Here is a 63,371-nt window from a genome sequence, read left to right as displayed (position 1 = left end):
GTGATACATTTATCACTGAAAAGGCAAAGAGAATGAATAAGTAAGTAATGTAGACATATATGCATAGACAGAGGTTCTGAGAAAAAAAATAATCGAAAAAAAAATAGAAAAACAGAAGATAATGTTGTTAAAGGGGGAACCAAAAGTTAGCACAAGTGCTAGTCGAGAATGGTTCTCCCATCATAGCTACATTTATATTTAAGCTGCTTATTGCAAGGTCTACTCTTTTAAAGTAACTGTACTATAGAAGTACATTAAACTGAACACTGAAATTTCTTTTCATCACTAAACTTCTTTTAACAGGTGATTTTTTAGGTTTCTTCTAAATGAAGATCTTGTTCTTTCCTCTTGAACATTTTTGGGCAAACTATTCCAAAACTTTGATCCGACAAAAGATATAGAAAATGTACCATGTGTCGTTTTACATTTCGGGAGTCTAAGCATGGAATGATCTTTGCCTCTAGTCCTGTGTGCATGATTCATTGGCTCATAATATTGCGTTACAGAATGTGGTAAATGTCCCTTGTGTAGATCATATACAAAGGTTGACACTGCAAGCTTATGCAGGTCAAAAACATCTAACACTCCTATATATAGACTGGTGAATAATGGCCTAGAACCTGTAATTGCTCTCACGGCCATTTTTGCGCTAAAAATATGAAATTTAAGTGGCTTCTGTAGGTACTTCCCATACTTCAATTCCATAAAGTATATGTGATTGTATAAAGAATTTATATAAAAGCATGAGAACATGCCTTGGAACAAAGTATCTTAACTTGAAGATTAAGCCAATTTTGCGCCTAATGCATTTGTTGATACATTTAATCTGATCCTTCCACATCAAGGTCTCATCAATTTGGATACCTACAAAAGATGCTACATTTACTCTTTCTATAACCGTTTCAGAGACTGTTAACACACCTTTAACTGCAATTGGTTGTCTTGGTCCTTTAATGATCATATAATTTGTTTTCTTCAAGTCAATAGTTAATCTATTCACAATACACCATTTCATAGATATCTGCGAGTATTACGTTGTTTTTCTTAATTACTATGCATGCTTACTTTACTTTACCTTACTTTCTTTTCCAGAAAGGTGATACATTTGAATAAAGCACGTTCATGTGTTTTATTCAAATGTGTGAACTGAGTGTTTCATTTTCATTTGATATAAAAACTTATCTTTGATTAGGCTTTAGTCTGTCTAGTTCGTATTGTATTCAAATTTGGTGACTTCCCTCTTGTTCTATCAATGGTGGATATTCAGCACATTTTTGTTTCTATAATTCTTTACTTTTCAAATGTCATCTTTATTTTGAACTTGATGGTCTCTTATCTACCTGGCGAATTGTTTATGAATATATGATACTGTACACTCAAACAGGGGTGGGGAGAATTCCAAGCATAGTTTGTTTTCTGGGAAAAAAAAAACTGCTAGAAGAAAAGTGAGTATTTCAACATCTATATCTGAAATAAAGTAACAGACTATAATACTCATCAATGAACCATCTGTTCTAAGTTTGAGTCATTTCACTTTTTATGTCGAAGAAGCTTTGATTTTGTTTTTTGGTTTGGTTTATTTCTGCATTCAAACAAATTCACACTCAAATTCCCCAAATACACACAATGACATAAATACAAAGATTAAAATCTTAATTTCACAAATAGAAAAACATAGGCTCTATAGTGAGCCTTTCAAACATCAAACACGATGATCATGTTGTACAAATCATAAAAAATACATACATACAAACGTTCAGTCGTTACTAATCTGATAATGAGGAAAGGTTCGATAATAATTCGTACATCATTTTTTGGCGTTTGTTTATCTATTTGTTTGTTTCATTTTTTATCTGAAAAGATGGCTTGATAGCCCATATTCAGCTGCAATAGCTGGTCTTCCGTGGCGTCCATTTGGATGTAAAACGGTACCACTTCACGAGGTTAAAAACAAACCCCAAAACACCCTTCTCTTTGCGATGCATATAATGAAGCGGGATCTTTTACGTGCGTTATTCCGTACAAGGTTCGTTGTTCTGAAGATTCGTACCGGTAATTCAAAAAATGAAAATGAGTTTTGCTATTCCGATGATTCGTTAATCCAAGAACGAAAATTGATAAGGTTTGTTGTTCCGAAATATTATCCGAAATATGAATCATTCCGAAGGTTCGTTAATCCGAAAATGTAAAGACGGTGCGCGACTATGACGAACCGTTTTTTTCATTTTCGGATTAATGTGTATCTTGTTTCATTTTCAGATTAACGAACCTTCGGTATTATTTATACGAAACTTCGGAATAACTTATTGTAACCATATTTTCAAATAATTTGATCAGAAACTGAAAACCTCACTCAACAAGATTTTGAAAATTAAAGATTTGTTTTTATTTCATTTAGGACAATTTATGTATAGTTACAATAACAACTGTCTTCCGCTTATATAATAATGTTTCCTCGTAACCTGACACACCATCAGTTACCCAACAAGACAGTCTAATGAATTTCAATTGCCCCTGCTTAGAACTGTGTTAGCTCAGCAGACATTTATTTATACAGGCCCAAGATTCTGGAACTCCCTTAGTCCAGACATAAAAAATGCTCCTTCTTTGTAATCGTGTAAAAAAAAATTGAAATCATACCTCCTTATGTCTTATAATGTAACAGAAAGAAACTAAGTTTGTTTCTTAATTTTTTTAGTAAGTAGGTTTTGTAAGCACCAGGATGCTATTGATTTTTCATAGGCATGTTAGGTCGAGTCTTTCGCGGCATTCCACATCACATCCCTTGTTTATTTTATTGCTAACTTGTATATCATTACACGTGCCTTCACAGAACAGATTATGTTCCGCTATCAGCAATTCCATACAATTGTATATATCAACTTCTCGTCGCTTTCAACGCTCTACACTTCTAATAATGGCTAATAGTCTCTGATGGTCTGATCTTGAATGTATCGATTGATCTTGGCTTTTTGTTTTTAATTGTCTCGTCTCTTTACTTCTATTTCTGTTTCCTCCCTTTCCCCTTTTCCACTTTTTTTTTCATCGCGCACACTTGTAGTTAAGTTTTCACCTATTTTTTTCTCCTGTGAGGTGCCCACATTGTACAAGCATAGTCTTTTAAGTGGGTACCTCCACTTTTTTTCGCAGAATGTATAAATATGTCTGTATGAAAAATGCCTCATTTTGTAATGACTATTGACAAATGTTATTTTTTGTTATCTATGTATCATTCATTCAAACGCATGTCGAATTTATACTTTTTGTACATTCTGTTGAAAGAAGTGAAAATAAAACCTTTGAATTGAATTGAATTAAACGATTATTTTTTTATATTGTCTTTTATTTCTGCGTTTGTTATATTACATTTCTCGCATCTCGTTGTACGATATTGTGACCAGTGTGAACAGTAAAGGCACACACGGAACATGCAGTATTCACCAGATCGTTGAATTTCATTTCGAAAAATTCTAAACCTTCCATTATAACCCCCCCCCCCCCCAAATTCGGCCATTGTCAATCTCCTTGTCAAAGTGAAGACACTGGCACAAATATTTATGGAGTAAAAAATGTGATACATATTTAGTCATTTCTTACTTTCAGATTAATTCTTATTCTGGCAAAAAGTGTGAACCAGGTCGTTCAATGTCATTTCTAAAAATGCAAATGCTCCTTCTTGTGGGAGGTGGGACACCCCGGCCCCTTCCGCATCCTCCCCGCTCGTTCGCTTCGCTATCACTATAGTGTCTTGTGCGTTCCACTCAAAATATGAAATTATTGAACATAAACCATTTTCCCCACCCCAAGAAATATATTCGCGCGTGTCCTGCCATGAAAGAAAGCAAATTTATGTAATGATCTTGATGACAGAATCTTCCAAAGCATTTCTTGTAATATTACGAATACAGTTTCATTGAAAAGACTATAATTTTCTCTCTTAAAAAAAAATCGAGTGCAAATATTCACTCTTGAAGGAGTGAATAACACAAAAGAGTAAATTTAGAGTGAAATTGGAATGAATTTTAAGTGAAAACGTTCATTTTTACTCACAGAGTGAAAATGAACATTTTCACTCGAAATTCATTCCAATTTTACTCTAAATTAACTTTTTTACGTTATTCACTCCTTCAAGAGTGAATATTTTCACTCGTGTGTTTTTTTTTTTAGAGAGTTGCTCTACTTTTCCAAATTCATAGCGTCGAGATGTTTTCATTGCAACTGTTGCAGTTGCAATAATGTTGTTCTATTTTTTTTTTTAATTGAAAAGGGTTCAGGCCCTATATTAATTGGTTTATTCGTTGTGTCTTTGAGAGCGCATGTTACATAAACCGATATAGATAATTCCACTTGCATGGTCCAGTTAACTTTTAGACTTTGATGAAAGCAAAATGAAATCAAACAAAAAGAAGGGCGAGGTATCAAAATCGGATGCATAACGACTTCAGATTATAACTTTCAAAGCCATACAGTTGTGCATTAAAATGAAATAGTTACCGCTATCATGCATTCATGCAACTTAAAATGGTTAACTTCCCTCACTATCTTAGCGTCCAATTTGTACCCACTCACAAGAATGCAGATCGGATCATATCCATGTCGCAATCTTAAATCACTTTTCCTCATTCTATGACAAAAGTATGCAAGCTCGCAGCATGTTTTGTATGTTATACAGTAGTCATAAACAAATTAACACACACACACACATACACACTCACACACACACACACACACACACACACACACACACTCACACACACACACACACACACACACACACACCAAAGCACACGCACACACCCACACATCTATATAACAACATACGCGCGCCTGTGATATTCGCATATTATAATGGAAATGTAATTAATCAACCAATATTAATGTAAACTGCAGATGAGATGGTCACACTGAAATGAAAACATTAAAGAAAAAATATTTGTTAACGCTCTTAGTGTACATAAATCATGTTTAAAGTTTGAAGAGATTGCGTGTTCAGTATTCCTCTTATATGTGCCCCAGCAGGGCCTGAAAATAGAACATTCCTCATAAAGCAGAAAAGTTTAATTGGGTTTTTTTTTTTTTTGTACAACTTAATTAACCACATCAACTTGATATATGAATCAGCAATTAAGATATATGGTGATAACATCTGTAGCAAACCATTTTTTTTTACTTCATTTATGATAATATATGAACTGGAGCTACGTGTATATCATAAATAGGCCTACATTGAAACATCAATTTTGCCAAGAAAAAATATCTCAATTGCTTGGAAGTTTGTCAGGTAAGTTCTTTATATATATATATATATATATATATATATATATATATATATATATATATATATATATATATATATATATATATATATATATATATATATATATATACTCTGTCTATATACTGTATATTCTATGGTCGATCACACGATAATGAATATACCGAATTTTTCTCTCACCAATCTTTGTCCTCTAGCGAGAGCGAATTATGCGAGCTTATCTTGCGAGTGCTGTGACTAAAGAAAACGGATAATATTAATTAACGTATTCAAAACAAAAATTTGTTCGAATGTTGATGAAGAACTTCTAGGTGTAAAGTATACCGAATTTATGCTTGGTATTTATAAGTAATCTATATTGGCTGGTATTTAAACCAGACTGAAAAGATGTATAAGAGCAAAATCCATTTCTAAACCTTTCTAGAAACGCTGGCCTTTTTAGAAACGAAAAACTTTCGTTACAATATAGTTTTCGGTTTTCACAAGGGTAAAACAATTTGACAGAATCTATGATATCACTCACCTACAAATGGACCGATAGGATTATCAGTCATCACTTTTTTTCTCCAAAATGCCACAGTATAAACACAATTTACTAAATACAGCAATGACATGCATGTAATCAGTTATCACGCTGTTTATCAAAATAGATGGTGACCCGATAAAGGCTAGCTACTGTGCAATTGAGACTGGTAGCTATCGCATCTTGTGCTCATCAGCGTGCATAATGTGTATCTCTATAATGGCAATGCGAGAGATCTATCTCAGCGAAATTACTGTACACATTGCATACGGAGCGGAGACGTGTAATTCCTACGTGGCTGGACGTACGAGAATTCTCGTGTAGGCGTAGTGGGATCTTCATAATCAGGTAAAATTACACACTTCTTTTCTATGCTTAGGTCAAATACATTATGCAGCTTCTGTCATAAACCTTCCTTCTTATTCATTTCATATTTTCAAATGGAAAATAGGCTACTGAAAATGAGGGAAAACGTAACTTCTTCCATTCCCCACTGCTTAGCAGCGGAGCCGAATGTGTTCACGCCGCGGACGCCAGCTGAGCTATTCAGTGATGAAACTGATGAAAGTTATTGATGTCCTCGGCTCGGTAGCCCTTTCGGTAGCTCGAAGTGGGAGTTGCCCCTTCGGGCTTCGCTTCACACCAGACAGTAACTGCTGGCATGGCATTGGTCTAGCTACAGTCAGAGAATCCGTCATATATTCCCCTAACATTCGATACTCGTTGCCTAATTTCGAATGTAGGCCTAGCTAGACCAACTCCAGTGTATTAAAAGAAGGAGCCTGCCTTTGGCTTTATTGTCAGTAAAGTTTACACATGACATGTATTGAAATTACAGGCATGCTGCAGCTGCTGAAAGATTCATATTTTCTGTGTGTAGCTGTAGGTAATTTACTGTCGATGTCATTGCCAGCATTCCACATACCACACCAAGACAGACAAGGCGTGTTTTTGTTGTGTTTGATTCTCAAGCTTGGCATGACAATCACATAAAATTGAGTGTGGAACTGGAAGAGTGTCTGTGTGTAGCTGCACATTTCGTGGTCAATGTGTAATTCTTAAAATACTCTGCTGAGCGCTGAGCTGCGCTGCATGCATGCTAGTTGATCAAAAATAATTCATATAATCAATGACTAGACCTAGAACTGTCTAGTCCGAGTAGTTTTGACTCAATTTGTCAAGTCATAGAACTTATAAGTACACGTCTAAACAGTTACAGTGACAACATGTCCGGTACGATTGTTGAACAGAATGGATAGAATTTAAATTCTACCGACAGTTGTAGCTAGTTCTGCCATACCAACTCTGTCCTGTATTAAGGCAAGATCACCTTCATATGTAATACATAAGGATTGAGAGAATGCAGCACATTTAATAGAACATATCAATAAACACTTGAGGAGAATCTGAAAATCCGTTTGTATTTATGAATTTTTGAAGTTGCAATTCTGCCTTTGCTGGATGAGAAGACTGCTACACTCCAGCTTGTGATGTGATGTCATATGTGTAGAATGGTTAAGAAAATATAAAGAAAAGTCAAGATATTTTCACTTTTCTTGCATAATAAAAGAGCACTTGACTTGCCTCTTTCAAAAGGCAAGGGGAATAATATCCTTAACTCGTTGAGGACGAGTACCGAGTATACTCGGGCCAGAGTCTAGATGGGAAATGAGTGTTGTAGCAAAGTCAGCCCATCCTCAACTGGTTAACATATATCAGTCTTAAATGAGTCGCGGGAATGTGTGCTTTTTTCCAAAAAAAAAACAAAACATGAAATTTTGTGGAATTCTCTTTATACTTTCCTTGTATCGTTCTATGCATTTGACATCATAAACTACAGTATTTGGTCTTCTTATCCAGCAGTGACTGCACAGAAACTTTATAAATTCCAAACTTTTGAACAGATTGTCCGATTTTCCTCAAACTTTCACTGATGTGTTCTACTAATATTGCTGCATTCACTCATTCCACATGTATATGAAGGTGAACTTGTCCTTTAAGGATTGCAACAATTAAAATCTAAAATATCACCAGAATAATGATGTACAAATGTACATAGTGTAGACTAGAGGTAGACAGTGTTTCTTGGATGAGAAGATGAATCGATAATGATAAATCTAGCAAAGAATGAGCATGGTTCAATCAGTATCATATGCTGCTTAATGATGAATTGTGCACATATAAAGTGCTGTAACTGGACAGAAATACTGCAGTAATAATTTGCTTGTGTTTACTTTTGCAGTACTGCGGCAGACTGACCCACATGACACTGTGCATGCACACAGAGCTTTGAGGTACGCTTTAAGGCAGGGAAAGGACAACAGATTGCTTTGCAGCAAATACAAGGGAGCTCCCTGCTAGTGCTACTTTGCCCACAAATTATTGATAACCAAAGAAGAACAATGAACCGTGAGAACGGAACAGGATATGCTGCCGATGACTTGGACGATACTTTTGAGCAGGACCTTCACAACATGATCAGGGAGGGGACGGGGGGAATCATGAACCCCCTGCCAGGGTCCACCGTAACTGGAGGGGGTGGTGCATCGCTTGGTGTCGGACAGGGGAACAACAGCTTCACAGGAGTAGACCTGAACAGCCCACAAAAGGGAACGGCGCCCTCGCCGTCAGTCAATGTTCACGCTAACCCATCAGTGGGAAGTAGACTAGCAAACACAAGAGGTGAGTTCTGTTGCCTTTCATATTATTGGCCAAATAGACTGCATGCGAAATTATTGTTTGTATCATCTCTGTATGAGGGAAAAAATGGTTTTGAGACATATTTTTTCCCCAATGCTTTGGAGTAGAATTACATATCATTTTGTACGTAGTATCCATTGTTTATCCCACAAAAATATTATTGTAATTTGCTTATTACAAGGGTACCAGGAAAGAATTTGCTTGATACTGCAGACACTTCAGATTGAATTACTTTGCATGTCTCATTTAGGAGTTTTAACATGTCATAGCATGCTTCCAGAACAAAGTCAGTTGCTGTGTCCACATTTTGTTTGTCAATTTGGCTGAAATGGTGAAATGCTCTTTGAAGTGACCTGTTAATTTCTAAATTCTTGAGAGTTTGCATTATATGGCATATGTTGCTCAAGGATATTGATTAAAGAGGAATTTTCAGAAAGGAGTCACAGTGTTTTACATCAATCATGACAAGACAGACCCTGGGGCCTGATGTTTCAAAATTGAAGCAGGTGACATTGGATGTGATCTACTCATTTTGATGATGATATTATTTACATAAAAAAAAAATAAATGTTGCATGGTCTGATGAAGTAAATAAAGGAATTCTGTACTACAGTGTATAATGCATTGTATGTTTGATATAATAATAATAATAATAATAATAGTGTTTACTTTTATAGCGCATTACTCCATCAAAAGATGCTCATAATTTCTGATATCCATAATTTCTGAACAAATGTTCTTTTTACAATATTTATTCTAGAATGTTAAGCTATCAACAATATGGTTTGTGAATATCTATTCAGAAAAAAATATGGTTTAGCACTTTTAGTTGAGTTCAGTGGGAGGAAAAAATCTACTGGACTTTCAGTGCAGTATGTACATGTAGGTTACTGTGATCTACTCTATACTTAGTAATAGTATATGGATATTGTACATTGTATGAGTGTCGGGTTATACTATCATTTGAAATTAATCATTATGGGGTAGTTTATCAAAATGAGTTATTATTTTTTATGAATTTTGATTTCTCTTACATTCTTACTGTCATTGTTAAAATGTACTCAGGCAAGAGCCCACAGATTGTATCTCTAAACCAAAAAAGACGTCCACATGTGAGATGTAAGTGGGAGTGGTACCAAGACTAGACTTTGAAACTAAACTGCACTATGAAATTAACCAATTAGTTTTTTGTTTATAACTATACCTCGTTATTACTGTCACTGTAAATCTGCCGCAACAATATCTACAGCCTTTTTTTCCTTTTTCCAGTGCAGTTGAAAGTTAGTCTGAAAGGAAGAAGTAATTAAAAATTTTCCCAGCACAACAATGAAAATTTGATCAAGATCGGATGAAAAATGAATAAGTTACATGACATTTTGAAATTCCCCTAGTTTTTCAGGAAACAATTCTTGAACAGTCAATATGAATATTATATGCAAATAATGAAGTGATGAAGTCATCCCCTATCAACTTGCCATATATACAACTTTGTTTATACATAAAATTGTGAAATTTCTGGTTTTTTATTCAAGCGCAATTACGCCCCAGTCTCAGATCCTGATATAGATGTCTAACTGATCATTATTCTGAAGTTATTCAACCAGGAATAACATATGTTTTACATTTTAGTAACAGAAACATTGCATTTTCGTATTTTTTTTTTGGTACATGATGGATGGAAAATTGTGATGTGATGGCATCATCAGCTCATCGAATGTGATGCAGAAATTAGCAAAACATCACAATTTCATAACTTCCCTGATTTTTGTCCAGTTTTAATGATATATTCACTGTTGTGCCTGTAAGATATTACTATTTCTTATCAGACTAACTGAACTGGAATTTCTCTTGAAGTGGGTATGAAGATTTTCTTAATCTTAACAGATCTTCACTTTTAACTCTTTTGATATGGTTATTCTGGTTATTTAACTATCCAGTAAAATGTAGAAATATGTAGAAATATTCAAATCTACATTTGTAAGTTCCTGGTAATATAACATCTCCAAGGTTAATAGATTTTTTTTTTTCTGTGATATAGAAAGATGAAATGAAAGAAAAATTTAGCTGATATAGACAAGGGTGACTAAAAAGTATCGTTTGTTCACAGTGGGAATGAAAATAAAGGAGATACAAGGAATTTAGCTTATAAACTAAATTCAGAAACTTATTACCCAATTAAATACAGTCTGTACTTTATGAATAAACTTGTGGTTGGTATAGAAGAGTGAGCTGGACAAGGGCTAATTTGCTTAAAATTGTGTCCAAATGTTGTTTTGAAGGATTGATAAACAGAGTCATGGCAGAAAGACCAGACATTCTTGCATAGATTTGCCAACACTCATATTGATAGATGGGACTACACATCATGAGGGAAATTTTTTATTTTTTTTGAAAATGTCATAGCATTTAAATTTTCAATTCTTCATCCATGAAACAAAAAAATTCCATAATTTTGCATGAGAAAGCTCATGTTTGCATGTACGTCATTGAGGAAGTTGTCGTACTGAATGGGATTTTTTTTTTTTTTAAATGCCATACTAATTTATTTCGTTCGTACACATATGATTGCATTGGCTGATGGCAGTGGCATCTACATTGATCCTAATCTATCACTAATATCTTTATTGTCCTTCCTTTTTATTTCCATCTCTTTCTCTCATTCTCTTGTGAGCTACCTAATTCACTAATTGTGTGGGAAATGGTAATGGGTCATGTCATTAACTCATTATCAACGTTAACAGATGATAGAAATTCATGCACGCTCCTAACATGCCTCGTAGATTTCACCATCACATTTTGCCTTTGTCTTTCACACAGAGGGGGAAGCCACAAATGAAAGTAAGCTAATATTCTTAATTTCTTTTCCAAACGTGTGACTCACCCTCATTAATATGCATGTCTGTGCATGTTTGTGTTTTTGTTTGTGTGTCTTTCGTTGTGTTTACTTGTGGTTTGTTTTCAAAGAATGTTCAATGGTAAATCGTGTTCTTAAACTTGTGCCAGTTTGCTAGATGAAAATTCCTGTCTGTGGTGCATTAACTATTGGTATGATCATATTGTACGACTAGTGATAAAGTTGAAAAAAAAAAAACAAACAAGAAAAGCAGCTTTGTGTCCTCAATATGTGCAGTTCATTTACATGTGCATTATGCATCATCACGTTTTTCTCTACTGGATGGACTCGTCTTGTTTGAACTTTTTTTTTTTTTTTTATTGCTTTCTTGTGCTGTTAGCAGATTAAACACTTCAAGTTCTATGTTCTAATGTTGGCTGTTTAACTGAAATTATTTCAACTTTTTCATACATATTGTATGTAAATTAAAAGCAGGTTCCAGTGGAGTGCCACTTATTGAAAAAAAGAAATGTTTCCTTATGAATATGTACAGTATGTCACATTCTCCGCTTGCCAAATATGATCTGTTAATTATCACTCAAGTATCCTAGCTATCATGCAGTAAATATCATTTACGCAAATTCCGCAAAATATACTATGATACTGATTTTTCCTAGCATGTGATGTGAATTTATGTTAGTGTTAGTCAACTGTACAACTGTGGCCTGTACAATAGTGTGTCGCAGCTGTTAATGTGTTGAACGACATTGTAGAGTGTGTTTCTGCACTCACTGTCCTCATTCTTTTGTGGTGGAGAGATTTTCATTTAAATAATATCATGTCATTATGGGCATGTTTCAACAAAGTGCTCAGCATACCTGTGACTGTACATGGAAAGATAGCCAATCAGATAGCCAACCTTTCTGTCATATCACACTGAACTATAGTGTGGGTAGTGTGGGATAGATTTTGAAATATATATCAAAGATACACTCTGTATTTACTTTCTTTTATATCCAAATATTTCTTCATGCATGATTATAGGCAGCCATCCTTGCATTAAAAAAAAATTAATAAAAATTTAGCAGCTTGATCTGGTGTGGTGGCTTTCATGTCATGAACTGTTCACTTATGTGATACATGAATGCTGCAAGTAATGAACAGACATGATAATACAACTTGTTGTTTGTTATACATGTGTGGAAAATGGCACTTTCAATTTTTTAGTGTTCTGCGAGAAAAGACTGCAGTGTATTGCAGAAGTAAATTTCCTCACACCCTTGACTTGGCAAGTATTGAAGTCCAGATCCTTGTAGATGAAAGTCATGTAATTACCCCAAGGAGAAGAAGTATCATGGTTCAAAGAAACTTGTCAGGAGTCCTCTGTGTAGCTGATTCATAAATGCCTAAAGTACAAGTGTACTTGCTTTGTGTGGCGGCTAATAGCATCTCTCTTTATTTTTTCCTGAGGTAGGCACATAGCACTCCTAGAAACAATAGTTGCCAAGTTGCTTGCAAAATATATTGGCCTGTGCAGTAGATTTGCAGTGTCAGTAGAAAATATTGTTACAAAATAGACCTTTCTCGATCTTGGGCATACTGTATAAGACACTATCGTTGCATGATCGAGGTGACCAACTTAAATTACCGTGAGGTTAGTATGGATGATGTAATGGCAAACAAATGGTCATAACTCTCTCTTTGGTTGTCCAGTTTGCTGGGAGTGATATCTTTTGTCATTAACAGTATGCTTTGAAGGGCGAACTCTTTGTTGTTTTGATGCGATAGAGTAATACAATATGAATGTTAAATGTGAGAATTGTATTAGAAATTAGGAATATTGCTGGCCAACAAAAAATTGAAAAGTAATTTCAAACTTTAACCTTATAAAGCTTACCATATAAAAAGTATGAAATGTTTACAAACAGTGGTGGATATTTCATAGAATCTGACATGATATGAGAGAAATATGAAATGTTTCATGTTGACAATTTCATGAATCAATGATACAGTACGTCTGCATAATCAGGTACCTGAGGCGGAGAGTACTGTATGAGTTACAGCTACTTATGCAAATGGGATGAGGTGATGATGATATAGTGTCTCAGTTCTGCCATTTGTTTGTATATGATTAATTGTATTATTTTGATCAATAGTTTAGAATCTTGAACCACCTTTCCCTCCAAAGTCATCATTTCTGACTCACAACATTTCTGCTGTAATTTGATGTAAATGACATAATCTATCAATTTTGATGTTGATATCTCCTTTTTCTCCATTTAAGAGAGGACACGCTTCCTTTCACATTTAGAGGGATGTTAGTTATTTTTGATAGCATACCTGTAAATCCAGCAATCATGCAAAGTCTTTTGGGGGTGGAACTACAATTGTATCATCCCCCACCATAGTTTGGGCAGGGAAATCCGTATCCCCACTATAGATTCCAGGACTGAAGTGAAACAAGTCACTGTAATTCATGTTGAGCAGGAAGCTCCTTGATATAAAACAGGAGACACATAATTCATTTGATGGAATTTTGTACATTTTATACTACTATTTTACTAGTAACATGTATATCAATGGATACTTATTTATGGGCGACTGTTGTGTGACACCTCATGTACAATGTACTGTATACGCTGAATATTTCGGGAGGTTTTTATTTTCGCGAATTTCGCGAGTCGGGTGCTATTCGCGAAATTAAGAACACGCGAAAATATTGACTCTAATCCCGATGTGGATGTGACGTACGGGTGTACATTTCTCCGATCAGTGCAGGACTCCACGATCGCGAATTTAATCACTCGCGAAATCATTGGGAATTCCCGATTCGCGAAAATTTAGACTCGCGAAATATATGGCGTATACAGTACTTTGTGCAGAAGCATCCTTTTGTAGTGCCGGTATTTAGTGCTTAGCTTGGTAAAGTCCCTGTTCTACATGTACATTTGTAGTGACTTAACCCATTGAAGACTAGTCGTGAGTATACCGAGGCAGATGTCTGTGGGGAAACGTGTGTTAAAGCAAATCAGCTTGTCCTCGATGGGTTAAAATGTTTGAATGCATTACTGATTGTAATTGGATACCACTCAGATAGGTACTCAGCTTAACAGTCCTGAGTGGAGCACGAGGAGTGGGTTCTAACATACAAAGTGTAGGCTGTTTAATCCAATCAAAGAGTCCCAGTCTCTGTGTAAAGATGGGTACAGAACTGACCTGATAAAAGTCAACAAATGGAGCATCATTAGTTACAAACTAGATACTTTTTTTTTCAGGTGATATAATTAAATGCACTGCCAAGGACATTTCATTTACAAGAGTGTATATTGTACCTCGTGTGATATGGTTATTGAACAATTTGAATGTGTAGCATTACCCCAGTTGCCTTCAATAAGTGTGCTGTGTATTCGAAAAGCTCACAAACTATCTGTGAAACTTGCCACCAGCAGGGTACTGCAGCATCATCAGCATCATCATTGTAATTTTGAACATATATGAAATATATAAAGATGGAAATATGAAAAGCAATTGAAGTTATCATTTAAGGCTTTTTTTTGGGGGGGGATCACAGTTCAAAGGGATACTACATTGTAGTACACGTGTAGGCAGTGCAAATTATCTTATGCAAAATGTGCATCAGCGTAAAGTGTAATACCAGTTATGACATTTGTGCATATGTAAACATGCTGTCTAGCAAAATCTCCCCCCCCCCCCCCCCCACCCAACCCGGCCTAATTGTGTTAGAAATGTGCTGTCCAAACAACCAACCTTGCCAGAATGGAAAGTACCCTTTGGTAACTAGTGCGCAGCTTTGCTTTTGTTTGTGATTTAACAAACAAAGCTACAAAATAAGTTGCAGAATGCAGCAATATACAGTAACACACCAGCCAAGTCACCTTTCAATCCAGCAAGCACAGATACTGTGAATTCTTCCTTTATTTTTTTCAAATATAGTAAAAAATTTGATTTTTTTTTTCTTTGAGACAAGCTAAGATCATAGTACTGGAGAAAGGTGAAGAACTGTTCTCTCCTAGTATACAGTAAGTCCAACACGTAGGCATATACAACGTAGGCAATGTGACCCAAGCACAGTTGTGTTATTAGCAAAAGAGTCTACGAACATTTGTGTATTAAAAATGAAAGACGAGAAACGCCTACCAGTACCTTTGTGTGGCTCTCTCAAGTGAGTGGAAATTTCATACTGCAATTTTTCAGTCCAATTTCATGACTCGGCCTCAGAAGGTATTGAATTCTTACATTTTTGCAAATAGGAGTGAAAATCATAGAAGAGTGATGTGCTCACACAATTATTAAGGGAGATTTTGCCCTGATATAGAATTTCATTCTGAGAATTCTAAATGTAAAATGAAAGCAAGAAATTAACAATGAGGGTGGGTTGTTTTTTTTTTTTGTTGTTGTTGTTTTTTTTGCAAAATTGGTACAAATTACATTAGGATTCTGCAGGTTTTGACAGTTGAATGCTGTGTTGCATTCTGTAGTCTGTCTTACTGCATTAAAAAGACCTTTATGAATTGTGAAGTAAAATGTAAATGATTGAATGATTGAATTTTGATACTTTGGTCCCAAATGCTAGATAGTGATTGGATGTTTGATGTCAAATAGAATTCATAATGGACCAAGGCCCTGTTCTCAACACCCTGACATGACTATCAGGGGCAGTGGAACTGGATGGGTTGCAGCTAGCGCAGCACCCCCTTTTTTTTTCTTTTTTTTTTGCTCATCGAAAAAAAAAAAAATGAGGAAAAAAAAAATCAGAACACCCATGAATTTTCAAAGGTTATGTGCTCAGACCCCATTTATACAGGGCATTTAGAGTGCTCCAGGAATGCTCCTGAATCGCTCTGAGCTTTGTAGTCATTATGAACAGACAGTAGGGACTCGGAGTGCTCTAAAGTTATGCCCTCTCGAGCCTAGGCTCAGGAGCGCTCCTGGATGTCCTAAGCTCTGCATATTATGGTCACCAATGTTTAGAGTGCTCCAGAAGTGGAATGCAGTGCAAACTGTGCTTACAGTTTGACAAACCTTGACAGTTTTGCCCCTCTCAGCCGCTTTCCATGTGGTCTGAGGGAGCGACGATTACCAAATTTCAGCTCAGTGATGCATGTACACACCTTCTAACAACATATAGGTGCAAGCAGATTTGCAGCTGTTGCAAACAGACCATCCTCGTTAGTATTTGAAAATTGGATCTAGGTCTTCCTGAAAACTGTCATATAATTGTTCACCAGGTGCAGGTGAATGTGTATTCTTTTCAAATCAACGAATGCCATTCTCACAGCACTTAGAAATCATAGATTATCATTTTCTGCTTTACTATTTTCAACTGCTCCTATAACAGACCAAATGATCCATGCTTTTGAAAAGTCTGTGGTTCCATAGACCATTGCAGACTATTGCTATTATAACTGTGAGCTGGTTTTATTTACATTGAGTACAAAACATATACTTCTCACAGCTTACATGTATGCTTTCGACATTTTGATGAGTGCTTTATGTTTGTGATGATTATTAACAAATCGATACACAGCAACCTTGACCTCCAGTATGATCAAATACCAATTTGAGGAACTAGAAGACAGTTTCACCCCGATGAAAGTATAAGAGGTAATCATGCTGCAGGCGTAATGGCGCTTTCAGACACACCGAGTTTCGTATATTCATACGATGTATCTATGGATATACAACGTTTCGATATGAGAGCATTCAGACACAGCACCCGGTGAATATACGTTAATCGTATCAGAGCATTCAGACCTAGCGCACAAGGGATATTTCTTGAGTAGATGTGATTCTCCTCTATGCGCAGTATGTAATTTATGCAGGCTTTGCGCGTAGTGTTAATACTCTGCCTTGGATTTATCCGGTAGTTTGCTTGTTTGCGCCAAATCATTATTACGTCACAATCAATCTGTCGACCGCCCGTTATAAGTCCGCACCGCGGATACGTGAGCTCGGCGCACGCTGCGAATAATCTCTGCCTACTCACACGACGCATGGATATGAGAGCGTTCAGACACGATACGTCGTATGGATATAGGATAATAATTTGAAATGACGCTCAAATCATCATTTCGATATATACGACGTATATTAATACGACGTTTCAATATTAGAGCATTAAGACACATAAAAACGTCCTTTATCCATACGTCATATATCCATATGAGAACTCTCTAGTCTGAATGGGGGGTAAGACTATTGAAACTATACTTGTATATAAATGGGTTAAATTCCTGTGGGGGATGTAACCATTGACACCCCCCCCCCCCCCCCCCCAAGTCCTGCATCCCCCTTACCCTGAAAAATGTTCCCCTAAATGTTCCACTTAATTTTCACTGACCATGATTTATCATGCTTGTATTATGGAAGACTTCATACCTTCTCAAAGTATGTTAGCAAGAGAGTGGAAGAAAAATCAGCCAGGAGCCTGAAAGCAAGGCTACATGTAGCTGCTGTGATGGTAATGGCTAAAGAAGGGGAGGGGGTCTCACGGAATCATATTTGGCAGATGAGCAAATATGGTGGGATGGCTTGATGTGGTGTGTAGGTGTTGTAGAGGTGTAATGGTGCAGTTTCTGCTGATTGCCTCCCAGCTTAAGGTAAAACACCTCCTTAAAGGTTGCAGCTCACTTTGGCATGTCCTCTCATTAAAATCCACAACATTTTGACTCCAGATGCCTGATGAATCTGAGTATCCTGTGCCAAATTCTGAATCAAACTCCTGCCCTTTAAAGACCCGATAGTGTGGGGATTCATGGAGTAGGAAGGCTGGCCTGGCTTGGATATATTCGAGAATCCCCGTAATGAACTGTGTGTAGCTTTATCACTGATCTTGGTGTAAGTACACACACAGCTGAAAAATCTTTGCTGATTACCAGTGAGCATGCACTTCAGTGCACATATTCGCTGACATGTGGCTGATGGGTGGTATAATTTGATTTCCAGTGTAATGTGGGCAGCAATTGAAGATCGATACAACCGGGCCAGCCATGTTTCCCCACGCCACCTGGTCTTTAACCCTAAAAACTGCCTGCTGGGGTTAGGTTTCAACCCTCCCCCCCCCCCATGATTTTGTTTTTTTGTTTTTTTTGTGATGATTTTAAAACAGTAAAAGGTTTCACCATGGCCTTTCATGACTTTTGAGCCTTAAGTCTTATTTATCATTTAATACTAAATTTACCAAATGTGGACCTCAGGTTCTCATGCAGCACAGTATTTTGTCATCTTGTGTGGGGCAAAAAAAAAAAAATGAATTCTTGATTCAAACCCCCTCCCGGCCACAGAACAGCCAAAAAAGCCTGGCCTGGCTAGGGTTAAGGTAAAACACCTTTTTGAAGGTTGCAGCTTACAATGTACTTCAACTTGACCTGTCCTTATTCAACAAGATTTTGACTCCAGATGCCTGAAGATTCGGAGTATCCTATGCCCAACTCCAAATCAAACTGCTGCCCTTTAATTAGTAGTTTTGGCAGTCCTTGTGTCATATCCAGCCTTCTTATTTGTTAATGAAATACCCAAAACAAAGTGTGATGTCACACATGTTATGGTTACTTATTTTGGAGAAACAGTGGAAGGATGAATTCAAATTTTCCTGTTGGGCACAGGTATGAACCTCTGCAACACCAGGCCTACCAACACCATTGCCTCAACAGACCAACCATAGCATATTGTCGCTATAGCCCTCCCATGTAGCAACTTCCAAATGCTACCAGATGTTGCGATGTTGTAATTTCACATTAGTCAGGTCAAAGCCACACCACGAGGATATTTCCTCCCTTTGTGGTCGCTCGTAATGCTTTGTTAGTAGGGGCCGACGCCCTTTAATGTGCACAGATGTGTAAATGTACGCTCATGTACCACGAGAGGCATTCCGACGTGTTCTGCATGCAGACAATTTATGAACTTGTTTGGATCATACCAAGGAGGTATCACACACACCTCCTTGGTCTTGTATAGAGAAGAGGTATTTGAATGTCAATTTTGGATTTTTGTCTGTCTTCGTTTGTGTGTGTGTGTGTGTGTGTTTTCCAATTTGAGAGACATTCTACAGATTTACCAATAGAAGTGAAACTACCCTGAGATCTATATTTAACATGTTTTGCTACGTAGTATGATGATGTGTATTGCCAAAGCCTGTATTCATTATACATGTTTATCTGGATAATGACTACACGTATATGATTTAGTTTTTATTGTCATATGTGAGGCAAATCGATGACACAGTTTACAGAATAGAAAGTGAACTCTGTAGTATCTACAATTGTATGTCCCCTGTGATATGGAATTCTGAAGTAAAATATTTTTGTTGATTGTGTATTGCTTTAGCAACAGGAAATTCTAACCCATGACAATCATATAATCCATGATTGCAATTTCTTGATGTAGACAAAAACATTGTATGGTGTATAAGATTGCTACTTGAAGTGTCAGGAAAAAAAAAATGCAGAGTTTACTAACAGGATGTCATCAGTACGTCAGCATGCAAGCAATGCAAACTATAATCGCCATGCCTGTGAGAACATAAACGTCACTTTATTTGCATATTGCCTGCGAGTGTTTTAATCTGTCATGTTTACCCATGCTTCATGGATGAAGTTTACTTTAGCATCCTGACTGACACGAGATCTGAAAAGGTGTGAGGAAATGGCAACTTAAAAACAAAAAATAAAAGACTGTTTCTCTAAACTTGTAGTCTTAATGGATAAAAGGATATTTTGTGCTGGCTGCAGTAGTAAAAAAAAAAATTACTTCTATCATTTATTGAGTAAAGTTCACTTCATTCTTTAATGTCCAACTTGCTTCTTTTGTTGTTGTTTTTTTTTTAATACAAATGCACAAATTAGAAATTTTTCATGTACACACATGATCTAGAGTTCTCTTTCAAAGTCACCATTTGAGATGATAGTTAGCCATTTGACATTCATTCTCCACCAAATCTGCACCTTTTTTTTTTTTATTTCCAGATTTTATGCAAAACATCTTTTTCTCAGAGGCAAAATATCCTGTAAAAGCAGCAGCAGCAGTACGGAAAAATCTTGGCAGACTTTTTTCCATCTTATTGGATAGTCATTTGTCTATTTTTTGTTTTGCGTATTAAAGAACAGTGCTTGTAGTTATAGATATGACTCTTGCAGATTCATTATTTTCTGATACCAAATATTCTAAAGAAACAGGATTATCCCCTTTTGATGGTTGAAAACTCCAAAGTAAAATCACAAGGAAAATAAATGTTTATTGTAATTTCTCTTTGGTATGCAATGAAACAATTCAGTGTAGATAGTGGCTTACATAAAACTGAATGGATATCAGTGTGACTTCTGAAAGATTCTGCAGGGTTCTTCCAGAAAGATTAAATATCCCTTCATGTCCTGTCAAGAGAATATAAAATCATCCTCCCTGATTTACGAATTACATTTACCCATTGAAATGCATGTAGGGCCTAAACCATGGGTATTGCCCATAATGCTCTGGGGAATCTCGCTGATTGGTGTGAGAGTGTGTGTGTGAATGTCGTCAGCCCTGCTGCCGAGATGCCTTTAATCGCCTGTGTATTTGTGGTACTTGACCTTTAACTACAACTAGTTCACACATGTGTCTCACACACACATATACACGAAACATGGAAGTGCTGTACTCACTCCCAAATGCATATGTGTAGAACGACTGCAGGTCTGAACCAGACACAGTTAACCGAAAGTACCTGTATGTTGGATGTGATCATTTTGATTTTGATAATCATACTGCAGTATGATTCTATAACACAAGTCTACATACATACATACATACATACATGTACATCTATGTGTACAAATCTGCTTGTGTGTCTTACATTGTACGTGCGGGGTGGGCTTGTGTGCCGGTATGTTTCTTCGTTTAGGGCCTACATTGGTAGACGTGTTCTGGTGGGAAACATGCAAGGTGCATACAGCTTATGTGTTTAAAAATATCAAAGATATATTGGTAGCCTGTGTACTGATGGAAAACATACACTGTATCTTAAAGCAGGGCTGCCAACTCTCACGCATTGAGCGTGAGACTCACGCATTTTGGTCCTTTCTCATGCTAAAACTTTATTTCATTTGCATGCATTTCTATTGATCTCACTCATTTTGACTCCTAAATTATAGCATTGGCCTATGGGAGTCTCACTCTCAACTAGTTTCCAGTGTTGGCAGCCCTGCCTAAAGGTGGAAATTTTTTGTTGTGTTGAAATTTTCGCACATTTTACGCAACCAGAAACTAGCACAAAAATAAAAGTATGCAAATATTTTTACTTGCTATATATTCCAGTAGTCTTGATTCTGCGGAATTAAAAGCACAGCCAAGCGCACAAAATTTCTCATGCAAAAATATCCACTTTTACAGTATCTGTATGTATCTAATTGTGTTCTGCTAATGGTAGGTTCTCTGCTCTACTACCTTCAGATGAACCAAAGCAACAACAACCAAATATTGTACTCTCGGAATCGAGCAAAACTTGATTGCAAAATACTCCCAGAGCACAGGTGACCTAAATGTGGCTTGAGAAACAGGTTTTGGAGAAACATAGTTTGAACGTGCTTTCAGACTTGATAAAACTTAATGATTAACAATAAAATGTGTTTCAGAACACATTGATGAATCAGTTCTTTTGTCAATCTGGAAAGGCTTTCCATTACAGTTTGGATACTTCACACTCTTTCCTTTCGTAATGTGTTGTGGAGAATTGCTACAGGACTAGCTGCAGAATGTAGATTATGCTGCATTAGGCACATGACATTTTACTTGCTGCTGCCCAAATATTTATGAAATACACATGTTGGCTACTCAACTACAATTGTGTTGGTCTTTGTTGAATATTTTTAGGTGAGAAGTGTGCCTCTTAGAATAGCAGCTGTCCCTTCACACAACATCAATCAATGTCTGTTGATTGTGGTTCATAAAACATTGATATGCAATCATAAACGAGGGCGGTATATAATCTGCAGAGGGGCGGTGGGGGGGGGGGGGGAGAGGAGAAGGGGAGAGCTTCTTTTGTAATACCAATAGGATGTTTGAAGTGAAGAGAAAGTATTCAGCTTGTGTGCGTGAGAAAGTTTGCCATATTTGGACTTCAGGAATGATTGAAATATTCTTTGATTTGTTGCTGGAGAGCAAGGGAAGAATGACACAAAATTGCCTGTGGCATTATGGTTGCATTTGCAAGGCCCTACATTTCCCCACCCCTCAAATAAAAAAAGCTTTTTGATAATCTTTTTTCCATCTCTTCTTTTCTAATTCTTTTCTTCTTGGCATACCCTTCCAGTTTCCCCAGAATTACAAATTAATAGATTGCCCGAAGCATGGTATGGTTGAATGTCTTGCACAGTGACACCCTAACATTTTTTATCAATAGAAACTGTAGTATCTCACAATATGCCTGAAATTTTACTCACGCTTGTGGAGAAAATGCTCTGAATTCACAAGCGCATATTGAAAATATGATTTGAGTCACATGCTCTTATAAAGCAGCTTTGAATGTGTGGTGTTAATTTTCCACACTCTAGTGTGCTGCACTTTGAAACCGACACCCCTTTCCTCTATAGGCAATACAGTAAAAGTGCACGTAATGCATTTCCAACTTTATGCAAAAGTGCAGGTAATGCATTTCCAAATGTATGATTTATGGTATCATTTTTTTGCTGTTTATTATCAGGGTTTTATTTCAATTTGAATCGAAAACCATTGCACGTGGTCCCTTGCCTGCAATTTTGTTCTTTACGTGTAATGCTATAGAGGGGTGTTGGTTTCAATGTACAGTGTCAATGTGTTAAACAACTACCATACTAATCAAATAGTACTTGTATGGTATCTGATAATAGAAAAAAAAAATGCGAGCTTTGATACTGTATTTCCTCCGGCTTTCCTTGAAAGGTGATAGGGTGATGCTTGTCGAGTGTAGGAGAACCAGGATCATTCTAGGACTGTTATCACGTTGTTGCCTGAGGCAGCTAGAGCAGAGCATCAGGGAACTTGAATACACTACAATTATGTTTCCTTCATGTAACAGAGACCCTTGAAATCAATGTAGCACTTTTTAAAAAAAGGATCAGATAGCATTGTTATGAGATTTGAGAACATTACATACGCACACACACACAAACACACATACAATCCTCTGTGTTCTGTGTGTCATAGTGAGGATGAATATATGTAAGCCTTAGCTAATTGCTCTTTATGATTCCTTTTCACTGAAGGCACACCTTTCCAAATTGATTGAAAACAGCCATGACTTTTTGACATTGAATAGCAAGAACGTGACATACATGTACTGATGCACTGTACAACTTGTGTATGTTACACAGATATATATCGTACATAATATGCATTCTATATAGTTTAGTATTTAAGTATATATTTGTGTGTGTGTTTGTTTGTGTGTGTGTGTGTGAGTCTTTGTGTGTGTATGGGGGGGGGGATTAGTCACTTTTGCCTTTGACAGCCAGAAACTGCAGAGAAATAAAACCATTCAAACCTTGTGCAATGATCTCTATTAATTACGATGCAACCCACCTGATATAAACAGCCTTGTGAAAGGCCAATCGAGTCCTCAGCTAGGTCGATGTACCTGTTTGTATCATACAAGTCTTTGAATGCCTAGGAAATAGATCCAACCTTGTGCAGTACATATATGTGAAATGAATATTGCAAGTCAAAGCTGTTTTGCCTTTTTTTGCCTGTCCCAGCAGATTCAAGTTCCACGAAATCGATAGTGCTTCGGGGAGAGAATGGTGTCGTGGAATAAAGTTAATATATTCCGATACGATACTGTGATTGTCTCTGAAAGGAATGTAGGCCCACAGGGAGAAATTGAACTTGCAACCTTCTGCTTCTAAAGCAGATGTATAAATGGAGATTTTCCACAGTGTAGATGTAGTGTTGGGGAGTAAACTTCAAGGGTTTGGAATACTTGTAGTCCTTCTTCATTTAGAGATGTTAATAGTTATAATCAATCTTCAAGCAGACGTACCAGCACCTTTTTTTTTTGTACCATACCTCTTCTTGTTTGGTTTTCATTGCGTATGCTCTCTATGTCTATATGACTTAAACATATTAGTAGTCTTTGAAACAAACTCTAGGCTTCTTTTTTTTTTCTGTGCACCATTGTATTTGTCTGTTTATGTCCCCTGTGAGTTTGTAGCTTGTAGACTGAGTACTGATATTGTGTCTATTCATGTGTTTGTGACTACCTATCATGTACATGTTTAACCCTGTTTCTCACGAGATGCTATTTTTGCTACGTTATATAGATGATGACTGGCGGAGGAGGGAACATACCGAATGTTCCACCCGAAGGGTTTGAAATGCTACTGAGGGAGGTTATAAGTTCCGAGACGAAGTGGAGGGACTTATAGCCTCCCAAAATAGCATTTCAAACCTTGAGGGTGGAACGTTTGGTACATGTTCCCAACAGCAAAAGTCATCATCTGTTATATTATATGGGTTAGTCAAATATCAAGCCATGTTCGCAACGTCAACCACCAGCACAACGCACTCGATCACTCGCGCAGAGCCAAATTTACTGTGCGCGGGTCCTTCAAATCACACTTTTGTACACATTACAATAATCGGTCATCTGCTTTTTCACATTGTATGGAATAGGCAAATTTATCCTATTGATTGCGTGAAAAATATGATCGTTCAGTTGTTTGGTATCATTTGCCAGTTGTTACGTGAAAATGTTTTCCCATGGGAGAACATTACAAAAATGTTCTACCCATGGGCGAACATAACCAATGTGCCTCCATCACATGACTGTGTTTAGCCAATCACTAACCGGTATCTGACTAACCCATTTAATATAGTATAATGTTATGACCGTCAGTGGCAGTTGAATCTATTGTGACAGATATTTCTGATGTATTGCTTCATATTGTATTTAATGCAATCAGTCAGTCAGAGGTCTTTGGTTTTCTCAGAATACTGCATTCATGTTTGAGTATCACTGATGAAGTCCTGGACCGTCATTTGCTTCAAAATATTTCAGCTGTAATTTTAGGCATGGGAGAAATATAGAGGCAAAAAATGGGCAGTAGAATGAAAGAAATTAATCCAGAAAAGCTGTGTAAAAAATTAAATAAATCATGCAAACATTCATGTTGGGAAAATTGTGAATATCAGGATGAAGCAATTTACATATTGTTTTGGACTATCTGTAGAGAGTTGCTGTTGCTTGATTACATAGTAATTTTTGTGAGATTCAGCTAAAGTTTGTGTTGTGCCAAAAATGTTTCTCATGCAATCAGCAAAACATTGATCAGCAAAGCTTGTGTCTTAATGAAATGCATTCCAACTGAAATGCATTATAAACAACAAGTCCAACTGAAATGCATTATAAACCAAAACGTTTGAGGTAAGTTGAAGTTATCTTCACAAGAAAGTAATCTTGTAGTCCGCTTTCTATTTACTTATGATTGTGAATGTAGTCTTTGCCACATTGATGTTCATCAAGACTGGCAGGGTGACATGATTTTTAAGAGAGACCACTAAGCAATGACTGCATGATCTTATCATTGTTTTGTTTTTTGTTTTTTCAAAACTAGTGCAGCGGTGGCCTTTCTTTAATTAGTATCTGTAATGGGGACACTGTGTTATTCAAGATAAGATTTGAACACGATATTACCTTGTTTGGTCATTCATACTTTTCATCATGCATCCCCACAGCATCACCGATACCAGCACAGCAGTCTCCCAGCGACGTTAGCCCCACGGGGAGCGGGTACAGCAACCCCATGGCGATGGGTGGCGGTCGGGGGGACCAGGCGACAACGACGGCGGTGGCCAAGGCACGCCTCGACAGCTTCAAGAATTGGAGCATCTCAACATACAAATGCACCAAGCAGATGATGCAGGTATGGTCATTTCGACAGGCCAGGAGAATGGGGGATTTGGCTGTAACATACAGGCATTGGGGCGATTAGTTTTGCAGACTTTTTTTCTCGTGATACAGTGTTGGACTTCGATTCATATTAAGCCATTGTGTTTTTCATTCACTGGTGACAAGGCGGATTTTTCTTTTCACAGATGTCATAGATTATTATTATCAGTTTAGGTTGTAGACTTACAGACTGGCATACTTTTCTTATTATCATGCCTTAACTTTACTAAATTTGTAGGCTCTTATGGGAAAGATAATTTTCCATATGACTCTGTTTCTTTTTTCCCAATGGTACATAAACCCCCCACGTAGAATAATTTGATAAGCAAATTCTGTGTTACTTGTTTTTGTTTTGCCTGTATCTTTTTATTCGGGCATGGAATGGAAGTGATTGGATGTAATTGTGGCATTGCTTTTTCTGTGCATCAATTCTTATCCTCATCAGGAGAAACTTGGCAAAGCTTCGCGGACCGTCGACCTTCAGCTGGAGGCACAGATCGAGGTCCTGCGCGACACGCAGCGCAAGTACGCCCACATCCTGAAGCTGACGAGGGCACTGACCAACCAGTTCTACCTGGTCGTCCAGACGCAGCGCTCGCTGGGCGACGCCTTCGGAGAGCTGGCGCAGAAGTCGGCCGAGCTGCAGGAGGAGTTCTCCTACAACGCCGAGACGCAGAAGTCGCTCTGCAGCAACGGCGAGACCCTGCTGAGCGCCCTCAACTTCTTCACGTCCAGCGTCAGCACGTTGTGCAACAAGACAATGGAGGATACGTTGCTGACCATCAAGCAATATGAATCTGTCAGGTGGGTTGTGTTGCCTGATGCGTGGTGGTTATCCAGATCAAATTGCTAGGTCAGGCAAACGCCCTGTACCATTTTTTCAAAGAACAATCTTTGCTAAAATTATACAAATCATTCTCTATTAGATATGAACCAGTCAAATACATTCGCAGAGTCTTGAATGTGTATACCTGTAAATGATAATCAACTTAACTGCAGCAATCTTCGCCAAAAAATAAGAAATAAGCAAAGGTGGCTTGATGTATTATGAACTAATATGCATGAATTTCATTATTTTTCAAATTTCAGTCATTTTAGTCATGTAAAAGCAAACAGAGACAAACTGTTTAATATGAAGAGACTGCATATATGGTAGCTATCTACTGGTGTCAGTGTGTGGCAATGAATACAATAAAATGGGGTACTTCACTCATCGCAATGTAATTGAGATGTGCAAAATAGCATCATTGGCAGATTTGGGTTAGAACATAGAGGGCAGCATCACCAAACTCTAGGAACCTGTAGACCAGTAACCAACCATGCACCTTCAACAATGCACAAATGTCGCTGCTGCTCCTGCACTGTAGGCAGTAAACCTTATATGATAGTCCCATAATATATGTAATGTAGGCACGGTACTTCAAACAATTTTCTTTGCTGAAAGACTTTGTGTGGACATGAGACTTCATGTAGCAGTGGGGGAGAATTTCTTACAACAAATGTCTGAGAAATCGATGGTCCACATATCTATACCATGTAAATCATCACTGTTAAGTACCATGAGCTTTTGTTGTTTCAGGGACTCCAACCCCCCCCCCCCCCCACCCAATTCTTAATATATATTCATCAGTTACTCATCAGATAACTACGATCTTGCTTTCTTTTCTACCTGCATGGGCACGTTTCAGAGAGAGATGAAAACCGCTAGTTACAGAAGATTGCAAACGTCTTGGCGTCTGATGTAGGACTACAGGGCAGACCCTACGAGACATTGAAAGAGTCACTTGCAGAGAAAATTAGAATATCCGCTATCACTCAGTAGATACCCCCCCCCCACACCTTCCACATACCACAGTGACACACCAACAGGAGAATGACGTGCCCATTTGGGGAAAGTGACCGTGAAATGCTGAAAATGATAAATGATGCAGACGGATGTCTGAAAGGCTTCTACCATTTTTTTGTCTCGCCCACCGGAGGTGAAGGCGAGACTAAGGGATCCAAATGGCGTCCGTCCGTCGTCCGTCAGTCGTCCGTCACAAATGTTAAAGTTTACCTGCAAGACTCTCTTATGATACATAACTTGGCAACTGTTACAGCAATGGCAGCCAACTTGGATGATAGAAGCACTAGGGGTATCTTCATGTTATGGTGTTGTCGGAGGTCATGTAATGATGTCAAAGGTCATTTGAGGTCATATATTAAAGAGTATTTACCTACAAGACTCTCTTTTGACAAATAACTTCACATAAGTTGCTTGGATTACAACCTAACTTGGGTCATAGATGCACTGGGGGTACCTTCATGTCATGGTGCCGTTGGAGGTCATAGGATAAGGTCAAAGGTCATTTGAGGTCATACGTTAAAGTTTACTTGCAAGACTCTCTTATCACACGTAACTCGACACATGTTGCTACAATGGCAATCAAACTTTGGTGATGGATGCACTGGGGGTACCTTCATGTAATGGTGCCGTAAGAGGTCACATGATAAGGTCAAAGGTCATTTGAGATCAAACGTTTAAGTTTTGCAAGACTCTCTTATCACACGTAACTCGACACATGTTGCTACAATGGCAATCAAACTTGGGTGATGGTAGATGTCTCTTGGGAAGTTGAAGGTTACCACAAGGTCAAAGGTCACAAACAGGGGTCAACGAACTTTTAGGGCCCAATGTTAAGTTTTTAGGGCGCATTTCGTTTATGGCTCATAACTTTTGATCCTTTTGTCCGTTTGTGACCAAACTTGGACGGTAGATGTCCCTTGGGGAGTTAAAGGTCATCACAAGGTCAAAGGTCATAGGCAGGTCAATTAACTTCTGGGAGTTATAAAAAATATTAATTCCTTGTACGCGAATGGGCGAGACACAATTTGGCACTTGCCTTGTTTTGTCTTTGTAACGAATGTGCGCTGCCTGTTTTCATCATTGTGAATGTACTTCAGGTTAGAGTACGACGCCTACAGAGCTGATATGGAGCATCTGACTCTGGCCCCCAAGGATGCCCAGACCCAGGCGCGGCTCCACGAGGCTCGCAGCAAGTACGAGGCGCAGAAGGAGAAGTTCGACAAGCTGAGGCAAGACGTAGCGGTCAAGCTCAGATTCCTGGATGAAAACAAGGTCAGCTTTTCCCCCATGCTCTTTGTGGTGTCTGACCAGATTATAGTTATGATGATAATGGTAATAATAATAATAATGATGAATTTAGTCATGATGATGATGATGTTGATGATGATGATAATAATAGTAATGGTAATAGTAATGATAATAATAGCAACAACAACAACAACAACAATAATGACGCCTTATTTATCCAGGGTAGCCTCTTCAGTGTTGACTAGAGGGCCCTGCCATAATTATTACCCTAGCTTTGCCAGGTACCCATTTATACACCTGAGTTGAGAGGAGCAATGTGGGTAAAAAACATCTCATGCAGGGACATAAAGCACTGGGTGGGAATTGAACTTGGTGCCTCAGATTGGAAGTCGGGAGTCTTATCCACTATGTCGTGGCGCCCCCAGTAATGGAGATGATGTTACTAATATTGGTAATGATGATGATAGTGATGATTGATGATTGATGATCAATGTTAGCATTGCTCTTCTTGAGGACTGCACACGTATGATTTGCCCTGTATTCCCAGGTGCTCATTCTTACCATTTGGTCTTGAAGGACATCATCTCTGTATTTTAAAACAAGGAAAAACAAATATGCTTTTGAAGTGAACAGGTCAGTTTTCTATTTCTTGAGTGTATTGAGCACTTTACACACTACCACAGTGCTGGACATGCATAAACCTACTTATTCCTTTACTCAAGCAAAGACTGAAGTTTTGAGGCAATTTCCCTATCACCAGTTTATCTTGCTATTTGTTGCTTATATCTGCTTCCATCATAGGTGAAAGTAATGCACAAACAGCTGCTCCTGTTCCACAACGCCATCGCGGCGTACTTCTCCGGCAACCAGCAGGCCCTCAACGCCACGCTGAAGCAGTTCAACATCAAGCCCAAGGCGCCCAGTGAGATGCAACCATCCTTCCTGGAATCACAGTAGACTCCGGGAGACGGGGGCCCCGCCCTCTGTTGCCTGGCGTGGCTTGCTCACAACCCTGTGGCTGGGCGTGGCTTGCTCACAACCCTGTGAGATTCTAGCACCCTGTCCTCCCTCTTCCTCACTTTTCTTTTGGAGCTTGAAAAGCATTTCTTTTCTAGACAGAAACCCTGTATTCTTAACCATCTTATCTTTTATCATGACTTCTACACTTTTATTTTATGACCTATTGAATTTGGAATAGTTGTGGTTAAACTGTGTAAGTGCCGGTGTAGTATTGTCTAACAAGTGGACTTGCTGATGAGGAAAATGGATTTTCAAAATTGATGTGTTGGATCTTGTGACGTTGTTGATAGTGTGCAGCAGACAATGTCATGGGAAGCTAAAAATGAGGAATGGAAATGATTGACCAGATATCTGGAAAAAAAAAAAAAAAAATGTGTATTCAAGACTGAAGGCCCAAGCAAAATTATATGATATTAACATAGTGAAATATGAATGGCAGGAAAGTACAGGGGAAATTTGCAGAAATCTGCTTTCTGTTTTCCTTGCCTATGCTTGTGTTTTTAAATCATTTAATATGGTATTCTAATGACCCTTCTAGATAGTTGTCTACATCACATGACTAACTTTGATTGCATAATCTACCTTGCTTTTGCAAGATCATGTCATTTGCTCTCACGTTACCTCAACAAACAAACAAAAAAGAATCAAGAAAATTTTTTTCTTTGTGACTCTGAATTTTAATGTATCCAGGATATCATGTAGTTACCCAGCTTTGTTGACACAGGATTTTTATTTCTTGGTACAAATATAGTCAGGGTAGAACTTGTGCATCCAAGGTACCTCACATTTGACTGACTGTAGACTCGAGACTAGGAATGAAAAACCATGTTATACCTGCCACAGAAATGTCAGATTACTTGGAGTACAAGTATTCTGCATTATGCAAGCCATTGTAACTGTCTGCCATGTATGACATCTCTCGCAAGTTGATAAATTCCCTAAACATTACCATTTTCTCAGTAGTAATACAAGACTGGATGAATGATTACCTGTTCTGATCTGCCTTCTGACAAGGTGATTTACAATTCCAGTGTATCTGGGAATGGGATGGCATCCCTGGGGTTGATTACTGTGAAAGCGGTTATTTTCGTGATGGTTTAATTTTCACGAATTTCGTGAATTGCTGTTGGGCTATGAATTTCACAACACACAGAAACATCGCCACCCAACTCACTAGCAGAGTGAACAGACAGCAATTCGTGCACTTAGGATAGCTACGGTGTCAAATTGCGAAAATGTCTGTGACCTCCTGATTGGCAAACATATCTGCACGTGAAAATAACAGCTTTTACGGCATTCACACGTGGTGTGAACAGGTAGGCAAATTCCAAATACACTTCCACTTGTGGTGTAGCGCTTGTTGAAGCTATTTCTCATTTCATAAATTATGTCAGCCTTTACTCTCTGGTTAGTGTAGTGTATAATGTTTATTATATTGTTGATATGCTTGGCTCTAATTTTGCTATCATTGATATATACCTCCAATTAAATATTTTTCATTGCATCTTCAGAAATTGTGTCTTTAAGGATGCACCAAGTGCATCAGGTTTCCTATTAAAACAGTTGCCATTGACGTCATGTTGACCAAATGATATGTAGTTCAATACAGAAAGACTTTTTTTTTTCAGGGACGAAATCATCCATCCATCTTACATCCAGGCATCCCCATATAAAGATATGTTTTGAATTACCCCAACGATGGTCAATTACACCTGCAAATATTTACACAAATATTGTACCATTAATCAGGGTATTTGATATTTTTTATTTTATTTTCTGCCATCTATTATGAAGAGGGAAAATGTCTGACAAAAATGGCTGTCTGTGTGAGCAGTATTCGGAGTGTTGTTATTTGGAGTGGGGATATCTAAAATTCCCACCTCAGGTCATTAGGTAACTGCAACTCTGGTCATTATAGAATGAGCAAAGTTTTGTTGTGATCAAACAAATCACAAATGTATTGACCAGTGGTCTGGATCTGTATGACAGAGACTTGTCTTATAGGTGTATTTGTCATAGGGAAGGCTCTTTTTGTCTTTTCTTCTTTCCTCATAATGCTACCCATTTCTCCCTGTTACCTGCCTATTGCAAAGGTTGAGATTTTGATTTGATTACTTAGTATAAGATAATGAATGGTTACCTATTTGCGTGCCCTTTATTAATTTAAGATATTTTTTTTCTTCTTTTCTTTAAATTTATTTTCTTTCTAATAGGAACTTGTTTGCATTGATAAGTTCCTTGTGACATACATTCAACTTGCCTGTGCTGGACCTACACTGTATTAACAAGAAAGTATGTTAACATCCTAAGAGGCTGAACGGGGGATGGTTGTGAAGTTGTCAACTTGGCTCAAAGAAGTCCCAAATGAAATTAATTTGTCATTGAGCAGAGGGAGAACTAATTAAAACTGTCATGGTCACAAGGTGGATTCCTCAGAAAAATATATGAACTGAAATGGTCTCTTCGAGTACTGCCTTAACCTGTTGAGGACGAACCAATTTTGCAAGAATGTGCATTTCCCATAGGCACCTCCTCAGTATACTCGAGACTAGTCTTCAATGGGTTAATTGAATTTCTTGAGAGGAGATCTATGATATTGCAATCTTTATCTGTCAAACCTATTCAGGCATTTCTTTTCCCTTTCAATAGACTGAAGGAACGAGAAAGAAAGGATTGAAGTTAAATGCTGTAGACTAGTGTGGCATCAAGAAATGAGAACTGAACTTGACCTTTGGACTGCTGTCAGGCAGAGCCCCATTTTATCAAAACCAATAATTGATTATAAGTCCCGGAGATCAATGATGACTCTCACTTGATCAAACGGGGTCCAGGTGTAGCAAAGTTTAACATGCTATTACTAGTGGCACATTTTTATGGCGAAGAGTCTGAAAGGTTAAAGCAAATGAAGGAGCTCCATCCATATTTTCTCAAACTATTTGATTTCCAATGCTTAATTAATTCATTACCCATGTGGTGTCTTCTTCATCCATAGTAGATTTTTTTTTTCAAGTAACACATTTACAGAGCATTTTGACATGTGTAATTTTGGTATTTTATTTAGATATTATTGTATTGAGAGTGGCAGGACAATATGTTTTGTAAAACAAAATAAAGACAAAGAATTTTGTTATATTGATATTGTACATTGTAAGTGAATTTGGTATGGTATGTGCAGTACTCATATGTATGAAATTATTATTTCAAAAACTTTTGTGTGGATAAATACCACATGTTAGTTATCTGCTGTACGTATACCATTTGCTATGTGTTATCTTTATGTATTCAATCCTGCTTAGATGTAGATATAGGGAAAATTTCAGATTTTTTTTCCTCTCTTGGTTTTTATCTGCCATTTCCACTGCATTGTTTAGCTCTTTGTTAGGCTTGTACCCATTTTGTTTTATGGGTGTTTTTTTTTCTTCAAAATTTTCCTTTTCAAAATTTAAGACTGTGATAATCTGACTCTGAATAAAGTACTTCATATAAAAAAAAACCAACCAAACAAATACATAACAAATTTGATTTAAGCATAGGTATGGACAAGGATTTGGTTTGATGTTTAGAGAGCAATTGTTAACGTCTTTTACCATGTAGTAATCAGTCAGGGCTTGATTGCTAAAGAGTATAACTCTGAGGTACAAGAAGAAATACATGTACATGTATATAGATACATGTATATTTTCCCTTCAAGCTTCATGGTGCTGGCACATTGAGACAAATAGGTGTAATAGTTGTCTCAATGTAGTGTATTAGTTACCGAGATCCAAAAGAGTTGTAGCTTATGTAACTCTGGTATTTAACTTAGTATTGAAGTTAGACATGCATATATGTGATATGCATTGTAATCAATTTGCCAATTGGGTACTGAAGAATTGCGATGAGAATGATGTTGCTGTTGCGCAGGTCAATCACTCGAGCTTTTCGATTTACGTCTTTGTCATACAGAAGCAGATACTTTTGTTTGCAATTAATATGCTTGTAATGTGGTGGTAGCTAACTGATTCGTATGCCATCTTCTCAACACTTTCTTTTCAATTTGAATTTTAGACATTTGTATTAAAAGGTCCAAGCATTCCTGTGTGTATATAGTTTTTGACAACATTTTTTGACTACTGCGCAGAGACCCAAGTTTACAGGCGTGTAGATTCTTGTGCTCCCGTGTCATAACCATTTCTAGCTATTCTAGGGTTTCCTTTTTGGTTTTGTTCAAACAATGTACATTCTTGTTTTTCTGCCCTTCTATTTCATAACCAGTGCAATGTATCCAGATTGTGATAATCATATGGGAAAGGCAGATTTTTGATGGATTTTTGATGGAAACTTTCCCACTGACTTCAGAGACTAATGACAGAGTAGAAATTTAATGATTTAAGAGTTGTATAAACTATTACAGTATGACATGTACATTGAAAAGATGAGAGATATTAGTTGTCAGGTTTCTATTGTATGCCTTTTACCAGTCCTGGCTTGTATTTTGCATTGAGAAATTTGTTAACATCAATAAGGAAGGTGAGTCTTAGTGTCATGCTTACATGTAGTCAGTTAAACATAAATGAGTCTCCACAAGTTTTAGATTTAGTCCATACAAACAGAGTGCTCAAATGCACACAAAATAATGTATATCGAAATGATATAACTATACCCAAATTGCATAGCTATATGATGGATTTATGTGTCTAAATGCTGATTAACAAAACATTGTATAACAATAGAAGGGTCAAGGTATTGTTTCAAACTAAAACTTGATAACGAATAATCTTTCCATGTGTGTCTCAACAAATGGCAACCATAGAATGGTATAGCTAGATGGAGCTTAAAGTGAGGGCATGTGAAAGATGATCTTTCTTAGTGCACTAGGGGCTCGTGGTGACCATAACAATATGCACTTTAGACAACTGTGCATCTATACATGTTTTGGGTTTTTTTTTTTCAAATCGGTTGTGATATGTATCTGAACAGTCTGTAATCTATACGATGACAATTTTCCTTATCGAAATTCGGTATAAATATTTTGTGTCTGAAGATGGAACATGTTTCGAATGTACGAAACTGTTTGTGCACACAACCAAACAATGGGAGAAGCTTAAAGGATGGTTCAGTTTCTCTTAAAGGGATGGTATAGTTTTGGTTGAGATGGGGTTTCAGGTTTCCAACTGTTTGTGAGATATATCGAGAAACCTCTGTGGAAATATGAAAGGGGATACGATTCTAAGAAGTATTCAAAGTTTATTTGATGAAAGTTGATTTTGAAATGGCTGAGATATCCAGAAACAAAGAGGCGGGTAGGATAATTAAAGGTGGGACCCACCTTTTATTTGGACCACTTTGTTTTACTTTGATTTTTGGCTATCTCAGCCATTTCAAAAGTGATTTTCATCAGAATAATTCTGAGAATTGTATGCTCTTTAATATTTCATTTGTGGTTTCTCATTATCTTGCAAAAAGTTCAAATATGAATCCCCCATCTCAACCAAAGCTAAAACATGCCTTTAAAAATTAACATGTGCAATTTCCAGTGTATTCCTCGTATTACTCTCACTTAAGCTCAACTAAGAAGTGAGTTCTCGTCTTCACCATGTTTTTGCTGTTCTGGACTTGATTTATTTCTCAGATAACTCATAAATGATTTCAGCAAGAAAGAAACAATCCTGTACTTTCCTCGTACCAAATGATGATTAAGTTCTGCAGCAGAAGTGGAAAAAAAAAATGTTTTGCTTGAGAGAAACTTGTAAACCAAATATCTTTAGGGAATAAATGTTGCCAGGACTGGTGGGGGTCTGTGATTTTTTTTTTCTTTTTTTTTTTTAATTGTGATTTCTCTACAATAAACTGATGTACAAATAATGAAATGTATGTGTATGGTGTATCTCTGTTCTTCTTGAATAAAATGTCTGTTTCTCAATGAAATCTGATATTTCCGGGGCTTTGTATATATTGTAGTTGTTAAAGTGCATGTATTATTTAGTTAATTACTGAAGTTATCTGTATTGTACATGAGTACATAGCAAAATATGTATGCCTAGATATTATTGCACATGAATGTAAATGTCTATGGATCAAACAACCAAGCAAATACTTGTAGACTATAACAAAACTTAAAATCATTTAATTAGGGTGCTTTGATGTTGCAGTGTGTGTTTCACGATACACTGTTTATTCTAGATTTGTTTTTATGAATCTATTATGGTACATTGTAGCAGTTTCTTATATTTCACCACATTTTAGCGCTATAGAGAGCTGCACAACCCATCATAATTCGGTCACTGGAATTAAATGCACACATAAATGTATACAAATAATACACATTATTGAGGGCATTAGTAAGAATTTACCACACAAATTTCCTTTGGAACAGTCTAACACGCCCGAGGCAACAGCCAAGGTTATTTGGACTGTTTTGAAGGTAACAAGTGTAATTATATTTAATTGTGAACAAAATGATGTGTATTGTTTATTCTATGAAATGATAAAGCTGATCCTTGTCAGGTCCCAATTGAACAAAATCACCGAAAGCACGTGGAAAATCACCAAAGATCATTAAAGAAATCACCAAATTTGGAAAAATGTAATTTAGGCTTCAATTTCACGACAAACATGAACTGATTCATTACCGATCATGTCAATGAAACTCCGTCAAACACTCTGTGAATGATTGAATTGTGCGAGCCTCGGTGCAGTTGCGTCCACACGTCGTAGTCACACACACTACATGCAAAACATGTACAAATGTGAATGGATAATATTGTGTGTGTTTGTGTGTGTGTGTGTGTGTCTGTGTCTGTGTCTGTGTTGAGTGACAGAAGACGCACATGTTATGTTTCTAGAGGAGATTGCAATGTAGTTTAGGGAGAACTTTTGGGAAAATGCATTTTCGTTTTTGATTTATTGTTCTCATTTTTCATTGGTCTTGAAATGAAATTAAAAAATCACAAAATATTAATTTAGTTACCAGGTTAAAATGGTGTCACCAAGGGTTTCCAAAAATCACCAAATTTCACCCTTTTTGGTTACCGAAATCACCATCTGGCAACACCGGGCAGATATACTTAGGCGTACATCTGGATGAATGACATTCGGGTGTTTATATGCATAGGCACATCCAATATAGGTCTACATGTGTTGAAAACGAATTCAAAAGACATAAATATTTTTATCAGGTAAGTTACGATCACAAGTGTGTTTCATTTGTTAGGCCGGGACAGTGTTCTTGTGATAACGTTTACCGCTTGTGTACTTTCAAATTAAGAAACCGTCGTTTACGGCCATTCTTGCTGTTATTATGTATACACGTATATCAGTACGCGATACGTGTTATCTTCGGTAGATGGTTAAACAGCATCACCGAGTCGTTGGTGTGAACTTCGCGTTGTTAGTTGTTGCTGTTCTGTTTTGTGTTTTTGTATTTTGCAAACAATTTATATACTTTTATGCATTCCTTTACTATATATATGTAAAAAAAACACACACAAAAAAAAACGAGGATAACAGTGAAAATAAAGTGTTAAAATTGACTGGAAACGCTTTATATGACTGTTCCTGGGCATACATACTCAGATCGCGGCTTGCTAACTCCGTCTGTGCGCCAGCTTGGCATTGGTTGACAAAGCATTGAAATGGTGGTGCTCGGTATTGGTCCGCAGATTTACGGGCGCACTCACACACACATACACATACACATACACATATGTATGCATTACCGCGCAATGCAACACAGAGGCACCACCACCTGTCGTGCTCTCCATCCACGAGCGGGCGGTAAAGTTGAGTACAGTACGTTGCATGCATACTACACAACCTGTGTGCGCGGTGGCGGCAGTACCAGTATGGTCTGCGCACATTTTGTCAGATCGCGTTCGTCACATACACAGCACACGCGTCGCCACGCCAAAAAGCACTAGCCAGACGGTCACGCATCACGATCTTGGTTAGCCTGCTCCATCACCTCCATTACCCATTGAGATATAGGATTGTAACTCAACGCAGTGTTCGGAGAGAGCCGGTGTTCTCCGTCTATCTTTTACTTTGCTTTGAAAGTAGAAGTGTGATGGCTCCGCAACCATCTCATTGAACCACCGGCAGCTAGAAGACAAGGATGACTAATACCGACCATCGGGTAATTTGCATACTAGCGGCGTAGCAAGGATCCGTGATGCGGTGGTGATTCACTAGGTAATGCTTTCGTCTCTCTCTCGTCTGCGTCGTGTGCAGACCTTGTTGACCATCGCATAATGTGCATCCAGGCTACGCACCAGCCGGCGATTTAATCGAAGTCAATGGTAAAAACCAGGCTTTATTGGCTCCCAACCACACGTTAAACGGAATTGATGTGCTGTACAGGTACATGCACTGCAGATACCGTTTGAAAATGAGATTCTGGATCGGGAGAGGCGATTTCCACTAGCACCAACACTATATCTTACCACTTCAAGCACAAAACTTAATACGATTGGAGATAATACAAGTGAGTATATATTGCAGAGCACTGATCTCATTTTAACTTTTTTTTTTAAGTGAGCAATTAGATGCAACAAACAGAAGACATTGTTTTTCAATCTAAATTGTCTACTTTGACTCATGTAGCCAATAATGTCATGAGCCAGACTGATCATAATTATATAAACATACAAATTAGAAAAGTAATGTTTGGTGTTCAAGCATAATTCTTTGAAGAACCAATGTTCTGAGATATTCTTCTTTCACATTTAGTCTTTCCTGACACTAGTGGAAATATCAATATCATTTGTGTGTGTGTGTGTGTGTGTGTGGTGTTGGTGCTGCTGATAATTGTAATGCCCAATTTAGTATTTTTTTATAATTATTTTGACTAAATGTCTGCAGTAATGTGCAATATGAACTTTCATATGATTCTTACTGTTTTCGATATATACAAATTTATATATAAATATATGTAAAACTTGTTTATAATACACAGTACACTGTATATCCCTTGGATATCCATGGATCCATTTAAGATTTTTATAACTTTCTTTGGTATGACAGATGTGTGGACCTTCATGAGTTCATGTATATTTGTGTATATATTCCTGTAAATGTATTTATAATATGAATATAGTATCAATTGTCTTTGTGTACACAATAAAAGAAAAAAGAATTAAAGTATTAACTTCAGATGGAAGAAGTCGAGTACGGTTTATTTACGCTCAATGCAATACTTTGATTTTGTATATAAGTATGTACATGTATTTGCATAAGCATGATGATGATGACGTATGTTTAGATGCATTTATACATCCAGAGAATATGCGATATGTTGTGATTTGATAATAAAGACAAAAAAATATATGCAGTTTTTATGTACATGTACATGTTCATGTGTACACATTTTACTTAATACCCAAGCATCACAGGGTCTACATGTACTTATTTTCATACTGGGTAAAGGGGGATATCATGGGTTACAATTTTACAATGTAAATATCTTGACCAAGGATGTATGTGGGGTTTTGACCTCGGGATCTCCCATCATGTTAAGAGTCTAGTCCACTCTAGCAAAGTTCTCTTGCTATTTTCCATCTTTAAATTGCCAAGACATCAAATTATATCCATACATCATGTTGAATGCATATAACATTTATTTATCAGTGGCTTAGAGAAAAGTATGTCCAAGTTGTGGCATGTTACACTAATCCATGAATACAGCAAATGTCTACAAGTTACAATTTGACATGCAGAGAAGCAGTACACAGAAATATCTTGCAATGTGATTTTTTTTTTCAATTATGATGACTGCATTGCTATTATACAAGTAGGATTCTGTATGGCACTCACAAACATCTTGAGATTTAGGAAAAAACTAGGTTTTAGGAATTATCTAGCTGCAAAGCACACTATTCTTTTTCACATCGAAATTGATTAAGATATTGTTTGCATATAAGTCTTGCATAAGCATCAATTTGCATGACTGTATAGGTTAATGGACTTCTATGAGAGCGCAAACTATCCAATCTTTTATCTTTATTAACTCAGATTGAATGAAGTAGAAAAATTGAATGGCAAACATTCAGGCAGCCGTACTTAATGTGGCACGCTTAGCTTGGCAAGTGCCCTTAACGAATGAGCAGACCACAAAGATCCCGCAAACTATTCACACCTTTGCCTTTTATCCCTGATTAACTTTCCATTAGATTCAGAGCATTCAATAAGCTATCTTGATAAAGAAAGAAAGGAAAAAAAAAAACCTTTTCACACTGCATGCCGTGCCCTTAATGTTGGTACTTGAGTCAGTCTGATTTTGCTAGCTGTGCACACATCCAATGCTGGCCGTAAGGCATGACTCATATTTGGTGTCAAAAGCTACTTTCATCACCATGCCTAGAAACCCTTCTCTACTCCTCAGAGTGTGTGTAAGGTAGCACTCTGCAGGGGTAAGGATAAGATGGATATTTGTTGCATTGATTCAAAGTTATTCTAATTTAAAAGATGCTACATTGTATTATCTCCTCAAGTGTACACTGTATTAGCTTTAAAGGGATTGTGTAGTTTTGGTTGACACGTAACTTCAGGTTTCTAACATTTTTTTTGTTGAGATAATGAGAAACCTCTTATGAAATGTGAAAGAGCATGTAATTCCAAGAGGAATTCAACATTTTTATGATGAAAATTGGTAAATCCAAAATGGAGTGATCCTAATAAAAGGTGGGACCCACCTTTTATTACGATCGCTTTGTTTTACTTTGTTTCTGGATTTCTCAGCCATTCCAAAACCGATTTTCATCAAACAAACTTTGAATTCCTCTAAAATGGCATGCCCTGTACTATTTCATAAGTGGTTTCTTGGCATCTCACAAAAAGTTAAAAGCCCAGTCCTCATATCCACCAATACTATACCATCCCTTTAAAGTCTTACATCACACAAATATTGACTTGTTGTGTGCTGATATGATGGAGATCACTTTCCTTAAGATTCAAACACTTTCATGACAAAAACAGGTTGTTCAAAAAGCAATGCTCAATTTCAAGGAAATTTGAGTCTATGGATTTTCAGTTTGACATAACATTCCAAGAAATCACAGGATATTTTGCATCATTTGGCCACTTGAAACCCTGTTTTGATATATTGCTGGCAACAAAATGCTTGTACACCAGCTGCCAATTTATCTGTTGACCCTGTGCACATAACAAAAGCAAGTATTATTTTGAAAAGGAATAAGACATTTATTCCATAGACTATCTCCATTGTTCATATTGCCATGATCAGAATATATTATTATCTAGAATATATTGTTCTTCATTCGTCTAGCTGCAACAGGTGAAATGATGATGCATTTAAATGTCAAAACATACATCCTAGTGAGTTTGTTTCTCTGAAACAAGTTTGTATGATTTACTAGTCCTGTGAAAAGTTGTTACTTCTATATGATTCTCTTTATTTGAGTAAGATTATATTTGCAATTAACAAACAAAAATGATGTTAATAACAACAGTACAGTTGCATGGGCTTTGATTAAATTGAGATTAGTAGGACAGCAAAATAGTTAATGTTTAGATTAAACAGCTGACCATTTTTTTTTTTTACAATGGAACACAAAGATAACACTGTTTTGTCTATTTTTTCTCCTTCTATCATGATAAAATGATTCACACATCCTCTTTAACTGGTGGGTACTCACACACTTAGTTTTTAATCCTTTGAGTGTCACGGACTTTGGATAGTGTGTACAATGCAATCATAGTTTTCTGTGTCAGTTGGCACTTAAAGGCACACAATGGGTTTGTATGTTGTCACTTAGTTTTGTTGTCAGTAAACACACCTCTAAGTAAAATGATCTTTTCATATTCCTACCAACATTTTTGTGTGGAGTTTAAAGTGGTGTCCAGAATTTAAAAGGGGATGACTCTGAATAATGACGGATGTGTATGAGGCAGTGAAGAGAGAGTGGGAGCTAGTATGTGATGATATGTAATGCATGATAGAGCAAATGAAGTTGAGTTCACATATTCACTATAATTCAAATGAGAGCATATAGAAACATGTGCACTTTTATGTTTGTATTATTAGCATGGGCTTTGAAAGGAAGCTCTGAGATTTCTTCCTGAGATGAGTCAACCTATGTATAGTCTTGCTATTATGTCTTTCTTTGATTTTTTTTTCTCAACTTTATTCTCCCAACTTTACTCAACTCCCAGATTAATTTTTCAAAAATATTGGTGATGTCACTTTGTATATGACAACATAATAAAATATTGAGACTTAATTTCATCAGACTTAGTAGGCCTGCAATGTACATACAGTACATATGATATCACAGTCAAATTACAAAGTAACATAATATATACCTTTGGACAGATTATATCACTTTGTACAGTACACTCTGTAAATCCATGTGGTGTTTTTTTTTTTTTTTTTTTGTATGCCACATGGTGCATAGGGGCATGTTGCTTGACATCATGATATTAAATGTTGTGAAGGATCTAGTTCTATTTATATTTCTTCATTTTGTTTAAACCAGATCTTCCTTGGATGGAACACTTTGCTTGTATTGATTTCCCTCTTTATTTAGACTGGTGTCCTTCCCCTGTTATATATCTCAGTATACCTATATTTCTTTAATCATTCTCATTCATCAAATATTTGACCTCAAGAAGGCGTCTAGTGAAAGGATTTCATATTATATTTGCTTTCCAGCAAATCATTGGCTATGAGAACCCTCAGGGTGAGGTCAATTCTAAACAGAGCAGAGAATATTTAGCACTCTGATCACTTTGACATTGACCTGCCCTGACTTAATACCATTCCTTATCTTATTTGCCATAGGGATTGCTCTACTTTATGAAATAAAGAATGTATTCATAAATTCAGAATTGTACATCACACACATTATCGTTCTACCAAGGATCATGAAATTGAAAAGAAAAAATCTATGAAATGCTGCCAGTGGAATGGAGTGTTAATTTGTTATTTTTAATTCATAAATACATATTATGTGGGATGACAGTCTTTCATTACATACTTTACAAGATAAACATTTTATGAATGCATGCATTTTAAGATAACAAGGTGACTTCAAAACTTGTCTAAAAAATTTCCTGCAGGATATACATTATGCATGTATGAATTGTGGATAGCAAGATTGACAATAATCGAGTTTAGTTGCATGCATTTCACTCCAAGATGATATTCCCTTTCTGGTGTACGACCATGAAAAGATCCATTATTCATCTCACAATATTCGTGCATGACAAAATTGAATTATCTAAGTGCAGCATTCAATCGAGTCTTTGTGATTTCTCCCACTCAGACCAGAGAGAGGTAGTCTGGCAAAAAAAAAAATAAAAAAATAGAGAGAAAGAATGTGAGAAAGTGGTATAAAAGGGAAAAAGAAAGAAAGTGAGATAAAAATATAGTGAAAAATAGATGAGATAGAGGTACATAGAGTAAAAAGAAAGAACAGAGAATGATAAACAAGATGGGAAAATAAAGTGAGATTAATGAAGACATGAAGAGGATTAAAGTAAAATACAATAGACAGTACAATCGATACATACTATATATTATGAGAGAAAGAGAGGGAATAGAAACAGTAGGGATTTTGATCATGCTGGGATTTCCTCATAGCACATGTCAATGGTGAAAAGCAATCATATTTTCTCTGATATGTATGCCACTGCCTTACCCTATATCTACTGTCACTTCCATACCCGATTCTGTGCTGGTAAAAAAAGAAAAGAAAAGAAAAATTGCTGATGGAGATTGGCAAAGGTCACATCCCAATATGACACAACACAATGTGGAAGTGCTGAACATCCTTTCTTTCTTTCTTTCATTTGCAGTGGAATACCTTGAAAACTCTCATCCATGACAAGCTGTATAACAAAAAAAAAAAAAAAGGAATCCTCAAATAGGTGAAGACACTTTCGATTGTAGTTCATGCAGTATTTTTTTTAACATACTTAGGATGTACACATATTACAATATCTTTGATCTTGTTTGCTGTACATAAAACCTGTAGATATCTTGGACTCTGCTTTCATGCCCTTTGCCTCCACTGTCATTACCCATTTCTGCATTGGTCGGTTCCTTAATTGACGACCACTGTGCGTGGCTAGATCTGTGCCATATGGGAAATAAATCCTTTTAAGCCGTCTCCTTTTCATCTTGCTCCTTGTAAGAGGCCATGGCAAATATGCTTCAAGATATGTGTCTAATCTAAAACACACACAGAGAAGTCTTACTTAAATATGTCCTGACTGTTCCTTCAATAAGAGTGCATTCTTCATGTGAAACAATTTGCCTATGGCAATTGCCTACCGTATGTATGGCAATGGTGAAAAAGATTCTTAGTTTTAATAACTACTAAGAAGTGATAAAAAAAATAAAATTTTTATTTTCTTTCTTTCTTTTTCACAATTTGAATGCACATATTATCTGCATTCAAATTGTGAGTACTGATTTAGGTAGTCATGTGTTTGCTTATAAATCAGAAACAGACACTAACCTATACAAACTAAAAGCTATGATATAGTTGAAATGCATTGCTTGCTGAAAGCAATTCAGCAATCATGTTTTCATCTATGTTCTGCTTTATTGTACTTTATATCAAATATGAATAAAAGATTGGAGGTAGAGGTTTTCCAGCATGGGCTTGTTAAAGTTACATAACCTAAATTTCTTTTCCTTAACTGTGCAGTAAAATCTAAAGGACTGCAAAATGATGACTTTTTTCTTATCTGTATTTATTGCATTTAAAAGACAAACCAGCCATGCCTCGAAGTGGCAATATGCTTTTTTTTTCTTTGCACTCAGAGATGCAAATCTAGAGGAGAAATAATTGTCCAACCTATATCAAGCGCGGTTTGTTCCAGTTTTTGCCTTGAGGTGTTTGGCGTCGTATTGCAATTAAGTCTTGGCAGAGACTTTTTGACTTATTGTTGGGTAGGAGCAACCGGACGCCTCTGTGGATGTAAATTTAATTAAGGAGGCTCTTTAAATGCCAATTTTCCTGGTATGAAATGCTACCAGCATAGATTACATTGCATACATGTGGTGTTGTTGAGCCTCTGTCTCTTGGAAATACCTGCTTCATGAAGATGAAGTGCTTGTCAGAATTTATGTTTTTTGTTTCATATTCATGTATGATATGACCAATTGATTTTAGATAAGGATTTTTTACTCTCATGCCTGTCATTTGATTATTATTAATAGAATGTCTTAACCATTCAAGAAAAATTATTCTTTGCAGTCCAAGGCTGTACTTGTAAATGATTCCACAAAGTATGATGTACATAGATATAACATTGCCAAAACAGCTCAATACATTGTGTTGTTTTGAGTATGTGATGTTATTTCTCTACTTTCTTTGTATCAAAAACTTTCTGACATCATATTGATATGCATGAGTGTGGAAAGTGAATGGCAGTGGTTCATCAATCTGTTATTTTCAACTGAGCAAAGATGCTTATTATGTATCATACACTGTATAACATAAAAAGTACTTAGTGTGTGAGATTGAAAATTTTGAAAAGTGGTGACGAAGCAGCTGATTCTTCGCAAATGCAATATTGGTGAATTACTAGGGTGATACCTCACAGATTCAGTTGAGTGACAGATTGCATGGTGTATACAAAACTCAAAAACTCACAAGTTTAAATGTGATATCTCTACTGAAATTTTTTTCTTCTTGTAGCCCCACCCAGGTATCTACCATCCCTGGGCAAAGGATTCAGTTTCAAACTTGTGACGGTTGCAGTCGACATATCTCAGGATAGTGTGACGGGAAGCGTGTGTGATAGCATGGCGGAAGAGGTCCAGTAAAAGGCAATATGCGGGAGCCTACGGCCATCGTCGGCAGGAGCAACCCAACCCCTAGGAAAGTAATAACCCTGTTGACTGAGGGAAGCGGAAGGAGAAAGCTTTCTCGTGATGAAGCTACGCATCAGCCGGGCGCTGCTGCCGGTAAAGGCAGTGTATTTCACACATTTGGCTGGTGAGCGTAATTACTCAGATGCAATCTTTTTCTCATCCCTGTTTAGTCCCATCACCATCCCCCCTCCTTTTCCCCCCTTTTAATGGTAGTTCTCAAGAGATGAAGATAGCTGAAAGATGAAAGATGTGCTTAAAAATGTGTACAGTATGGGGAAGGGAAGGACTTTGTGATATAGTCAAGGTCTCTTTGGATGACCGATTTCTGCATACAGTAATATGGCATCACATCATCCTGATGCTTGTTTGATGCAAGTTTCATATGTATATGTACACTGTGTATATATATATATATATATATATCATTTAGGCATTCAGCTTATCAGAAAATCAAGTTTAAAGGCAAGCAGCGTGGATGCCTCTAGGTGTGATTTGCATGAGGAGTTCAATGCTTCTGTGTAATAATGCAAGTACATACATGATAAATTTCATTTTTTGAAATCTGTGTTGAAATAAACATAATGAGAAAGTTAACCATTTTGACCTATCTAAAACTTCAAAGCAAAGTGATCCTGTTTCTACAGTACATCTTTATCTTGATTTGTTTGAGTACATGTCTGTGCTAACCTTCAAACGTTAAAGGAAAAAAATATGTATGCAGTGACTGCAAAATATGTCTTCATACTACAGACAAAGAGGTTTTGTTTCCTACGATGAAAGTCTTTAGAAGTGTCCTTTTTTCCCTTTCACATACATTCTTATCCATCTTGTATGTCACAGTTCTGCATAATAATGCATTCACAAACTTGTGAAAACTGTTTCATCATGTATGTAGAATCAGATCTGGTATCAAACCTGGAACATGTATAAAGAGATGACACAAATGAAACCCTCTATGGTGCTTTCAAACATGGGAAGGTATAACTGGTCTTGACACCTGTATATATATATATATATATATATATATATATATATATATATATATATATATATATATATATAAGGTTTCCATGGACTATATCATTGGTATGCAAAAACACATTATTGCTTGTTTATTCTTGCTTTCATTGGGGAAAAAAATCAGCACAATTATAACAATGAAATGATATACAAATGAATGATGAAAACATATTCATGAAGCAATGATTGTGTGAAATCATGGTTTGTAACTCCATCAGATTAATTCTTGGATACTTCAAATAATATGACAAATTTATTACATCTTACAATCACAAATCTACAAATTGGAGATGCTTGATACTGCCATCATTTAGGTGCAGCTTTACTAGAATGGCCGCCTCAACATAAATGAAAAGTATATGGGAAAATGTTGTCAAGTAGAAATGAGCAAAAAGAGACAATGTGTTTGTGATAGTCTGTAAGAGCAAGCTTATTTAAGATGACAGATAGATTTACCATAAGCATCATGAAAGAGACTATGGGAACTAAAAGACAGACAAATGGGACCATAAGATTGAAAACAGGATGCGCATGATATGGATAGATGCCAGTTTGGAGAAACTTGAATCCGCTGCATACAAGATGGTGTATCATTTTCTGCATGGATTGGAAATGAAATGGCAGAAGTAGAGAGAACGTCTAAGATGCTTCCACATTATGTCCCATCACATCATCATGTAGAATGCAAAGTTTTGCACATTTGCTCTTTGATTAGTTGCTGAGCTGTCTTCAAAAAAGAAATGCTGGAATAGTCATTGCCAGAAGTCTGAAGCTTGAAATATATTCAGCAGGTAATGAAGAAATGTGTGAGGTCCATGAAGGAAGCTACTAGTACTTGGAAAAAGTAGCTTGTTAGCTAGGCTGTGAAATGCATTCATTATTGTAGGAGATGTCTGTTGATACCTAAACATCTGGAAGGACTGCTCTCAAGGAACCTGTGATGATATTCTTGCCTAGAGGAGACTGGGATAGACTGAAATAAGAGGGTACTTGATAAGAGATGCATCAGTCCTAAGCTAACAAATATCATACATAGTTGAAGAAAAAAAGAATGAATTCATGAAAAAAAATGCTACATTTTCAAAAGTGACAGAAGCTAAATGTTTGAATTTACAAACCAAGTGCCCGACCTGAATAAAGAATCATGTCCATATAAAATGTTATTTTGTAATTTGATATCAGAATAAAAGAAATTGAAGATAGGTTTTTATATACCTATGCAGATTCTGTGGATCCTTGGCTATATGTTCAGTTGGCAGCAGATGTTGTTCCTACAATATGTATCTTACCAGATTTGCATTAACACATATATCTCTTTCAAGAACTTGGGAGTAGATTGATCATATCAGTCTTGAATTTGATGTGTTACCACAAAGTAATTTATTTCCAATTTTGTACATTGTTTTACATTTCTGTTGGTACATTTTAGTCCTTGGCATGAGTCATGATGTCATTACAATGCGGATAAAACTCGGCTTAATCCTTCAATATCAAGAACCTAAATCGTGAAATAAGAAATCCCCTAATACTCTGTTTTTGTCATACTGAAAATCTTGCTTTTTGTGGTTCCCATAAAAGTGATTAAGTTTTTCCTCATGCCCAAGAAAGATTTACCAAAATGGTCATAACAAAAGTATCTGACTGAAATGTTACCAATGAAATGATCTCAATACATACCATTTGTTTTCAATTTGATATTTTTAGCAGACTGCAGCAATTTTAGAAAAGGTTTATTATAGGGGAAAATGTTTTGAGTCCTCTGGGCTGATTGAAATACAGTGCCTTAGAAATAATTTCTTTGCAGAGTCTTTTTCTCATGAAAATGCACAGCTTCATTACTGTACAAAATCAAAGTTGATTTGCAAAACAAGATTTGAAGACAAGATCATATATTTGGGCGGGGGGTAGGGTGTGCTGCAGAAGTTGGCAAGTTGTCATCTTTCAAATTGACAATGTTAAATTTCATTGCATATCCTGTATTGGAGAGAGATAAGATAGAACTGGTTGAATTCCTTAAATCCGTGTAAAAATCAGAAAGAAATTTTCCAAAATTTGACACTTTGAGAGAGAGCAGGAGAACGTTGTGATTTTCTGGACTTCATAAGTCAAATCAAGACAAAAGAGGGAGAAAAAACAGATGGCAAATGAATACATGCAGATAGGGTAGTTGCTTTTCTTTTGTAGGATCAATGTACAACATCAGAATTCCCAATGATGGGCAAATTTCTTAGTTACTTGCTTGTTTGTTATTGCAAGCATAGCATTTTGTCATGTTGGTAAACCTTTAACACCTGAATCATCTGTGGCTAACTCTTTCAAAAATTAGTGAACCACCCATGGCCGACTTTAGATATGTGTGTGTGTGTGTGAGAGAGAGAGTGAGATGGGGTGTGTCAGAATATATGTATTTATTTTGCTTGATTCATTATTATCCCTGTATCACCCGGCTGTGCCATGTAATCTATTGTTTTGAAATAATGTACTATTTACTGCATCCTTTATTGAGTAGAAGTTAAAACTGCAAAAATCCCCTCAGGTCCTGAAGGGTTGGAGCAAAAATTCACATACAGCTGTCTGACCTTTGTTTCATCAGCACAGGCAAACCCTATTAATATACCTAGTTCATATGACAAAAATTCAATGAGTGGTAAATTTTCTAATTTGATATGAGAAACCAAACTTTGGCTCATTATTAAGCAATCATTCATACAGAAGTAGTCATTATGAAAATAGACAAATAATTGGAATGACCATGAACATCTGAGGAGTATACTCTATCTGATAAAGCTGAGGCTTATTCCAAATATTGTACAAATGTCAATTTAGCATAATGAAATGGCACTGGAAATCTAGATTATTGCCTAATCAGTAGTGCAGACAGCTTAGTGGCTATTTTGGTTTGATACGTATCAGGCATAATACTCTGCTGATGTTGACGAATAAGAGATACCGGTAATCTCGTATCAAAACTTGTGATAGAAGTTAAGACTTAAATGTGCATGTCAGGCACGCATATTTGTATGTACTTTTCTGTGTGAAAGGTCATTCTGACTTACATAATACAGGTGTATGTTATATTTTCTTGACTTTTGAAGCCATTTCAACTATGATACATACTATGTATTGGATATAATGCACACACTTCAATCTTATTTCTCTGATTATCATTTTGTCCAAAATTTTGTAAAACCTTCATTAGCTAGACATTTCAGTCATGTACACCTTTTCTGGGAGTCATTTTACTGGAGATGCAAGACATCCTACATCTTATGAAGAAAGGCAGTACGTATCTGCAGATTGCTCCTCTGACAAGTGGGACAAAAATTTTCAGGGCATACAGCTGACACACCCTTTTGCCAAATAGACTGACTGACAGATTGTGGTAAACCACAAAATCCAGAGGTACAGCAGAGTAAAACAGCGATTTGCCAAAACACATCCAATCTTCCTAACCCATTAAGGACGAGGTGATTTTGCTGTAATATGCATTTCCCATAAACACCTGCCCAAGTATACTCAGGACCAGTCTTTGATGGGTTAATCATACACCCTTTTAGCCTGGAAGCTGCAGACCTTCTAGTCAATAATTTTACAAAAGGGTGTATCTATACATAAAATGTCCTCTTACCATATCATTGAACAGTCTTCCTGACCAAAATATACTAGTTGAGTAGACATTAACATTGCAAGAAACCATTAGGTGCCAATGGGATAGATATACATTATATATCTGCCTACATCAATGTTCACCGATGTTCAGTCGATGACATATTTTCGATGTGCTTTTTAGTCTGTCATTCCCATGGACTTTGATTTCTCAAGTGTTTTATTGCACCCAAAAAAAACCCCCCAACTTTCACCTTTTGCTGAAAGGAAGAAACACAAGACTTCATGTTTCCTGCAGGGGCTGAAATCCAGTCTGCTTTGCACCACCTGTTGTGCAAAAGATAAACTTGCACACATCAAACGGCTCCATTTTCCTCAGCTAATGCATTGCCTGCTGTCTCAAATCAATTTGAACAAAGACCAAGGAGGAGAAAAAGTAGTATGAGGTGGGGGAGGTAGACGAGCACACTAGTGTAATGAAATATGGCAGCCTTCATAGGTTCATATTACCTTTGTTTCTCCTTTTCCATGCAAGAAAAAAATTTTAGTAAACAAAGCACATCACGTCCAGGTGCTTGGAATAGGTAGCATTACTGAGCAAACGTTTGCCCACATCAGTGCACCTGTATTCATTCAGTCATGTGTAAACAATCGACCAGTGTGAAAAAGGATTTTTTTTTTTTAGTCAAATCTTTCTCAATGCAGTTGTTTCCCCAGGGAAACCTTACCTGCAACAATTATTTTCTTTTCCATTTTTTTTTAATGGGGGGGGGGGTACATTTTGTCTTACCAGTTAATGTTAAAAAGTATGCTAGACATAGTTAGTTAGCCCATGTAATCACTGGTTTTGTTTTGTTTTTTTTCCTTCAGGAAGACATTTTTGAAAAATTGAGAAACTGTTATAGTGAAGAGCAGATTGGGAAAATTACTGATAAGGCCAGAATTTGACTATTTTCAATTTCATCTAGCTATTTGCAGTATATGTATGTTGACACATCTTGCAGAGGTGTGTCAGAATAAAATTGTATACAAAGAAACACATGCACTCTAGATCAGTCATACGCAATCTTACGCAATGCGTTCTAAACTAAATACAGTGTATAACCATAAGAATTAGAGCATTTGTTTATGTGAGAAGTGACTTTTTTTCAATTTACATGCTCATTACTGTAATCTCTGTGTTATTCGTGTATCTTAACTAATGTTTTGGCATCTAATTTTACATATAAAAAACATAGCACTTGTATATAGTTTCAAATGTTAAAATGGTATGTTTATAATTGTGTGTTTTATCATTGTCATGGCTGTAGGAGAAGAGTGTATAACACTTTGCTTGCATTTTAGGCTTTGTCTATACATGTATGTGATGTACCATTTCAGATTCTACTTGAGATATGAAGTTAGTGTATGACAAATTAATTGAGCTATGAAATTTGAATTCTTACCTGTCTAGATCGTCAAAAAAAAATATATAATTCAAGTGTGTAAATCTAATATCTTTTCCATATAATACCATCACATCTCAAGAGCTGAATATACTTGCAACCTATAACCTAATTCAACTGCCTTTGCCATGGAAACAGCTGGAAATCGTGAATGCTAATGGGATGTTGCCATGGAAATGACAAAAGAAATGAATATCACAACAGCTCTAGTGTATTGCAGTGACTGTGGCAGCTTTTCAATTAAAAAGTAATGTATGCAAAGGAGAAATTTGTCTTATATGATTATTGTGAAACAGCTGAGCGATATATAAATAAGAGGTACTTCCAACTAAGTGCTTCATACGTTAAATCACATGGCATGAGAACAGGAGTCAAGAAGTGCTCTAATGAGATGTGACTGATTCCAAGGCATGGAATGACTTTTCCAAGAAAATGCATACAAATTTGTATGTGTGAAGGTTGGAAGAGCTTAGGTGTCTTTCAGTGGAGGATGAGAGTCTGCGTGGAAAATCTCGAAAGGCATTCTCGGTTTGATAAGCCTTACCGTGGGACGTGATCAGGGTTATTGACAAGAGTGTTGGAGGTTTGTGCACTGCACATACAAAACATCGAGAAGGACCCACTCCTATGTCCCAGGTGGGATGAGCTCCATCCATTACTGCCATTCTATTATTGCCAGGAATAATCAGGAAAAATCTCAAGTGTGATGTACAGATTTAATCCAACTGGCCTTCACTTCATTACTTTATGGGGTAGCTCAAAAGAGATTTAGAACATAAATTTCCCAATTCATATAAGTAGGATGAAGGTAAAGAAATGCCCCACTTTTGTTATTTGAAGGAAATGATTTATTTGCAAGACACAAATTATCCAGAAAGAAAGAGTGATGGGATTTAAGAATAAGTGTATATTGGGACATTTTAAGCCAGATTTACTGAAGGAAAATACATTTTTATTCATAGTATGTCTTTGATAGTGCACAACTTTTTCTCTTTATATCTTCCTTGCCATCGATGATTTCTTTGTTTGAAAGTTCATCGTACTGCAAAGATTACATGACTGGAATTATCATTTTGTAATTTAAACAATTTGTAGTTTGCATTTTTACTTCCCTTGGACAATGTTTTTATTTCTTATACCACATAAACATGTTCCTGCTAGAGATACATATACTTTGAGATGCCAGCTTCAGCTATAAACCCTGGCAAAAGATGTATCATAGTATCATTTGTGAATCCTCATCCATTTTCATCTTTGAGTGCACTGTGTGGACAAGGGACCAGTATTTGTTTTTTTTTTCAATAAAAGAGCAATAGTACCAATTACATTTCTGGGTATTGGGTTGGGAACTTTTTTTTAGATGGTTAAAGTGGTTTATGGATGAAAAATGAGCTTGAAAATGTTCTTTGGGAAACATTTTGTGATGTATTTATTTTGAAGAGGAGCAGATGTAAAAGAAATACAATGTATGCTGGGTTGACTAATATCTCCCTTCAAAGAATGAATCAAATGGATATTCCTTAAAAGGTAGTTTAATTGTAAACTTCATTGATGTAGCACCTCAACTTGCCTACATCCAGTCTTGTATGAACATATATCATAGGTTGTTTTTTTATCATTTATGACATTATTGAGTCAGTATTGTTATGTGTCCATTTGGTAGTGCTATGTGCAGATGAAAACCTGACTCTATTTCCTGTATTCAGAGTAAAGACAAGTTCTTTGGCTAACTGATGAGAGAATGCTTGTCTTTTTTGAAGTCCTGTGTTGTCATGGGGATTTGATAAAAAATGCCAAAAGAATGTGTATTTGAATATAGTGTTGGCAACCAACTAAGAGTTCAAATTCTTTTTATATACATTTCTGTTTGACTTCTGCACAAATCATCTTTATACCGTAATATATCTCAGAGAGATTATATTTTGCTTATATGTTATAGTTGACTGATAACTGCCAAAATATTGCCCCTTAATTATAACACATTGTCTTCATGGTGGAAAATTCCAAATTTTCTCTTGAAATGGGATGACAATTATTTGTAATTCCATGTATTACATGTTCATCCATTACAAAATAAACCACTGGGAAGTTGTCTTACAAATCCTGATTCACATAATATTTTGCTTTCAAAATATATGGCATGTGTGTGTATAGCACAGATTCTTTACAGGTGGTTTTGTGATTGTAGTGTACTGACTACATTATTGGCTTGCTACCCTGTGACCTTTTTGACTTGCTGTCGAGGAAGACTAACAGACTACAGCACACGTGCACAAACACATATTAACTTATTATGAGGGTTAACGTGTGTCTCTCCCCAAATGACCTGCTTCTTATTCATGTGAAACAATGTCAATCAATGATTCATCATGGCGAACCCCAATTGCCAGGCAGCTGGTATGGATGGAAACCTCGGATTCCGCAAATTGATTTCCAATGCCATCACGTCCCGAAAGCAGCTCCACTGAGCGGGGAGGCTCGCGAGTGCGGGATGATTTTTTTGCAACTGCATCCCCAGTCATAACATCCAAGGCCATATTGGATACATGGAAAGGGAACAAAATCTGGAAATCTGGAATAGACAGGGATGAGAAAGCCCAATACGAAGCTTAGTGGTGATAAAACTGCCAATTTCAGCTTTTTGCACACGTGAGGCTATCAAAGAGTAACCTACTGACACTTGCGTGTACATTCCCTCAAGCATGTTTTACATCTTGTATATGACTTCAATGATATATATATATATACATACATACATATATACGTATATATACGCTATATTTTGGTTTTGATGGCCCGATCAGGCAGCTAAACTTCAAAATTAACTTTCCTTTTACTTCAAGTCACTACATTTCCCTTTTGTGCCACCAAAATTTCGAGTCCTGAGTAGATAAACATGAAAAATGCTGTTTGTGTTAAACGATACCGCAACACACATAAAAATGAATAATGCTAGTGTTTCAATTGCATGTACTCATACCCACATCTTTTATAACCTCCTAGAATTTGTTTACAGAACTAATGCTATATCTATTGCACTGAGTAAGATGGTCTACCTCTGTACCACCCAAGTTTGATTATATAATATCCTTTGAATGAAATCTAGAATATAGAATTATATATCACTGTTTCTCCTGTCTTACAGGACTCTCCAGCCTTGTGCCATACCTGCCACTCTTCATGGGTCAGCTAGGACTGACCGCTACCCAGATTGGACTCATACGAGGGCTGGAGCCCCTCCTTGCACTTGTCTTCACCCACCTGTGGGGCAGCATTGCCGACAGCTTCAACCAGCACCGAGCTGTGCTGCTCACCGCCATAGGGGGTGCTACAGTGTTCCTCTTTGGCACTTTCTTCGTGCCAGCCTCCCTGCCTCTGGGATATTCCACTCTAACCAATGTCACGCATCGGCCTAGTGTTCAAACACAGCTTGTGTCTTTGGGGCCGTACAGAACTACTGAGCCATTTCGAGAGGCAAGCGCCACCACGGAACTTCCAACGTATTTGTATATCAGTACACCATCAGTGCATTCTTGGGAAAAAGAAAATGAGAGTATGCCTAAGTCGCAATCTATCATGTGTGACAGTATTTGTGCAATATTTGCTGAAAGGGAAATCTGCAATTTCAGCGAAAGTGATACTTCATCAACAATCACATATCAGTGTTCTCAAGCAATTTGCTTTGTTCAGCATGACAGAAAGAATGGTGATGAAGCAAAAATGTGCAATGGAAGTGAATCGTCGGATCCCTCGGATTGTGTTTATTTAGACAGTATTTGCAATGAATGCCAACCAGAAAGGTATTGGATCACTGAGGATGGCCAGCGGATGCCTAGTGAGGACATTGTTTGTTCCAGCAATAACAGAACTCCAGGGTCAAAAGCATTGTCAGTGAATGTATCCACTGATGTGTCCCTCAATCTGTTGCCTGGCAATGGAAACTTTACCTGTCATTGTCATGACACCGAAGCATCATTGGGAAACCAAGCCCCGCCCGGCAACAGTTCAGAATTGCTCTCCACATTCTTCCTGCTCCTCATCCTGGTGCTATTCAGCAGGTCCTTCATGTGCACCACCTCCCCGATCCTCCACTCCACCACCATGGAGCTCCTCCACCAAAAGCATGATGACTTTGGGAAGCAGCGCATCTGGGGTGCCTTCGGCTGGGGGGCATTTTCTCTCGTCTCCGGAGTCCTCATCGATTACTACGACCGGAAATCCACGGACAGATTTTCCCATTTTGACCCTGCTTTCTACTTATTCCTTGGCTTCATGCTAGCGTCGGCAGTCGCAGCATCCTTTATTGTCTTCCCACCACAGACATCGGTCAAAGCACAGTGCCAGAACATCCCACTACTCATACGAAAGCCAGAGATTCTCGGTTTCCTCGTGATGGTGTGTGTCCTAGGAATGGGATTTGGTGTCATAGGGACATTCCTGTTTCTCTATCTGCAGGAACTGCATGCCTCCCACACTCTCATGGGACTAACGCTAACGATAACGTGCATTGCGGAGATACCGTTCTTGTTTCTCTCGAACCGCGTCATCCGCTTCACGGGCCACATAGGTGCTCTCTGCTTTTCTCTCTTTTGTTACATGCTACGTTTCCTTGGTTACTCTCTCATCACCAATGCGTGGGCGGTGATTCCCTTTGAGCTACTCCATGGCATCACGTACGGATTGTCGTGGGCCGCCTGCACGTCGTACGCCAACCAGAACGCCCCTCCTGGATTGGCTCTCACCCTACAAGCAGTCTTCACAAGTGTCCACATGGGATTTGGTGAGTGCACTGATGGCAGTTTACATTCAAACGTTCTGTGACACAGCTTTTCAAACCTGTACATTTACATTTGCCCACCAAAGTGAACAATTCCCCAGCACCTGAAGATTTGTTGTGTCGTTTCATTTCATTTTGTTTCTTTCGACACTAAAACAGCAATCATCACGGTTTCAAGTCATGATGTAACCATATCTGCCAATAGGAGATCAGGAAAATCCTATTAGCCTTGACAGGGAAAAGACCCGAAAGTAAATAAAAGACCTTGATGTGTATAATATGCAGATAGTATGATACATAAACAATAATAAGGTTGCCTCTTCTTACTGAAGAAAGCAGTTCATTTCACACTTTTGTCAGAGATTGATTGACGGTATCGCACAATTATTGTCCAAATCATTAATTTTTCAGCACCTAGAAGTTTCCTAATTATTGGCCACTTCCACCTCTGACAGTGGCAGAAAATGTCACACTATTCTTAGATGTTCAAGAATAGAGCAGGGTAACATGCACAAATGACATGGGACAGGCAAAGAGAAGCTCATATACTTTTATACACCTGCCCTGCAACACAATTCACTAACTCACCTACACATCAGGGTGGCCACATACATTTCAGGTCCAAAAGGGTCAAAGTATGACACGCTGCATGAGATCTGCATTTTGTCACTGCAAAAAAATTCAATCTGATGGGTGTTCATGTGTGCACATTTCCATGAAGGGTTCCCCTCCCCACCCCAACCCCCACCCCCACAACATGATGCTATCTGAAGTAGATGTCGATGTACTATTCGCAGACAATCCAAGAGCAATACATGCATGCATACAACTCATCTTTCATACAACCAGCATGCAGCAGACACTAGTCTCACTTTCTACTTTCTTATGTCTTCTCTGTGATTAGTTCTCCTAGAAAATATCCCACAATGCTGGTTATTCAGGTATCCTTTTATCTTACATTCATTTGTCACTTCAAGAAATGACTCCTCATTTTTGTTTCTTCCACGTTTATGCCTTGATACTGTTCCTGTATGTTTTTGTGCTGGTTATTCAAATATCTTTTATCTCATATTAATTTGTCATTTCAAAACATAAAAATCTTCCTTGTTTCCCCCACTTTTAAGCCTCTGTCCTGTATGTTTTTGTCTCTTCTCTCTTATATCTCCTCCATGATTGGTCTTTCTAGAATATTTCCCTCAATGCTATTTATTTCACAGTCATTCATCACTTCAAAACATGATCACTCTTTTTATTTTCCTCCACATTTATGCCATATCCTGTTGCTGTATATTTTGTATTGTATTTTTACTTTACATTCCCCTGTTTTTTGTGCATCTTACAGGTTTCTTTTAATGTATTTATCTCACTCTAGCTATCTCTCACCGGAGCTAAGATTCCAACTGATCTGTAGACTCTTTCTCTCTTTCTCTCTCTTCAGTTTCCTCTGGGTAATCAAACCTTCAATCTGAAATGACTCACACACTGAGTGAACATTTCCATCAAGCACAAAATTCGTGGCGATTTCTCTAGAAAAGCTGACTCATAGCTTCCAAGGATGTTCCCCAGTGATTGTATTCACTGTTCAGAGCATCAAACTTATCATGTAGAATTAAGCCTCATTATTGACTAATTTCTCTTATGTACCACAGGGCATGAATGTAAAATTGGTAGAGGCAAAAAACAAAGACCCAATGAGCACTCTTTTTATCAACCCCTTGGGTCCCATTGAGTTTCAAATGTTGTTGCTTCGGGTAATAGTCTGTTTACATCAGTTTCGCTTTCATGAAAACATAATTATGTCAGCAGCAACATTAGCATTGATTTACCATTTCAAAGGAGACCAGTTACGGAAAAGGAATAGCGTGTGGAGAATTTATGCGGACATTAAACCTGTGTCCATGGAAATGCTTGTAGAAAAAAAAAGTGCTTTATTTTCCTTCTGGTAAGAAAAATTTAAAACTATTTCTAGCCAGGCTAAGCATAGGTAGTCTCTAGGGAGCACTAGGTTGTGGCTTTGGTGAAAACTTCTAAGATATTTAAACGAGCCTAAAATTTCTGTATTATGTGTAATTGAGTTTAGAGTGATATTGCAACTCAAAAGCTCAGCATAACTTTGACAAGACAATCTAAATATCAATCTGTCATATCACATATAAGCTTGTAGAATGTTAGTAAACAATACAAATTTTGATATGACATAACATCATTATGCTATTGCATCATTCTGTCCATGCAAAACTTGCATGCATTCATATCAAAGCTTCATATTATCAGTTTGTAAATGTAATATAAACCTGAATTTTCGCCTCACAGAAAATTGCTGTTTGTAGACATGGCAAGAGTATATGTGCTGATAATTTGGGGCAAACATGTTTTAGTGGGGTGGTAGGCAGCTTGAATTCCCCGGACAGGACGGCAGGTAATAGATCATTGCATAGTGTTTGTCACGCTTCTCTCTCATAACCCAATATAACATGATAGGCAACATTTCCACCAACCAGACATTCAACTCACCTATCACTGCAAGGCTCGGATATTGAGCATTAAAAAAAGCAACCCAACGCATTAAAGGCAGTATCCCTCATTACCTGGGCTTGTATGGGTCTGAACGAACTTTCCATTGATGGCTCATAAATGTGACTTGAAACATTAAGTTATATTTAGTAGTGTAATGGTTTCAAGTTGCACTCATGTGTTTAAAGAATAATTATTTAGAAGGAAAGTACACAACCTAAAGTGAAGATCCGTAAACCTTTTTGTTGTTGACTGTGTAGGCCTATATTAGTCAGTGATAGATATCATTCCAATGGTTCCATAACATTTGTTCCTGGGACAATTTCTCCCATGAAATATCTGCATGCTAGTAAGCTAAACATAAATTCTACCCCCAAGCATAACGCTAACTCTAAACCTAATCCTCACATCAAACTAAACCTAAAACCCTATCACAATCCCATACCCTAACCCTAAGTCCTTTGAGAAAATAAGACCGGAGCAACTGTTGCAGGAGCAAATGTCGTGTCACCCACTCCAGTATTATGAATGCTAGCAGGGCAAGCTTACTGTAAAACTGTATCATCTCGCTCTTATCGTAGAGTGTATACATTTGGCTGTCCAAAATAGGTAGTCATTTAAGATGGCTATAAACTCACTCTCGAAGAAGAGTCTTCCTGTACCTCCTAGCTAGGCTACTTGCAAAATAAACCTCCACCCCCTGAATGAAGAGTAAATGTCACTCTATATACTGCGGGATGATAAAGAGCTGTGCAGGGTAATAAAGGAATGATACAAAGCAGGTAGAGAAAAACACAAATCTTAAAACTCCCACACCCCACACACAGACACCTGCACAATGACTTTCTAGAGGTAGGGGATGGGGTTACTACAAGTAGTTCAAAAGTTATTACACAGGAAACTTCAGTGTGATGTAATCCTTAAATACCACATCCTTATGTACCGTTACGATTTTCAGTGGCGGATCTAGGTGGGGGCGCACCGGGCACATGCCCCCCCCCCTTTATTTTTGTTAAAAAACAAAAGGAATAGAAAGAAAAAAATGGGCATACATGTAACAGGTGCCCCCCTCCCCCCCCCCCCCCCCCCCCCCGCCTTTACGGAATTCCTGGATCTGCCCCTGGTTTTTGTACATTGTGGTACTTGTATCACCCAAGTCATAAAGTCGACAAAGAATAATAATTATAAGGCATGTGAACTCAAGAGTAATTTCTGTGATTGTTTCCTCCACCATCCCCTGTTCATGCAGGTAAAGGGCTGGGTACCCTGCTTGGGGGGCTCGTCTACGACCGGTTTGGAGGCCGGAATCTCTTCCGGTCAGCGGCCTTCGTGGTGGGGCTCTCGGGTCCCCTCTACCTCGGGTTGTACCACGTCTTTACCAAGCGTCATCCCATGATCCTCTACAGCCGCTTCAGGTCCGAGGAGGTGGAAAGCAGAAGGAACAGCAGAAGAGGTGAGTCTGCACAAGGTTTTATCGGTACTGTGAAACCAAAAATTTTCATGTGTGTATGAAACTTTCACAATGAGTGAAGTTTCACAAAAGTAAAATGCAGGCAAAAGTTTTATTTTGTCTACATAATGCATTGAGTAACAATGGTAATCTACAAAAGTTTCATACTGTGAAAAAGGCCATCGGCTCCAATTCATGAAAATTTCATGCCGCAAATTTTCCAGTTTTATATCAAACAGCAGTATATGGCCATTGACCACCAGAAGGCATTTGTTTAAGTTTGGAAGTATTCCAGCAAGCTTGAATTGCAATCATCAGAAGATGATCAGAAAAAGTGTTGGCAGTCTTATGAATTGCAAATGCAAGGGCATCATATGAATCAGTAGTGCTCATTCTGACATCCCTTCTCAAAAATGTGGCATCATATCACTGTTGTAATGAAATATATTTTGTGGTAATGAATTCATTGAGCACTTGTGTGATCATATTCCAGAGAGTAGTGCTGGGGATCATGGGGGTCAGTCAATAGAGATGGAGGCGGAGTTGGTTGAGGAGGATCCACGCCCTAAGCTAGACGCCAGCTCCATGAGGCTGGCCCTACGCGACATCAACCGCCCCGCCTCTCCTATAGATACCGATGCCCCTGGTACAAGTGGTATGGGGCATGGGTACCAGCAGTGTGCCATGGAGATGCTGCCCCACACTGCTGCCTTCCGTGGACCAGTATACGCCCCGCCTCCACGACCCCCTCGGGACTTCATGGTGAGGATGCCCTGCGGATACTACCACAAGAGGAGAATGGACTCCCTGGAGGATGATGATGTCATGGATGGGTCGCCGGGGGCAACCAGTCTTGCTGCTCTTATCCAGGGTGAACAGGGGAGATCTGGACTCTACGGGCTGGACATGGTGGACAGGGAGAGGTTCATGTTACATAACATTGGTGTGAATATGATGTCATACTTGGATGATGTTGATTTGGACCAAGCCATGGATGCTGTTTAGTGCATGTGCAGGTGAAACTGAAATTCTTCAAGTCTCTTGTCCAGCCTTGGTTTTTATCTTCGTATTAGTTTTGTGGCCAATTATACCAATGCCACATTGTTTTTAATTTCTTAACAATGTTGAGCATGATTCATGAACTACTTCTGTGTCAAGTTAAAGTCTGGTAAGTTGTGTACTGCCTGTACTGTCTATTACACAAATTATACTATTGTTGCCAAAATAGCAGAAATGATGTGAACTTTTTTTTTGTGAAAAGCTCAGAGGATACAATTTCAAAGAAGTGCTGGGAAGCTTCCATTTGGAATTCTGTGAGTGGGTTTTATATCAATAAGTATGAATGACCTTCTAAAGTGTTTCCAATCAATAGAATAAAGACTGTACATGTGAATGAACTTTCAATTATGACATGTCATTGAGATGTTTGTAAGTTTAAGATGTAAATGTCTTTATACTGTTTATACCTGCGTAATTCTATGTCACATGGATCTTTATTTGCATTGTGAAGATTCTATTGGGAATTTACCAATTTTCCTAACTGGGAATAACTGTTCCAGTGAAAACACAAAAGTGAACTTTCAGGTGGATAGATTCATTGGTTTCATTCATCAAACTGCATATCCATTTGCCCCATCGTGTTTGCCCAGTTGTAATTCAGTATGTAATATCAGCCTGCTGAGATAACATAAACTGCATAACAGACCATGATCACAAAGAAAGTTAACACTAACATACAGGTCATCTGATTTTTTTTAATGAAATAATGAAGAGTAGCAATAGATGTTCATTACAACTGATCATTTATGCAAAACCAAAGACAGAGAATATGCGAAGACAAATGTCCAGCAGAACATGATACTAACTGTGGTAGGCTTGTAAGAAAAATGGAGCTTATCAGGGATGCCGGTGCTACAGGAGGTAAAATTATTCCCTTTTAATGTCATGTTAGATCTGTTAATGTGCTGAATTTCTGGATATAACGATGCAGGTAAATTCATGCTGTGGGATTACGGGAAGCACAGGCAGTGAAATCAATGCATAATTTAAGAAGCTCTGGTGGGGACTGTGAGGGGAAAATGTCAAATGACTCCAATTAGCTGAAAATGTCAGCCAGTTGGGAAGCAGTTTTCTTTCTATCAGCACTTTGACAACTGACAGCTAATGCAGCTGCAAGGTTTATATGCAGGGGGCAACTGGAAATCTATCTTCAAGCTGTTCAAATTTCAATATGTATTTTTCATTACTGTCAGGTGATTTATCAAAACATTCTTTCAAATTGACTCCTAATGTTAGTTCTGTGGCAGGTCTGTTGCTTTGACACAGTTTGATTTTAAAATAAAATCTTGCTGAAGTGTACAATTCTGAGGTAGATGGT

General features: G+C 37.3%; 2 protein-coding genes across 2 annotated transcripts; both read left to right on the top strand.

The window, feature by feature from the left end:
• The first annotated feature begins 6,066 nt into the window (after positions 1-6,066).
• LOC140234819 (arfaptin-2-like) lies at positions 6,067-30,353 on the top strand. The gene is made up of 7 exons (XM_072314857.1): positions 6,067-6,146; positions 8,041-8,480; positions 11,316-11,336; positions 26,035-26,222; positions 26,694-27,052; positions 29,192-29,366; positions 30,144-30,353. The coding sequence occupies exons 2-7, from the start codon at positions 8,201-8,203 to the stop codon at positions 30,297-30,299; spliced, it is 1,179 nt and encodes a 392-aa protein (XP_072170958.1). The 5' UTR covers positions 6,067-6,146; positions 8,041-8,200; the 3' UTR covers positions 30,300-30,353.
• A 15,889-nt stretch (positions 30,354-46,242) lies between these two features.
• On the top strand, positions 46,243-61,999 carry LOC140235182 (major facilitator superfamily domain-containing protein 6-like). The gene is made up of 4 exons (XM_072315217.1): positions 46,243-46,306; positions 55,399-57,033; positions 60,794-60,997; positions 61,488-61,999. The coding sequence occupies exons 1-4, from the start codon at positions 46,243-46,245 to the stop codon at positions 61,997-61,999; spliced, it is 2,415 nt and encodes an 804-aa protein (XP_072171318.1).
• The last annotated feature ends 1,372 nt before the right edge of the window (positions 62,000-63,371 follow it).

The sequence above is a fragment of the Diadema setosum genome, chromosome 11 (assembly GCF_964275005.1).
Source record: "Diadema setosum chromosome 11, eeDiaSeto1, whole genome shotgun sequence".
In the NCBI taxonomy this organism is placed as follows: domain Eukaryota; kingdom Metazoa; phylum Echinodermata; class Echinoidea; order Diadematoida; family Diadematidae; genus Diadema; species Diadema setosum.
Note: the sequence above shows the minus strand (reverse complement) of the source record. Positions and strands in the feature narration are given on the sequence as shown.

Excerpts from the sequence above, each read along its gene's own strand:
- LOC140235182 (XM_072315217.1), top strand. The coding sequence starts at position 46,243 with ATGAAGCTACGCATCAGCCGGGCGCTGCTGCCGGTAAAGGCAGTGTAT. Across the intron at positions 57,034-60,793 it reads AAGTGTCCACATGGGATTTG|GTAAAGGGCTGGGTACCCTG; the intron begins GTGAGTGCACTG and ends CTGTTCATGCAG. Across the intron at positions 60,998-61,487 it reads CAGAAGGAACAGCAGAAGAG|AGAGTAGTGCTGGGGATCAT; the intron begins GTGAGTCTGCAC and ends ATCATATTCCAG.
- LOC140234819 (XM_072314857.1), top strand. The coding sequence starts at position 8,201 with ATGAACCGTGAGAACGGAACAGGATATGCTGCCGATGACTTGGACGAT. Across the intron at positions 8,481-11,315 it reads TAGACTAGCAAACACAAGAG|AGGGGGAAGCCACAAATGAA; the intron begins GTGAGTTCTGTT and ends TCTTTCACACAG. Across the intron at positions 29,367-30,143 it reads GATTCCTGGATGAAAACAAG|GTGAAAGTAATGCACAAACA; the intron begins GTCAGCTTTTCC and ends CTTCCATCATAG.